At 46.0% G+C, this 66,505-nt stretch overlaps 2 protein-coding genes across 4 annotated transcripts; both read right to left on the bottom strand.

Moving 5' to 3' along the window:
• Positions 1-23,781: 23,781 nt before the first annotated feature.
• On the bottom strand, positions 23,782-34,529 carry CLEC5A (C-type lectin domain containing 5A). 3 transcript variants are annotated; one of them, XM_002721838.5, is made up of 7 exons: positions 34,355-34,526; positions 33,820-33,918; positions 32,256-32,330; positions 29,236-29,295; positions 28,800-28,936; positions 26,790-26,896; positions 23,782-25,461 (listed from the first exon to the last, which is right to left on the bottom strand). In XM_002721838.5, the coding sequence occupies exons 2-7, from the start codon at positions 33,896-33,898 to the stop codon at positions 25,347-25,349; spliced, it is 573 nt and encodes a 190-aa protein (XP_002721884.1). In that variant the 5' UTR covers positions 33,899-33,918; positions 34,355-34,526; the 3' UTR covers positions 23,782-25,346. The 3 variants fall into 3 exon arrangements, 2 of the variants coding, with proteins under 2 accessions (XP_002721884.1, XP_008247086.1); XR_011387643.1 differs by having other exon boundaries at positions 25,322-25,461; positions 28,745-28,936; positions 34,355-34,510; XM_008248864.4 differs by lacking the exon at positions 32,256-32,330 and having other exon boundaries at positions 34,355-34,529.
• A 10,844-nt stretch (positions 34,530-45,373) lies between these two features.
• On the bottom strand, positions 45,374-46,426 carry TAS2R38 (taste 2 receptor member 38). The gene is given in 3 exon segments (XM_008248873.3): positions 45,374-45,654; positions 45,656-45,910; positions 45,912-46,426. Coding segments are annotated over 3 exon segments (957 nt in total). The 3' UTR covers positions 45,374-45,467.
• Between the last annotated feature and the right edge of the window lie 20,079 nt (positions 46,427-66,505).

The following is a 66,505-nucleotide window of genomic DNA, read 5'->3' as shown; positions in this document are numbered from 1 at the left end:
CTCTCTCTCTCACCATCATCACCTACCTATGGCTGGGAAGCTTATCAAGTACGCATTTTTAGATCGTATGAATGACTTTCAAACTACCCTGACAGTTTCTTCTAATTCAAACCCTGTTATAATTGGCTCCAAAACCTTTTTTTTTCATAACCCCCATATGGGTTTGGTCTACCCAGAGTTTCTGTCCTGTGCTTTCTCCTGTCATTATCATATCTACCTTCTTCTCACTTGGTTACCAAATACTGCTGCAGATCCCCTTTCTGCTTCTGTATCTTTCTTTTGCTCCTCAGAATCTTTTCATTTAAGAAATACAAACATGCATTTCAGAAGTATTCCTTTTGGAACAGAATGATGCTTCCCACCAGACCTGCCCTCCCACCCACATTACCATCCCCCTTCCTCCTCCTTCTCCTAGTCCCATTCTTATTCTTTACTAATTTCTACTTGCTTTTCTAAGATTTATTTTATTTATTTGAAAGTCAGAGTTACAGAGAGAGGTAGAGCCAGAGAGAGAGAGAGAGAGAGAGAGAGAGAGAGAGAGAGAGAAAGGTCTTATATCCCCTGATTCACTCTCCAAATGACCACCACAATGGCCAGAGCTGAGCTGTTCTGAAGCCATGAGCCACGAGCTTCCTCCAGGTCTCCCATGTGGGTGCAGGGGCCTAAGCACCTGGGCCATCTTCTACTGCTTTCCCAGGCCAAAGCAGAGAGCTGGATCGGAAGCGGAGCAGCAGGACTCGAACCAGAGCCCATATGGGTTGCTGGTGTTGCAAGCCGAGACTTGAGCCTGCTGTGCCGCAGTGCCGGCCCCTACTAAGATCTATTTTCAATTAACTTTATGAGAAATGTGATTAACTGTATGCTAAGTACTGAGTTCAACAAATAGTATGTACAGAAATCTGTTCCTCAACCATGGAGACAAGGGCTGTTCAGAGTCATTGCATCTCAAAATGTCAATTTTACTTCTATAGATTGCCTGTTAGGTGCTCTATTAATTATCACAGATCATATGGTAGAGAACATATGGTATTTGGCCTTTTGGGACTAGCTTATTTCACTAAGTATGCTGTGTTGTTGTTGTTTTTTTTTTTTTTTTTTTGACAGGCAGAGTGGACAGTGAGAGAGAGAGAGAGACAGAGAGAAAGGTCTTCCTTTTTTGCCGTTGGTTCACCCTCCAATGGCCGCCGCGGCTGGTGCGCTGATCCGAAGCCAGGAGCCAGGTGCTTTTCCTGGTCTCCCATGTGGGCATGGGTGCAGGGCCCAAGCACTTGGGCCATCCTCCACTGCACTCCCGGGCCACAGCAGAGAGCTGGCCTGGAAGAGGGGCAACCGGGACAGAATCTGGCGCCCCGACCGGGACTAGAACCCGGTGTGCCGGTGCCGCAGGGTGGAGGATTAGCCTATTGAGCCGCGGCGCCGGCTAAGTATGCTGTTTTCCCACTTCATCCATTTTGTTGCAAACGACCAGATTTCATTTTTAATCACTGTGTAGTGTTCCGTGGTATACAAGTCACATAATTTACCCAGTCTTCAACTGCCGGACATTTGGGTTGATTCCATATCTTATTTATTGTGAACTGAGCTGCAATAAACATGGGGATACAGATCACTCTTTGATTTGCTGATTTCATTTCTCTTGGATAAATTCCTAGCAGTGTGATGGTTGGGTCATATGTTAGGTCTATAGTATTCAGATTCCTGAGGTATCTCCATATTGTCTTCCACAGTGGCTATCCTAGTTTACACTCCCACCAACAGTGGATGAGGGTACCTTTTCCCCCACATCCCTGTCAACATTTGTTGTTTGTTGATTTCTGTATGAAAGCCATTCTGACGAGGGTGAGGTGAAACCCCATTCTGGTATTGATTAGCATTTCCCTGACAGCTATTGATCCTGAGCCTTTTTACATGCGTCTGTTGGCCATTTGGATTTCTTCTTTTGATAAGTGTCTTTTTAAGTCCTTTGCCTATTTCTTAACTGGGTTTTTTGCTTTGTTGTCATTGAATTTCTTTATCTCTTTATATATTCTGGATATTTATCCTTTATCACTTGCATAGGTTGCAAATAATTTCTCCCATTCTGTCGGTTGCCCCTTAACTTTGTTGAGTGTTTCTTTTGCAGTGCAGAAGTCTCTCAGTTTGATATAATCGATCCCATTTATCACTTTTGGCTTTGATTGTCTGTGCCTCTGGGGTATTTTCCTGGAACTCTTTGCCCATGCCAATGTCTTACAGGGTTTCTCCAATGTTCTCTAATAATTTGATGGTGTCAGCTCATAGGTTTAGGTCTTTGATCCATTTTGAGTGGATTTTTGTACAAGGTGTAAGGTAGTGGTCTTGCTTCAAAATTTTCTCTACATTTTTGGCGATAACATCCCCTTCCCTTTATTCCACACACATTGTCCTCCTTTATTTAGATACGTAACTAATGGTTTATGATTCTGGAATATTTCCCGTAAGTTAGGTATGGCATTTTGTTTGGGAACAAATCAGAATTTGTTTCTTCAATATTAAGTTATCATTTCACCTAAACTACAAGTTGACTTCCTGAATTGAGGTCTAAAGCTCTTCAACTCTGTATATTTAAAGAAGTTTATTAGATAAAGAAGAGATTTATTTGTAATTTTAAGTGCTTTAGAAGTAGGTTCTATCTTGTTCTGTTTATCTTTGTTGTATCACATGCTATGAATATTTTAAATGCATATACTAGTGAATAAGTTAAAGAAAAAAAATCAGTGAATGACTAAGGCCTATCCGCCTGACAAGTTTTCCATCCATTCATTTCTCTAAAGCATTTCCCAGTCAACCTGAAGTTTTCCTTCTGAAGTTCCCCTACAAAAAGGCAAGGAATGGAAGAAATGAGAGGAGTGTCTCCAGGGATGGCAGAGCTTTGGCCAGCATTGGGCGTAGCAGATGAATCTGCTGTCTGTTGTGGGGGAAGGATTTGATGTCCTGCTCATCCTCTATGCAACCCTAGTCCAGCTTTCAGGCTGTGGCTATCCCCTTTTCAGAATGTAGCCAAGCCCAGCCCTCCTACAATGATGCTCTCTTACTCCCTACTTTGCAGAGAAGAACCCTTGGGCAACAAGAAACAGGACTGGAAAGTTCAGTGACTGTCTACAGACCCACCCAGGGGATGTCTCACCTAACTGGTGCAGAGCTGTGCCACAGCGGTGCCGCAGCTGCCACAGTCTCCAGTCATTATGGAGAACATGCTCCCCACACAGGAGCTTAGGGGAATGCCCAGAAACCCTAGTGCTATGGGCTGAGCCCACGCTCCCTATGCTGTGTGTTTTCTTTCTTGACTTTATTTCCCTCCAAGGCTAGTTATTCACCAAGGAACAGTTTGTCCATGTTTAGCAATGCATAGGGGATGCTGTCAAGGAAAAGTTGAAGAAAACTTTTCACTCCTTCCTCTTCAGAACACTGAAAAGGTATTTAGTGGCAAACCTGAGATCTCCTATTCATGGGCTTCTTCACACTCAGACTGCCTTCCATCCAGCCTCCAAATTATCACCAAACAATTCAAACTGAACATAGTTAGCCCCCTGGTTTGCATGTGCCTCTATTTGAATCCGTTCAGCTCTATAGAGTCTAAGACTCCCCTAAGCTGATGACCCCTTGAGTAGCTTCAAGACATATATAAAAAACTTGGAAGCCACCAAATGGACTTGTGTCCAAAATTTTCTTGTCATCTCCTTGCTTTATTGAGGCCATCTTCCTGTAGATACCCACTGCCTATTGTTACAGGAATCCCAGTGAGTGAGAAATGCAGAGGATCTACTGTGGACTCCAGCTTGCAGTCTGTTGATACCACAGCCACTCCAGTCTTCAACATGCACATTTCAGCTCTGGCTGGTCAGCTGTGCGTTCTCCTGGTACGTCTTCAAATGCTATATTTCCATGAGCTGCTTGAATTGAGGGATAAAGATTTAAAACCAATATCCAGGAGTGAAAAAAAAACCTGCATCAAAATGAGGACATGTGTAGGCACTTGGCCCGGCCGTTAGGACACTGGTTGGGATGTCCGTGTTCCATATCAGAGTGCCTGGTTCAAGAGTGGCTCTGCTCCTAATTCCAGATTCCTACTAATGCACAGCCTGGAGGCAGCAGGTGATGGCTCACGTAGTTGGGTATCTGCCGCCCACATGTGAGACCAGGGTTGCGTTCCTGGATCCTGGCTTTAACCTAGCCGTACACCAGCTGTTTCAGGCATTTCTGAAGCAAACCATTGGATGCTAACATTTTGCAAACTGAGTCCCCAGATTCCTAGGTTATTTGGAGGTGGGGCCTTTGGGGGCTGATTAGGATTAGATGAGGTCATGAGGGTGGAGCCCCTGTGATGGTGGTAGTGGCTTCCTAAGAAGGGACACCCTAGGCAGCACCCTTGCTCTGCTTGCCACTGATGCTCCCTGCTAGACTATGATGTATCCAGGAGGCTCTCACCAAATGCTAGAACCATGCTCTTGGAATCCAGCCTCCAAATTCCTATTGTTTATGAATTGCCTAGCCTTGGGCAACTTTGTTGCAACAGAAAATGGACTAAGATGTGCTATTTTAGAAATAATTGGCTATGCAAAAAAAAAATTGAGTTGAGTGTTGGTGTGCTTTTGGGTTACCAAGTCTCAGCCTGCAGTGAAGTCAAGTCTCAGGATCAGTGCACAGACGCCACCTCTCACTCATTTCTATAGTAGTCTGTTTTCATTCCTTGCAGCAATGTTTTCTAATTTTCAGTGTACAAATCTCTCTCCTCCTGGATTAAATTTATCCCTAAGCATTTTATTCTTTTTGATGTTATTGTAAATGGAATAATTTTCTTAATTTCCTTTATGGATTTTTCATGGCTGGTGTGGACAAACACAACTGATTTTTTTAAGAAAACTTTTATTTAATAAATATAAATTTCAAAAGTACAACTTTTGGAGTATAGCGGTTTTCCTCCATAACCACCCTCCCACCCGCAAACCATCCCATCTCCCACTCCCTCTCTCAACCCATGCTTTATTAAGATTCATTTTCAATTATCTTTATATACAGAAGATCAACTCTATACTAAGTAAAGATTTCAACTGTTTGCACCCACACAGACACACAAAGTATAAAGTACTGTTTGAGGACTATTTTTACTGTTAATTCTCATAGTACAACACATTAAGGACAGAGATCCTACATGGGGAATAAGTGCACAGTGACTCCTGTTGTTGATTTAACAATTGACACTCTTATTTATGATGTCAATAATCACCCGAGGCTCTTGTCATGAGCTGCCAAGGCTATGGAAGCCTCTTGAGTTGACAGACTCTGACTTTATTTAGACAAGGCCATAATCAAAGTGGAAATTCTCTCCTCCCTTCAGAGAAAGGTACCTCCTTCTTTGATGGCTCATTCTTTCCACTGGGATCTCACAGAGATCTTTCATTTAGGTCATTTTTTGCCACAGTGTCTTGGCTTTCCATGGCTGAGAAACTCTCATGGGATTTTTAGCCAGATCCCAATACTTTAAGGGATGATTCTGAGGCCAGAGTGCAAACACAACTGATTTTTTAAAAATGTATTTATTTGAAAGCATACATAGATTTTCCATCCTCTGATTCACTCCCTAAATGCCCACAATAGCCAGGGCTGGGTCAGGCTGAAACTGGGAGCTAGAAACTCAATCCAGGTCTCCCATGTGGGTAGAAAGGACTGAAGCACTTGATTTGATCATCACCAGCTGCCTCCTAGGATGAACATTAAAAGGAAGCGGACTGAGAGTGGAGGCTAGGCTTGAGCCGTGACACTCTAAGATGAAATGCAGGTTTCCCAAACAATATGTTAGTCATCAGTCAAATTTTGAATAGAAATAGCTTTGTTTCTTACTTTCCAATGTCATATGCATTTTTATTTTCTTTCTTCCTGCCTGCCTGCCTGTGTTGGTTGCTTCTTTTATCCCTCCCTCCTTCCTTTTTACCCTGTTTATTTTTCTTCCTTCCTTCCTTCTACATTTTTCTTTTTCTTCTTTGCTGATTTCCCCTGGGTAGAACTTCCAGTACAATGATGAAGTGTACCTTAGTTGTGAAAGTGGAAATGTTTGTCTTATCTCTATATTAATGGAAAAGCTTTCAGTTTTTCACCAGAGTATGGTTTTAGCTGTGAGGTTGTAGGTGTGTATGACTTTTATCAGGTTGAGGATATTTCCTTCTATTTCTAGTTTTCTTAGTTCTTTTAATATAATCAGGCATTGGATTTTGTTTATCTTTTCTGTATCAATGGAGATGATCATGTGGGTTTTTCCCTCCTTGGTTGTATAGATCTGGTATATTACACTGAATGAGTTTCTTGGGTTGAACTATCTTTGCATTCCTGGTGAAAATCCCATTGATCATGCTAGAGACTCCTCTTTATATGCAGCTGCATCCCCAGGCTGAGTATTTTGTTGAGGAATTGACATCACAAGGGGTACTGGTCTGTGATTTCCCTTTCCTACGATATCAGGATAATACTGGTCTTATGGAATAAGTGAGGAAGTTTCTCCTTTTCACTTATTTTTGGAAGAGTTTGATAAGGATTGGTGTTACATCTTTCTTAAACATTTAGAAATTATAGTAATGAAGTCATTTAATTCTGGACTTTTGTGTGGGAAGTTTTTGGTGATGAATTTAATCTTTATTTGTTGCAGGTCTCTTTAGATTTTGTTTCATCCTGATCAGTCTTGATACACTGAGGGTTTCTAGAAATGTGTTCATTTCATTTGTTACCTAATTTGTTAGCATTGTTATAATTCCTTTTGCTTCTGTGAAAATCACTTGTAAAGTCCCTTCCTTCATTTGTTATAATTTGTCGGGTCTTCTCTCTTTTTGACTCTGCCGCTGTGTCTGCAGGTTTGTCAGTTGTGTTGATTCTCTGTTGGTTTTCTGTTCTCCATTTCATTGATCTCCAACCTAATCTTTATTATTTTCTTCCTTCCCCTTTGGGCTTAGTTTGTTCTTCTTTTTCTAGTTCCTTAAATAGTATGCATGTGACCTTCTAAATTCCCCAGCATACCACATGTGCTTTTTTTTTTTTTTAAGGGAAAGGTTTATTGATGGGGACAATCCAACCAGCGGGAGGGAAGGGGTGAAGAGAAAAGACGGGGTGGGGGGTCAAGAGAAAGAACAATAGAGAGAGGGTGAGGAAGAAAGAGAGAGAGAGAGATCTAAGAGAGAGAGAGAGAGAGAGAGAGAGAGCGAGAGCACGTGTGCAGGAAGCAGGTCCTATTATACCTACACTGGGGTGCAAGGAAGTAGGAGCAGTGAATCCCATTAGGGTGAGGGTTGATCTGACACCTGTGGGCCATTTGGTCACCTGGCTTCTAGCAGTGCGGTGGGGGCTAGAGCCTAGGATGGTGTCCAGAACATAAATCGTGCTGCAGACAGGACTGGACCATTTTACTAACATCCCCTCCTTTTTTTTTTTTATAAAGCAAGTGATATATGGGATTACATCAGCCCCAAAAGTCCAGGAGGTGTGGAGGGACAGTGATCTACTACTTCCTGCTGACATGGGGCAATGAGTTACTCCCTGCTGGCATGGGGTGATGTCTCAAGTCCAGATCTCCTGGGTTGGCAGCTGAGTACATCCCTGTAGCAGTATTTGGTTGACTGGATGATTGTGTGAAGGCTTTGGTTCATTCTATTATCACCTCCTATAAACACTTAGACAAGATAGTTTAAAAATTAGGGTGAGAAAAGCAGCCAATACTCCTAGTAGTACCATTAAACAAGCAATGAGAGGATTTTATAGAGGAGAGGAAATGAGGGGGTCTCTGGACCCTCATGAAGATGCTAGATGGATGTGGTTTTGTGTGGCTGATTGGTTAACATCATAATAGCACTGTTAAGGTCAGTCTGTTCTGTAGTACCATACCTGTTAGGTGATCTGGCTTTGGAGACTTCAGGTGGCATCATCTGAGGTCTTCATGGGCCTAGTGACCTCCTCTTGTAACTGTTGGGGGTTGCATTGGAGTCGAAATAGTGTTGTGGCCCAAAGCTGTTCCTGAGATCGCTTATGAGAACATCTAGGTTAGGAGGGAGGTTTAGGAAGACAGAGGCAGTTTTGGCTAAAGAATGAAATATCTAGGACATGCTCGCTAATGGTGCCAAGAAATTGGATCTGTAGGAACTGAGGAGACCTGGCAAGGTCAGCTTTACATTCAGTTACAAGGTGGGGGACAAAACCCATCAAAGGACCTGATTATCCCATCTGGCTTCCTCCTGATAAAACAAGAGAGCCACCCAAAGGGTGGATACCTAATTTGTTTTGCAGTGAACTGGGAGCTTAGAAGGATGGAATCACCACTCCCTTGCTATTGGGACAGGAGAGGTTGGGGAGGGGCAAAGACCAGTGTCTCCATGCCAGAGGGTGAAGGCGTGGAGACAGGGCCCGTTCCCAAACTTGCCTCTGCCTCTCTGGGAGGAGGGTGTTAGGACTATAGATAAGGCAGGGGGAGTAGACATGGACAAGGGCTGGTTCTGAGATAAGGGAGCGCAGGAGCTTAGAATTCCCAGGCAGGTGCCGGCGCCACGGCTCAATAGGCTAATCCTCCGCCTGCGGTGCCGGCACACCGGGTTCTAGTCCTGGTCGGGGCACCGGATTCTGTCCCGGTTGCCCCTCTTCCAGGCCAGCTCTCTGCTGTGGCCCGGGAGTGCAGTGGAGGATGGCCCAAGTGCTTGGGCCCTGCACCCCATGGGAGACCAGGAGAAGCACCTGGCTCCTGCCTTTGGATCAGCGCGGTGCGCCCGCCGCAGCGCGCCAGCCGAGGCGGCCATTGGAGGGTGAGCCAACGGCAAAGGAAGACCTTCCTCTCTGTCTCTCTCTCTCACTGTCCACTCTGCCTGTCAAAAAAATAAAATAAAAATAAAAAAAATAAAAAAATAAAAAATAGAATTCCCAGGCAGGAGGAGGAGGTGCAGTGAGTGGGACAGTGAGAACCAGAGCAGAAGGAAGGGGTTTTGGCTTTTTAGTAAGAGCTTTGGAGAGAACTTTAGCTGAAGGAGGTTCAGAGCTGAGTTAGGAGAAAGCCTGAACATAGGAGATTTCCTCCCACTTGCCCAAATGTTCACAGAAGTGATAAAGATCTTGACTAGTGTCAGGGTCAAACGTGGACTGGTTGTCGATGCAGGAGGGTCAAACGGAATGTGGAATGAAGAGCCCATGTTGACCATAGAGTCCGATTGGTGGATATTGGGTGTCCCTGAGATCACGGCCACCCAATGGGAGGATGTAGGAGAAGAGGGTGGGTCGTCACCCGCGCACCCACTGGAGCCCAAGACATAGCCCTTAGAAGGGAAACAGGGGTTGGGTCATCACCCACACCCACTGTTGCTGGGACAGAGTTTGTAGGGGCCTGAGGCCATAGGCGTTGTGGTCCTGGTACCAGGACTTGGGGGTGAAGTCACGTAGTGCCACAACCTGTAGTAATTTGCACTAAGGATCCTCCACTCCCCTGTCTTACCTCAGGAATTTGAAAGGCCGGTGTGTAGATGGAGATCACTGAATTTTCAGTGTTGTGGAGGGAGGTCCAGGGGTGTGCTTTGTGGTTGGCGGGGTTCCAGAATCCCAAAGCAGCTCAAGCTCATGAGGGGAGAGCGAAGTCAATGGGAGAGCCTGGATCCACGTCACAGCACCAATGTAACACTGCCACAAAACACACCAAACACCAGAATTAAGGGAAGGGCTTTATTGACGGGGAAAATCTAACTGGCCAGAGGGCAGGGGCAAAGAGAAAGGGGGGAGAGTGGTTGAAAGAGAAAGAGCAACAGAGAGAGGGTGAAGAAGAAAGAGGGAGAGAACTGGAGAGAGTCCTTGTGCTTTTAAAGCACATCACCTCCCCAGTCAACCCTCCCTGCCTTTTGCTCTGGGGCTCTGGGTGGCCGGTGTTGTGTCCCAGGAGTAATCTTTTGGCCAGTGACTGAAGAGCGTCTGGCAGCCTCCCGACATGGTTAGCAACGCTGCTGCTTTTCATGAGGGCTCTGGGCCAGGTGACACAGGATGAGTGCCCGTGTCTCTCCCTCAGGTGACCCCACGCAGGTTCCAAGAGACACACAGTGCTTGCTTAGTGATGTCTGCTCTGTTCCCTCTGGAACTGGGGACTGGGGTCCAACACTGGGCACACAGATTTCTGCTTTCATGCCTGCTGCCGACCGGGGGCAGAAAGGGCAAAAGAAGTGAAAACACCACTGAGCTTTCCTGCCAGTTCTCGCTTACTTTTATTTTATTTTATTTTTTAAAAAATTTTTTTGACAGGCAGAGTGGACAGTGAGAGAGAGAGACAGAGAGAAAGGTCTTCCTTTGCCGTTGGTTCACCCCGCAATGGCCGCCGTGGCCAGCGCACCGCACTGATCCAAAGGCAGGAGCCAGGTGCTTCTCCTGGTCTCCCATGGGGTGCAGGGCCCAAGCACTTGGGCCATCCTCCACTGCACTCCTGGGCCACAGCAGAGAGCTGGCCTGGAAGAGGGGCAACCGGGACAGAATCCGGCGCCCTGACCGGGACTAGAACCTGGTGTGCCGGCGCCGCTAGGCAGAGGATTAGCCTAGTGAGCCGCAGCGCCGGCCCTAACTTGCTTTGATGTGCATCTTGGAACCTTTTGTGGAGCCTTCCGCCTGGGGTAGGGCAGGCTAAATGGAGTTAGGGGATGCACAGAGGAGAGCCGGGGGCTGGCTGGAACAACTTGGTGAGAGCTAGGACATGGAGCCTGGGAGGAAGGCGGCTGCCTGCTGAGAGACTGTTAATGGAGATTTCAGTTTTCTCATTACATGAACATTTTCAGAGTTTGAAAATTGATTAGCCCAGGAAAAGACAGAGTTTCCCTAGCGTTTCCTGGGCTGCGTCTCTAGGATTGCTCTGCACTAACTCTCATCAGTGAGTAGCTTTCCTTAGGGACACGTTGCAGAGGCAAAGAAGGAAGGAGAGAGAAATGTTTCTGGGACCCCATGGTGCCGTGGTTTCTAGATTTTTTCCCTAATTGCTGGTTTTCTTCTTCACTGAGAGAGAAGACAGCAGCAGCTTGTTCTGACCCACAGAGAACGCTCAGAACTCAGGCAGGTGGCAAGGTGGGCTGAGTGCGTCCGATTTCTCAGTCCAGTCCCTTTCTCTGTAGGTGTCTCCTGGGCTGCTCTCTGTGACTGAGTGGGAGGGTATCACAATGGGAGGTTCTGAGGCCTGCTAGAACAAGGACATCTTACGCTGAAGAGAGAGCTCGGGAAAGGCTTATCCCCAAATCCCTCCACTTCCTCTGACACAGGGCCAGAAGCAGCAGCGTGCCCTGAAACTGTAGGAGGCTCCTATCTCCTTTCGTTTCATCTGGTCCTGCTAAGCAGATATTACATAAAGCAGGCTGTGGCGCTCCCCCGGGTACACAACTTCCATGTCTGTTTCCCAGAGGACAGCACATCAGTAGGGCAGTGTCTCAGGGAACACAGGAGGGAGAGCAAGCAGTTTGCTTCAGAGTTGGCTGTAGCCAGGACTGGATAAGCTGTTTGTAGATCCATCCCTGAATTAATCAGTTCATGCATTCATTAAAAAATACTCATTGAGGGCCCGCATTGTGGAGCAGTGGGGCCACTGCCTGCCATGCTGGCATCCTTCATGGTCAGCAGTTCAAGTCCTGGGAAAGCACTGGAAGATGGCCTAAGCGCTCTGGCCCCTGTATCCACGTGGGAGACCAGAAGTGTCGCTCCCCCTCTTCGTGGAGGAACGACACAGGACCCTGCGCTGTTCCCTCGTCTGCTCGGCCCTCCCCGGGTTTGCTGCTGGTTCCTCCCGGGTTGGCTACTGTCCCTTCCACCTCCGTGGAAGGGCAGTTCCCCCTGGCCACTTTCCCCACTTCCGCAGGGGAGCGGCACACCGCCGGCCGGCTCTTCTCGGGGGCTGCACAGGTGTTCCCCCAGCTAGATGTTCCCCTTAGATGTTCCTGGTGCATGCCGTCTCTCTCCTCCTTTATAGTCCTCCTCCGCCAATCCCAACTCGGCTGCCCACATGCCGAGTACGCTGCTCTCCTCCAATCAGGAGCAGGTCCTGCTGTTTATTGGCTGAACTGGAGGCAGCTGTGTAGAAGCCTCTTCTCTCCCAGCGCCATATTGTGGGAGAGCAGATGCATAGAATAAGTCTTAATTCCAGTAACAGTATAGTCCGAATTGCTCCCCACAAGAAGAAGTTCCTAGCTCCTGGCTTTAGCTTGGCCCAACTCTGGTCATTGCATTTATTTGGGGAGTAAGCTGGTGGACGGAATCTCAATCTCTCCCTCCACCCCTCCCCGCCCCGTACCTCTGCCTTTCAGGTAAATAAATCTTTTCAGGGAAATACAATGCAAATGGAACGTGTGTTCTGAGAAGACAAGTTACCGTGTGACCAGCTGCAGGCAGGGTTGCGTGGGGATTCTTTTCTACAGAGTGTGATGCCAGGGCGGGAACTTGGAGCACAGAACACACAGCAGAGAGCGTGTTTAGGACACTCCAGAATAGATTTCCACAGTCTGTGCCTCAGAAGCTGGGTTAGGAGAACAGAGAGTGTTGATATAAGCATGTAAGAGTGCATTTGGGTGAAAGAAAAGGAGCAGCTGTGTCAACCAATGCAATGCATATCTTTGTTTTGTTTTTTTCACTTATAATATATGCGACACCTGACACCTGAATGGGGTGACATCAGAGGCTTAGGATGCATAACCTGAGGGCTAGTGGTGGTTGTGAAATGGTGACTTTTCTCCTTTGGTGGTTCACTGTATTTCTTTTAAAGAAAGTAGTGTGTAGGTGTGTATCTTGTCTTTGTACCTTATGAAAAGCTTATTTTAGCAACACAATTGGCACTTTGTCTTCTTTTTTTTTTTTTAAAGATTTATTATTTATATGAAAGTCAGAGTTACACAGAGAGAGGAGAGGAAGAGAGAGAGAGAGAGAGAGAGAGAGAGAGAGAGGTCTTCCATCTGCTGGTTCACTCCCCAGATGGCTGCAATGGCCAGAGCTGCGCCGATCTGAAGCCAGGAGCCAGGAGCCTCTTCTGGGTCTCCCACATGGGTGCAGGGACCCAAGCACTTGGGCCATCTTCTACTGCTTTCCCAGGCCATAGCAGAGAGCTGGATTGGAAGAGAAGCAACAGGGACTAGAACCAGCACCCATATGGGATGACAGCGCTGCAGGCAGAGGATTAACCCAGTGTACCACGGCGCCAGCCCCCTCATGCATGTTTTAAGGTTCTTTCTTTATGTTTTACTGTGGAGAGGTTTACTACAATGTGTCGTGGTGAAGATCTTTTCTGGTCCTGTCTGTTGGGAGTTCTGTGTACTTCCTGTACTTGGATGTCTCTTTCTTTCTCCAGATTGGGGAAGTTTTCTGTCATTATTTCATTAAGAAGGCCTTCTAATCCTTTTTCTCTTTCTACACCTTCAGGAACTCCTAGGATCCATATGTTGTGTTAGTATCTTGTAGATCTCCAACCGTGTTTTTTAGTTTTCTAATTTCTTCTATGCTTTTGGTCTGACTGTAATATTACCAGAAATTTGTCTTCTAGTTCTGATATTCTTTCTTCTGTCTCACCTATTCTGTTGTGGAGGCTTTCCACTGAATTGTTTAATTTGATCTATTGAATTCTTCATTTCTAGTATTTCATTTGACTTCTCTTTAATATCTTAATTTCTTGGGAGAGCTTTTCATTTAGAATGTGAATTTGTTTCTGATTGCCTCACTGAGCTGTCTCTACTGCTGCTATTGGCAGCTCTGTGGACCGCACTTTCCCATCTAACCTGGTCTGTTGGTGGCTGGCGCCAGCCTCCCCTGTCCATGCCTCAGCCTCCCCCCACGCTCTTTCAGCATGGACCTGCCCAGTCTCTGTTGGTCACCTGGGCTTCTCGTTGTGAATTTCCCCTGGCTCTATCTCCGGCATGTATCTTCTCTCCTTTCTGGATATTTATTGGACTGTCCTGTTGCTATACTGCCATCTTAGGACCACTACTGCTATTTTTCCAAACATTTTCTTAATTGTACAGTCTGAAGAATCCTGCTTACAGAGTACCTTGTCAAGTATTTTATCAATATTTGCCATTAATTTTCTGAAGACCTTCTCCTCCATCACTGTTCTTCCAGATCCTATGTCTGGAGGTTAAGTTCTCAGAGTCAGAGCCTTAGGGAACTTTTCTTAAAACTTTATTTTAAAGGTGTGTGTGTTTTTTTTTTTGACAGGCAGAGTGGACAGTGAGAGAGAGAGACAGAGAGAAAGGTCTTCCTTTGCTGTTGGTTCACCCTCCATGGCCGCTGCGGCTGGCACGCTGCGGCCGGCGCACCACGCTGATCCGACGGCAGGAGCCAGGTACTTATCCTGGTCTCCCATGGGGTGCAGGGCCCAAGCACTTGGGCCATCCTCCACTGCACTCCTGGCCACAGCAGAGAGCTGGCCTGGAAGAGGGGCAACCGGGACAGAATCCGGCGCCCCGACCGGGACTAGAACCCGGTGTGCCGGTGCTGCAGGCAGAGGATTAGCCTAGTGAGTCGCGGCACCGGCCTATTTTAAAGGTTTATTTGAAATGCATAGTGACAAGGAGCGGTGCCATGGCTCACTTGGCTAATCCTCCATCTGCGGTGGCGCTGGCATCCCATATGGGTGCCAGGTTCTAGTCCCAGCTGCTCCTCTTCCAGTCCAGCTCTCTGCTGTGGTCCGGGAGGGCAGTGGAGGATGGCCCAAGTGCTTGGGCCCTGCACCCGCATGGGAGACCAGAAAGAAACACCTGGCTCCTGCCTTTGGATCAATGCAGCGCGCCGGCAGTAGCGGCCATTTAGAGGGTGAACCAATGGAAGGAAGACCTTTCTCTCTGTCTCTCTCTCTCACTGTCTAACTCTACCTGTCAAATAAGTAAAAGAAAGAAAGAAAGAAAGAAAGAAAGAAAGAAAGAAAGAAAGAAAGAAAGAAAGAAAGTGCATAGTGACAAAAATAGAGATGTGCAGTGAGAGAAAGAGATCGTCCATCTGCTGGTTCACTCCCAGAATAACCGCAATGGCCAGGGCTGGGCCACCTATAACTAGGGGCCCGGAACTCCATCTGGGTCTCCCAGGTGGGTGGTCGAGGCCCAAGGCCTGACTCTAGGCCCCCACTGCTTTTGAGGTATATTAGCAGTATTGGGTCAGAAGCGGAGCACACTGGACTGGAACCTGTGCTCCAATATGGGAAGCCAGCATCGAAGGCAGCGGCTTGACCACTGCACCACAGTGGTGGCACCATCTACCTTTAATTGTATCTGTGTTTCTGTCGTATCCACTCCTCAATGCCGTTTACTATATTCTCACTCACATGCAGGCCTTCTTGGGTATTTCGTAGTTTAGTGTTTGCTTCCGAGATGATTTGACTACTTTTTCATTTTGTTCTCAAATTTACTTAATATCTTTTATGCTTTATGGATTCTTTGTGCACTTCCATCTGAGAGGTTTTTTTTTTAATCTAATTTCTATTCCATGGTGGGTTCAGACTTGTAAGTGCTTTTTAATTGTGGTTAATTCATGTTGGAGATTTAGTTTAGACTTTTCTCAGTTTTGTGAAGTTATTTGGAGAGTATTTTCTTCAGCTGAAAATTGCTATTTTGTCCTTTCATTTTGTTGTTTTAGAAGCTGTGTACGGATGGCTGGTATTTTCAGTTGCTTACGTTTGGAGCTCCCTGATCCATCAAGAGGATGAGTTTGTGCTTGGGGAACTTCACTGTGTAGATGGTTTACTGTGTTTCCTACTTCAGTTCATGATTGTTTTTTGTCACTAGACATTTGTGCATGTTCTTTAATGGATGATGCCATTGTGGGGGTGGTACGTCGGCATTTCTTTTGATGTTTTGCTGTTATATGATTTTAATTTTCATTACTTGCTTCCCTGGCTCCAAAACTGTGTCCCACTGCCAACTTCCTTCCTCTTCTCTATGGTGTGTTTTTCCTGCCCAGCATTGCAACCTTGTGGTCCCAGGGACTTTCAGGTCTCTTCCTTTATTTTTTGAAAATATTGCATTTATTTATTTGAGAGGCAGAGTTATGGACAGAGAGAGGGAGTGACAGAGAGAGAGAGATAGAGAGAGAGGTCTTCCATCTGCTGGTTCACTCCCTAAATGGCCGCAATGGCAGGGGCTAAGCAGATCTGAAACCAGGATTCCAGAGCTGCTTCTGGGTTTCCCAGGAGGGTGCAGGGGCCCAAGCACTTGTGCAGTCCTCCACTGCCTTCCCAGGTCATAAGCAGAAGTGGAGCAGCTGGGACATGAACCAGTGCCCGTATGGGATGTGGCACTGCAGGTGGAAGCTTAGGCTACCTTCCTCAAGTTATGATACACTTCACATATTTGGAAGGGGAGACAGAGAGACAGACAGACAGACAGAGAAAAATCTTTCATATAGTAGTTCATTCCTCAAATGACCGCAGCCAGCTGGGACTGGGATTCAGTAATTCAATCCGGGTTTCCCAATGTCTAGCCACTAGGCCAATGTGGTATTTAGTTTTCTGAACAGGAACAACAAGCAGAAGTATTCTCTGACAAGAGTAAGAGATCTTGTGCCGTGTGGCCTCTGGCGTGTAAGGATTCCTTTTCCTTCTCTGGCTCAAGCGTGGTCTGTTGGTTTCCACTGGACCTGTTTGGTCCAGTTCCCTTAGCGCTTGTCTGTATATTTTCAAGGCTGGCAGAGGTTGGAGAGTACTTTGATCTCACAATTCTAGGCACCTTTGCCATCCTGGTGGCTGTTTCTTCGCTTAGACAAATGGCGTTTCTCATGTTGTAGGAGGAAGAGCTAGCAAGAGCCCTTCTCTTACCTGATAGCCACCAGATAGCACTGCCCTCCGCCAGGAGGATGGGGCTGCGGGACTGTTCTGGGAGCTGAAGAGAGGGGGATGCTGGCTTGCGGTGGTCCTGAGCCTGGGGCAGGTATGTGCAGAGAGGGCAGAGGAAACCTCTGGTCTCTCCCTGAGCGCCTCTCACGCCCTTAATCCACTGGAGTTCCGTGACACCTGTTCTGCTTCACGTCCCTCTCCTGCCCACTTTATTTGCTCATTCGGCTTCATGTTCCTCTTCGGTGGCTCCAGTTCTGCAATTCATTCCTGGCTTCCTCTTTACCTCTCCCCTCACAGACCTCGAGTCGATCACGTTATAATCGGCTTTCCTCTGCATTGCCCTGAAGTCACATTTCCAGCATTGCCCAACCTAACTCTGCCCCCAGTCAGCCACATCCCTTTCCAATCAGTGTTTCCACTTCTCATCCCATGGGTACAGCTTTATCCACTACAGCATTTTGTAACAACGAAGTATTGATACAGAGTGAAATATCAATAGGGGACTGATAAAATAAATAAATTATAGAAATGGGCATACATTTATATTTACTTGTGTTTGCACGTGGAAGATACCATAAAGTACTATAACTGCTGTGGGACAGTGACAGTGGGATTGGGCAGGTGATGTATGGAAGGTAGTTAGACTATTTACTCTATTCCTTTTAATATTCTATTTATTTTGAAGCTATGTGTACATGTTGCTTATGCAAATATAAAATTACTCCATTTATTTTATGTATCTTAATGGATGTATTAATTTAACCCCTCATCTTTTTTAATGATCTGAGGATACCTGCTTATTGACCTGTGTATTTCTCCAACTTGGGGGACATTTGGTAAGTGGAGCTTCCTGATAAGTCACAGTGTTTTGGGAAATCTTCCTGTAGCTTAAACAGAAGCTAGAGGTTACAGAAGGATATTAAGAGATAGAGGCATGTGTAGATGTGACTACAGATGGTGCCAGACTTACGATTTGCCTTAAACATTTTCAAGCTTATGATGGTATGAAAATGGTCAACATTCAGCAGAAATTGGATTTCAAGTTTTGAATTTTGATCTTTTCTTCTTGGGATGGCTGGCAGTGTCCAATATGACACTCTGTCGTGACATTGGGCAAGTGGTAGCGCCTGTAGCTCCCAGTAAGGCACAAGAGCATGGGCCAAAGCCAGAGGTAGTCCTCAGTGAACCATGTTCTCAGTGATTTTTATATGCAGGTGCTCAATAAATTACAAGAGATATTCAGTATTTATTCTAAAACAGGCTGTATGTTAAATGGCTTTGCCCAACTATAGGCTAATATAAGTGCTCTGAGCATGTTTAAGGTAGGCTAGGCTGAGGTATGTTTGTCACATTATGTGTGCTAAGTGTATTTATTTTTATTTTTATTTATTTATTTTTTTTACAGGCAGAGTGGACAGTGAGAGAGAGAGACAGAGAGAAAGGTCTTCCTTTGCCGTTGGTTCACCCTCCAATGGCTGCCGCGGCCGGCGCACTGCGGCCGGCGCACCACGCTGATCCAATGGCAGGAGCCAGATACTTCTCCTGGTCTCCCATGGGGTGCAGGGCTCAAGTACTTGGGCCATCCTCCACTGCACTCCCTGGCCACAGCAGAGAGCTGGCCTGGAAGAGGGGCAACCGGGACAGAATCTGGCGCCCCGACCGGGACTAGAACCTGGTGTGCCGGTGCCGCAAGGTGGAGGATTAGCCTAGTGAGCCACGACGCCGGCCACTAAGTGTATTTTTGACATAAGATATTTTCAACTTACAATGGGTTTGTAGGAACATAACCCATGGCAAGTTGAGGATCTCCTGTATATGCTATCTTTATCCTAATAGCTTTTAAGATTTATTTATTTGTTTGAAAGGGAGAGAAACAGATTTCGTCTTCTGGTTAACTACCCAAATGGCTGCAACACCTGAGGTGGGTCCAGGGCAGGCTGAGGCCAAGAGCCTGGAACTCATCTGGGTCCCCCATGGGTTGCAGGGGCCCAAGTACCTGGGCCGTTTTCTGCTGCCTTCCCAGGTACGCTCTAAGTGAGAGGAGTCAGAAGCAAAGCAGTCAGGATTTAATCCGATGCTCTGCTGTAGGATGTTGGTGATGCAGGCACCACAATGCTGGCCCTGTGTAAGGTATCTTTGATTTGAAATTTAGGTTGCAGAGTCTGATAGGGAAAATGTATTGCTTATCAGAAGAGAACAGGCTGTCCCATTCTAAGAAAGCTTGCCCGACCCATGGTACTGATTGTTGACTGAAATAATCACAGTCTGATTGGAAAAATCAAAGTTTATTCAGATGGTCAAGCCAAGAGTTCAAACCAGAAACAACCAGCCTGTCACATGAGTTGGCTGTTCCATATGCCCAAGTTTGGTTACAGGTTTTACACTTTTCTCAGAGATTATATACTTGCATAGAGTCAGATTTGAATAACACAGACTTATGTGTGTTTATCAGTCACATTGGAAATGGAAGAATACCTCACTGAAAATCAAGGAACACCTGGCAATAGTTAATAGTCTTGGTTATTGATTAAAGGGAGTAGATCATATTCCTACGTTCACTCCCAGATTCATTATATCATAGGAAAGGAGAGAAAATGGAGTCATCAGTCCCTCTTACAATAGCCCTAAGATGGAAAGCTCACTCCTTCAGGGGATATCATAAATGTTTCCTTGGTCATGGTTAGCATTTGTTGAAAGATAATGTATGGCCGGCGCCGCGGCTCACTAGGCTAATCCTCCGCCTTGCGGCACCGGCACACCAGGTTCTAGTCCCGGTCGGGGCGCTGGATTCTGTCCCGGTTGCCCCTCTTCCAGGCCAGCACTCTGCTGTGGCCCGGGAGTGCAGTGGAGGATGGCCCAGGTGCTTGGGCCATGCACCCCATGGGAGACCAGGAAAAGCACCTGGCTCCTGGCTCCTGCCATCGGATCAGCGCGGTGCGCCGGCAGCAGCGCGCCGGCCGCGGCGGCCATTGGAGGGTGAACCAACGACAAAAGGAAGACCTTTCTCTCTGTCTCTCTCTCTCACTGTCCACTCTGCCTGTCAAAAAAAAAAAAAAAAAAAAAAAAAAGAAAGAAAGATAATGTAGATTGGGAACCAGCTGCAGGGCACCTTCACAGCACAGAACAGCAGCCCAGCCTAGCTTGGCGTCTGCAGTCACAATTCACTTAAGTCCATATCACCTCATCTGTTTACTAGTACCAAGAATCAGAGAACTGTCCATCCAGGACTCTACTCCAAAGCAATGTACCACACATTAGCTCAAAACTTGAGAGGTTCAGTATCTAAACTCTCTTACCTTCAACTCTTGGAGCTTATAGCTTCTACTATGCTGAACATTTCTCCCTGCTTCTCCATATGGAACTGTCGCTCCCCCTCTTCGTGGAGGAGCGACACTGAACCCTGCGCTGTTCTTTCGTCTGCTCGGCCCTCCCCGGGTTTGCTGCTGGTTCTTCCCGGGTTGGCTACTATCCCTTCCACCTCCGTGGAAGGGCAGTTCCCCCTGGCCACATTCCCCACTTCCGCAGGGGAGCGGCACACCGCCGGCCGGCTCTCTTGGGGGCTGCACAGGTGTTCCTTCAGATGTTCCTCTTAGATGTTCCCCATAGATGTTCCTGGTGCATGCCGTCTCTCTCCTCCTTTATAGTCCTCCTCCGCCAATCCCAACTCGGCTGCCCACACGCCGAGTACGCTGCTCTCCTCCAATTAGTAGCAAGTCCTACAGTTTATTGGTTGAACTGGAGGCAGCTGTGCGGAAGCTGTTTACTTCTCTCCCAGCGCCATATTGTGGGAGAGCAGATGCATAGAATAAGTCCTAATTCCAGTAACTCAGTCCAGTCCGGGCTGCTCCCCACATGGAACTACTTGGTTATTGTGTATAATATAAGTAATAACAATAGTATTAGCAAGCAGTTTACATTATGCCTGTCAGGAGCCTCTCTCATATCTGGCTGTAGGATTTCTCTATTGATTTCATCAGAGTGACACTTGGCATTCAAGTTCACATATGGGCAGTCCAGGGGTTCTGCAGAGGTACTGCTTTCTGGACAAACTTTCACCAATGAAAATGGAATTAAGTAGAATAAATTATCTATTCTATCATCCTTGGTATAGACCCCAGGGAATTGAAAACACACAAAACCTTGTTGATGAATGTTTATAGCCCATCAGTTGCTGAGTAAATAAGGAGTGGCATAGTATTCAGCCCTGAAAAAGGAGAAAAGGAGTACTGATACATGCCACAGTATTGGATGAGCTTTGAAGTCATTATGTTTAGTGAAATAAGCCAGTCAAAAAAGGTCATGTACTTGTATTGTGCAATTTTATTCATATAACAGTGTGGAGTAGGGAAATGACTACAGAAGGAAACAGACTAGTGGTTGCTTAGGGCTTAGGAGAGGGTGGTGATAGCTCAAGGGAACAGATTTTTTTTTGAAGTGATGGTCGAAAATATAAGTGAATATGAGGGCGGTCTTCAAAAGTTCATGAAAAATGCAAATTAACTTAAGTTCAAATTTCCATGAACTTTTAAATACACCCTTGATGACAGAAACTAGGGAATTATATGTTTTTAATGAGTAAATTTTAAGATATGTGAGTTATTTCTTGATAAAGCTCTTAAAATAGTATGTTAGGTGGTGGAAGATTTCTGAAATAAAACTTGAAATAGGAATAAAAGGGAATATCTGTTATGGAGTGTTGAGATTTTAAATAAGGTTGTCAGTGGAAGATTGAGAAAAGTAAAGTAGTGAGGCATTTAGATATCTGTTAAAGAACTCGGCTCACTTGGTTAATCCTCCGCCTGCAGCACTGGCATCCCATGTGGGTGCCGGGTTCTTGTCCCAGTTGCTCCACTTCCAGTCCAGCTCTCTGCTGTGTCCCAGGAGGGCAGTGGAGGATGGCCCAAGTGCTTGGGCCCCTGAACCTGCATGGAGACCAGGAAGGGGCACCAGGGTCCTGGCTTTGGATTGGCACAGCATCTGCCGTGGCGGCCATTTAGGGGGTGAACCAATGGAAGGAAGACCTTTCTCTCTACTCTCTTTCTCACAGTCTATATCTCTACCTGTCAAATGAAAAAAAAAAAAAACCAAAAAAACTCCAGGCATAGTGAACAATAACTGGTGGAAAAATTCTAGGGAAAGCTTAGGCAAAGATATTGGAACAGAGTGAGCAATTGAGAATGCAAGAGAATGAAATCATGAAATCAGAGGTAACTGGACTGTGGATCATGTACAGCATTGTAAGCCTTTTAAAGACTTCTTGCTTTTTCCAGGGGTGAGTTGGCAAACCACTGCAAGGTGTTAAGAATGAAAGAATCCGTTTAATGATTTAACAAGATTGTTCTGACTTCTGACTAATCTACTAAAGGAGATTAAAGGGAGAAGAAAGGAGACAGGTTAGGATGCTGCACTAGCCATATTCTGCTAAATAAGAACCAGTCAACAGGGCATACAACCATAAGCTTATTTTCCTGGATTCGGGTTTCATTTGATGCAGGCTAGGCTCAGGTGGCAGCCATGCTGCTCATGGCATGGGATCATGCTGATCCCAGGTGGGTTTGTTCATGAGTCTAAGGTGTTGGTGGAGCCAGGTGGAGCCATCAACTTTTCATCTGTATAAAATATGGCTTTGATCTTCATGCCATTTGGCCATAAAATTTTTAAGGCACCCTTCTCTTAGGCAGATTTTATTCCTACATTATAAATAGGCAAGTAGGTTTTGAGAAATTAGGAGACTTGCCTACAGTCAGCTTCTAGCAAGTTGCAAATTCACTTCTTTGATGAAAATCACAAGTTCACGTCCTCCACGATGTGGTTTTCTAAGGTTTACCATCACTGATATGCATAGAGGGGATCTTCTTTGACATCCACATGGTTTCACGTGATAAATATTACTGCCTCACTTTATAGGCAATGAAACTAAGGTGTAGAAAGTATAAGAAAAACTGTATAGATTCTCACAATAAAAGAAAATTCGTTATTTAGACCCAGTGGTATATTATACTTCATTTAAAAATATACCCATTCCTGGGCCGGCGCCGCGGCTCACTAGGCTAATCCTCCTTCTAGCGGCGCCGGCACACCGGGTTCTAGTCCCGGTCGGGGCGCCGGATTCTGTCCCGGTTGCCCCTCTTCCAGGCCAGCTCTCTGCTGTGGCCCGGGAGTGCAGTGGAGGATGGCCCAAGTGCTTGGGCCCTGCACCCCATGGGAGACCAGGAAAAGCACCTGGCTCCTGGCTCCTGCCATCAGATCAGCGCGGTGCGCAGGTCGCAGTGCGCCGGCCGCGGTGGCCATTGGAGGGTGAGCCAACGGCAAAGGAAGACCTTTCTCTCTGTCTCTCTCTCTCACTGTCCACTCTGCCTGTCAAAAAAAAAAAAAATACCCATTCCTCTGCTGTCCAAGAGAAGCCATATTTGTCTAACTTTCTAAGGATCCTGCACCTTTCCCTCACCTACTCCAGTAAGGGCCTTGAATTAAAATCCGCACATTGGACACAGATTTCCCGTCTCCACCCCAGCCCTCTGGACTCTCTTTAGATCCTGCACGGCAGTGCCTCCTCACCTTGGGGTAATTTTGGATTGTGTACCAGGGAAATCATTAGATGTCTGCATTTCTGCCGTAAAGTAGGCTGTGTGGCAACTGCATTCCCTCTGCTCAGAACAGCAGGATTATTGTTTCCTTTTCTGTTTTCATAGTTGTGGGTATCATCTTTGGTTAGAATTCCACTGATTCTTTGCTGACCAGACTCAGCCTCTCTGCCTCGTCTTGTAGGATGTGTTCTATGCTAATGCCGTCAGAGGGCATGTGTCTCCACAGGGTATTTTATACTTCCAAAATCCATCCTATCTTGAACATGGATTATTTTTGGTAACCTTATTCAAATGAGTTCTAACACATAACATCTTATCTCATTTTTAAAATTGTAAGTGGTCATGATAATGGACCAAAATTTATGAACCCCAAGAATATAGGACCAGACCTTAGTGTTTAATACAAAAACAAAATCTGTGACAATTTATTTTGTCATACACATAACAACATATCCACTCATTATTGTTTTCCAATGAAAATGGTAAGCAGTTTACTTAGGTGACTATAATGCTCTTTTGTTTTATAGAATCTTTCTTTATGGTTTGAGTCTTATTGCTTGAAACGCAAGCCATTACTTCTCCCTTTTTCCTGTAATGATGAGACTAGATAGGTGATATCTCCTTGTGAGTGTGGAGAACAGCCAGCACGCTCAGGGACTTTCTTCTCTTTCTTCCAGTGTGGCCACATGAGCTCCCCGCTTCGTTTCTCGTGTGGTTTCCACATGTCCCTAGTATTCTCTTCCTACCATATGCCTACCCTGCCTCACTCAATGTTTTCTCCACTCCGTGCTTCCTTTTTTTTCTCTACTCTGGGGTCAGCTGGAGCAGTCCTGGATCAGTGTGATGCCAACCATCGGTAGGCTGCACCTGGATAGCAGAGCCACTGGAGAATCAAATGGAGAATGTGGTGTGGCCAACAGGACCCAAGAGACTGTGACAACTTAAAATATTCACAAAAATGATCGTCAGGTAATCAAATCCTGCAGAGCAAAATCTACTTATCCAAATTTTGTGTATAAACGAGTTATACAGGTTATAATGTAACTTCATACCACAGCAAGAAAATTTTAGCAGAAGTCGGTTGAAGAAAGGAGATCTGATTTACTTGGTCCCCTCAGCCATTTTGATTTCTTCAAAGGGGTTTCTGAGCAGATTCTTATTCTGCCCAGCTACCTCCCCATTCCCATAAATAATGTTCGCTCTGCTATGAGGTCAAATCTTTGGGCCCTCCCCGAGGTCTAATCTCAGTTCAGACTGAGGACAGCTCTGCTTTCCCAACTTGGGCATGGGGGTGGAGGAGATAGGAACAGAGCTGAGTTTGCAGAAACTGGATTGATCCGCTTTCTGCCCAGGCTGCTGTCTAAATAGTGTTCCTACCTGCTTAGTGTGCAGTTCTCCCTGATAGTCTGGTCATGTGCTCTGAGGATGAAATGAACTGTCAGCAGCCTACACCTTGCTGATCAGTCAGGAACGCTCAGTTTTATAGAGAGTGACTTCATTTCCATATCGATTAAGCTGTATCCATTCTATTGACCCTGTCACCTGGGTCAATAGTTAACATCAATAGTTAACTGGGTCACCAGTTAACATCCAGTCGCCCAAAGCAGACTATAGGAGCTAATTTTCCTAAGCAGGCAAGGACCTCCCCTGGTAGGTGGATAGATAAAAGAATCATTGAGTAGACCACCAGTGTGGATACAAGCAGGGCCACTCTCTCAGGCAGTGTGGTCCTGGGGAATTGCTGGCTCAGAATGGGGAGTGTGGCTTGGCTGTGCATATGTAAGTATACTCATGGAAGAGTGGTTGCGTGTTAGCCCTGAAGATTCCTAAGGTAGCCATGCTAGTATTCTATGGTCGACTGGCACAGTAAGTGGGTGGTTGTATTTCCTGCAACAGTCCCAGCTGTAAACATTCTCTTTTGCTGTCTCCCTATGTGTATTTGTTCGTGCAGAGAGCTTTGATCATACGGGGTTCTTCTCGCAGATCCAGCGGTAAGTGACGTCACAGGATGCAGCGTCAAATGTCTTTGATAGGCCTATGGTCACACAGTTGAAATTCTGATGCTGATTGGTAACGCTAGGTGAGAACAGAAGGCAAGGTTAACACTCAACATCTCAGCTCTGCCTCTACTGACTCCAGAGCAGGAATCCCCATGAGCTGTGCACAGGGAGGCAGCAGGAGGGCCAGATCCACATCCCTCCTCGAGCTAGGCCATCTGTCCCAGTGTGAACTCCCACTCCTAAATCCACCTCCTCCAGGTCCAGTGCTAACATCACTTCTTTTCTGGCAAGAACTTGCGAGCTTTTGTAGATTCACAGGACCTTAAACTGGCTTACCCTGTGTTTGGTCAGAAACATCTGAATGACCATCCCTTTTTCCCTAAGAAATAATGTTTTTTTTGACTGTGAGAAGTGGGTCCATGGCCCCAACCCCGCTTCCCACCCCACAATTTTTAAATGTTTATAAGAAATAATGTTTTGGAACCATGTGTATGTTCATGGCAGGAGAATCAAAGAAGCGAGGATGGGAATTTCTCACTTCTTCCTAGACTCCAGCTAGATCTAAGAAAAACCTGGAGGAGGTACATGGGCCTTTAAACTCTGTGGTTCTTTCTGTCATTCAGTTCCTTTCAGTCTGACTGGAGATTCTGATTTTGTGGAAAAATTACAAGTTTTGGGCTCAAATGAATGCAGAATCCAGCTGTGTGATGTTCAACATTTTTCTAAGCCTTTTTTTTGTTCTCAATTTGTTAAGAGGGAATATTTAATAAAAGCTTTCTGTATATCATTATGGTGATTACTGAAGGTAATAATATGTATAAAGTGCTTAGTGTGGTTAGAGCCTGGAATTTAGTTGGCATTGAGTGGATATTAATTTCCTCCCCTCTGTGGGGAAGCGCAGTCAAAGTCTAGGGAATCAACTTGGTCTCTGAATTGACGTTTTCATATAAATATCATGTTCCCCACTGAAGCTATCTCCATAAAATGATTCATAGGTGAGAACTCTTGGAAGTTAGAAGTTCATAGTTTTAAGGCATAGACAAGTTGCTTATAATAACCTTTCTTTAGATAGAGAACCCACATCTGGGGAAACGTGTAGGCACTTAGTATTAAGTGGTCTGTGGGTTAAAAGAGACTTACAAGATACAATGAAGAAATGCTGCGTATGTGGATTTGTTTGGATCTTGATTTGAACAAATAATTTGTTATATGAATACTATTGTTGCTACTTAAGATTGTTTAGTGTTTTCCGTAATTAAAAAAAACTTATAATGGTGTGTCTATGGGAATAGATAGGTTGGAAGATGGAAGGAAAGTAGAACAAGTCCCAGCAGGTGAGCTACTTGAGGATGAATCCTAGGATTGGTCCCTTGGGGCCAGAAAAAAAGTGAGATATCCACGTACTTGCCATTGAACACAGAGTTGTCGATCCAGCGCCACCTTTTCTGTGCAGGCTGGTACATTAAGCCAATTAAATACTTCTCAGCTCCAGCTAGGTCCTGGAGATACTCCTAGAAGTAAGAAGACAAAATAGCTTCACGTCGGATCCTTGCCTGCTTCCTCTCTTGAGGTGCCAGGACCCGTGATCATATCCAGTCCTGGAATAAGAAAGGCTAGAGGGGAACTCTCTCTGGAACTGGCTGTTGCTGGCACTCATCATTAACCCTATAGAAGTTCTCAGACCTCACAGCGCATCAAGATCCCCTGGAAGTCTTGTTAAAATGAAGACTGATGGGCTTCTGGTTCAATAGATCTGGTGTAGGGGGTCAAGAACTTATAGCCCTAACCAGTGCCCAGGTGATAATGATGCTGCACTCCAGGAACCACACTGTGAAAATGGGAGTGGGGTACTGGACAATCAGAAACAGGTTCATTTCAAATGCGTCTTTTTTTTCTCTTTTGACAGGCAGAGTGGAGAGTGAGAGAGAGAGACAGAGAGAAAGGTCATCCTTTTGCCGTTGGTTCACCCTCCAATGGCTGCCGCGGCCGGCACATCGCGCTGATCCGAAGCCAGGAGCCAGGTGCTTCTCCTGGTCTCCCATGGGGTGCAGGGCCCAAGCACTTGGGCCATCCTCCACTGCACTCCGGGGCATAGCAGAGAGCTGGCCTGGAAGAGGGGCAACCGGGACAGAATCCGGCGACCCGACCGGGACTAGAACCTGGTGTGCCGGCGCCGCAAGGCGGAGGATTAGCCTAGTGAGCCACGGCGCCGGCCGCAAATGCGTCTTTTAAAAGTTGACATGCTGCTCTGCAAAAGATTTTTTTTTTTGCCAGAACTTTGATATTCCAAATGAGGTTGAATCAAGTGAAAACAAAATGTGTTGACTTGCAAGTTATCAGCAAACTGTTGGTTTGATGAGCTGTTTTGGGGGTTAGCAAGGAGTGCAAACTATAGAGAAAGACAAAGGATGGAATTTGAGATGTGCAACACCAAATGGGTGAGAAGAAATAAAGAAGCCATCAGCTTCTCTCCCCACTCTCCTCTTCCTTTCTTTCCTCTTTTCACCCCTTGACTTGCTCTTGGTTTTCTGCCTCAAGGCATCCTTTCTCCTCACCTGGTTACTCATACTAAAGAATATGTGATATACCAACCTTTGCCCTTCGTTAGCCATCTATAACCAACAGTCAGTTACAGGAGGAATTTTTAGAGATAGAGTGAAGGGAAACATAGGAGAGAAACAAGAACAATGCGCATAGAACAGCACCTGGTACTCAGCAAATGCCTAGGATTTGAAGGAGAGACAACTCTAAAGTAGAGTCTACAACTGATTAGAGTATGGCTTTTGCAGTTAGAGTGATGGCTTTTTTGCAGTTAGGGAGAGAGAGAGATAGATTTTCTATTGCTGTTTCACTCCCAAAATGGCCACAATGGCTGGGGCTGCACAAAGCCAAAACCAGGGGCAGGAACTTCACCTGGGTCTCCCACATGGGTGTAGGGACCCAAGTACTTGGGCCATCTTCCATGGCTCTGCCCAAGCCATTAGCAGAGAGCTGGATCAGAAAGAGAGCAGCTGGGAAACGAACCAGCACCCACATGGGATGCCGGCATTGTAGGCGGCAGCTTTAACTACTACAGCTTTAGCCACAAGGCCAGCCCCAGTGTTCTCTAACTTTTAAATAATTTACACATCAGCCCCCTTGGTTAGTTAAATGTCTAGGCCCTTCAAGATACCATCCCCCAGTTGTGCCATGTGGCAAAGATCATAGGGTACGGATTTCCAGCTCTGAGGAAACTGAAGACCATACCCCACTGCTGGTGAGAGATCTCCCAAATCCAGTCTCGAGTTTCTCAGCCAGCTGCCTCTGCATTCCTCGCCCCACCCCACTGCCACTCCACCACATCGCCCCACCCTTCCTACCCTCTGGTGCCAGCGTAGGGTGGGCTGCTTTGTGATACCACTCCAATGCTCTCACCAGTTTTTCTGGTGTGTTGACGATTGCCAAAGTGGATCCTCTTGTTTGACAATCATCTCTGCTTTTGTTCCAAGACAACTCAGAGGTGGACAAGAAAAAACATCTTCCTTGATGAAGATCCCAGTCTTTGGGGCAGACTGAAAAGATTCAAGAAGAGACGGTATGCGATTAGTGGTTTGGATTGTGAACCCAAGAACTGAGTCATAAATAGTGAGCCATGGGTTTCTTTACAGCAATTATACAAAAAATCCTCGATCTAAGGAGAAATTTTGCCCCCTCTAGCCTATCTTCCTGTCAAGAGCATGAAGGGAATGGATTACAGGTCTTTATGGCCACTTTGAGCAAATTCCATAAGAAAGGAGGCGATGAGAAAGTCTCTAAGAATTCAGCACGTAAAGACCTAGAGAGAGGAGAGGTTATAAACTATGAACTTTACCTCTTCCATAGCTCCTTGTGGGACTGATGCTGTCATTCCTGCTCCCAAATATTTCTGGAACTGAAATAAAAGGGAAACCTAAAGATTACTAAAGTTACTAAAAAGTGAATGAAACACACAAACATCAGGGGATGGGAAATTGGGTCCCTGTGACTACTGGTGTCCGACCACTGGAGATACTTTCAGATATTTTCTTGCTTTGAATCTTCCATCTAACTATTTGTCATGCTTGACACCTCAAGCCTTATTTCATGTCTTCTATTATTTCATGTGCTGTGGCAGTAGGTATGCAAAGCTGGGGAAAAAAAGCAGAAAAGAAGGAAAAGAGTAGCGGCAGAGTTTAATATCAGAGGGAGACTCTTGCTCCTTTCTTATGTATGCCTTTGACAGTGTTACCCCAAGAGCTGTGCGGAGCAGGTTCACTGGGCTCCACAGCACATTCTTGCTGCTCTCCCTGTTTCCTTCTTCTTCTTTAAAAAGATTTATCTATTTATTTATGTTTATTTGAAAGGCAGAGTTACAGAGAGGGGGGTTTGAGAGAGAGAGAGAGGGAGGGAGGGAGGGGGAGAGAGAGAGAGAGAGAATTTTCTGTCCTCTGGTTCACTCCCCAAATGGCTGCAGCAGCCAGAGCTAGGCCAGTCTAAAGCCAGAGCAAGCAGGAGCTTCTTCCTGGTCTCCCAGGTGGGTGCAGGTGCCCAAGCTCATGGGCCGTCTTCCACTGCTTCCCAGGTGCATTAGCAGGAAACTGGATCAGAAGTGGAGCAGCTGGGACTCAAGCCAGCACCCACTTGGGATGCCAGCATTGCAGACTGTGGCTTAGCCAGCTACACCACAATGCCAGTCCTTGCTCTCTGTTTCTAGTGTCCCAAAACAAAATTGAAAGTGTGTCATTGTAAAAATGAAAAGATTAAGAAAAGAAGGGGGAGGGCAGAGTGAGTGAGCGTGTGTGGGAGGGCATGGTAGAAGGTATCATTGTGCCCTAACAATTGTGTATGTGGAATACAAAAATATGTTACTGCAAAAACTAAAGGGAAAAGCAGGAAAGGAGGCGGGGAGGTTGAGGGAGGGAGGGTGGGAGGCAAGTATGAATTCCATCTATGAAATTCATGAAATCTGTTATCTTTTTAACATAAACAAAGAAAACGCATAACTCTTGGCAGCTTTTGGACACTTCTCTCATTACTATTTTCTCAGCTTCAAGAATTGTGGCTAATTGGGTCAGATTTCTGGACTAAGGGGAAATTAGCAGACAAGGAAGCAAGTGAACATTTCAAGAGGTTTCCTATTAGCAGAGAAGGGTCCATTTTGCCCCTCTATTAAACATAGGGGAATTAACTTCCCCAAGAACTCGGCCTTCTGAGCAGGCTGCTCAGAATGTGTGAAGTCCGAAGCTTAGGAGGCCTTCACGGATCAGGCCCTGCTGTTTGTCTGCTGTGGCTGAAGACCACTTTAGTTTACCCAGAGGCTGCATTCTGTAAAGTTACAGCTAGGCCTCTGTAGCCAGGGGTTCCTCATCCACTGAGCTAACAAGCTTTGCATTGAAACATATTTTTAATCCATATGAGTACATTATAAGCACCAATTATCATGCTAGACCAATCAGAGAAGAATAAAAACAGGAGATATTAGTCAACCACCATCTGCAAAGCAGAAGACACAGTGTCAGAAGCTATGAGGGGTACAAAGGTGAATGAGGCCGTTTTCATCTAAAATTGTGTCTACACTGAACACGTATAGATGTACAGACTTTTTGGTCCTGTTCCCTAAACATTACAGGCTAACAGTCATCGACGTAGCACTGACATTGTATTAGGCATTATACATAATCTAGAGATTATTTAAAGCTTAAAGAAAGATTGCATAGGGTATATGCAAATGCTTTGCATTTTACACACAAACTTGAGCATCCAAACCTATCGGTAGCCACAGAGACTCCTGGAATGGATCTCCCTGTGGATACTGAGGGTGACTCTGCATTAGTAAGACAGGTGTTAGCATCTATTTCTTATTTTGATCCCAGTGCATGGAATCTTTGTAATATTGAGTAGCCTGGTTTTCACTGGAAACTACTTGGGGATCATAACTGAACGGGCTCCTACATGGTTCAGGGGTATTTTCTTCCTGGAACTCACTGCACAGAGTTGCTCAATTGAGGAAAAGATGAGTGAGAAATGATCTTTTTCCCGAAGACACTGGCAGTAAACTGTCTTCAGAGCAAGTATGGGCAGTTCTTGCCAAGGGCTTCAAGGGAGGAGGTTTAGTAGGGGAGCCATGCCTCACTCATCTGTCCCCAGAGCTTCTGAAATAGTGCCTTTTGCCTTATAGAAGGTAGTCGGTTAATGTATCTTTTTAAAATTCTACGATGGTTGGTCTAGCATAATACTTGGCACACAACAATGTGCTTAATGTCGTCTTTTTTGTTCTGCACAGGCTTCTTTAAAGCCGTTTCTTATCAGTGGACGCTTCTTCAGTCAGTGAAGTCCTTTGGTGCTTTGTCACAAGGATCACAAACAGTCCTCATGCCAAAAGGAAAACGTAGGATCGGAAGATCTTTGGCTTTCCCCCAAATATAAGAGAAAGGGGATTGGGGTGAGCGTTGTGCAGAGAGTTAAGCCACCACTTGGGATGCCTGCGTTGCATAGCAGATTGCTCATCTGAATCCTGGCTGCTCCACTTCTCAGTCAGCTCCCTGCTAATGCGCCTGGAAAGCAACAGTTAATGGCTCGGTAGTTGGGACTCTGCACCCATATGAAAAATCCAGGTGGAGCTCCTGGCTTTGGTCTGGCCCAGCCCCAGCTGTTGTGGCCATTTGGGGAGTAAATCAGCAGGTAGAAGAGCTCTCTCTCTCTCTCTCCCTCTCTCTCTGTGTCACTTTGCCTTTCTAATAAACACATAAACAGATCTTAGAAGGGGGATTAATTAGGAGACCCTTTGTGCTAAAGAATGTCTTGGGAAAGGAGGTCTTGAGGAGGGTCTCTGAGTTCAGCACAGCAGAAACTGGATGGCGAAGGGGAGATCACCATCAGGCACAGTGTCCACTCCAGAGCCACTTGCGGGGATGAAGGCATCACTGCTTTGGCCAAAAATCTGTGGGACTGAAAAGAAAACCAGATGTTGACTCAGCTCCAGACGTGGGTGCTGTGTGAACATAGTGAGCACGCACCCCACGAGGGCTGCTGGGGCAACGTGATATTTAATGGGTAATAACAAATCCTCTGACTCAGGTCCGTGATGTGTGTGTGTTTTTTGTGAATGTGTTCACTATCCAAATTTCTGTTCCTTTCTTGCTCTTTTAAGTGGCAAGTGTTACGCTTTCCACTTGCGTCATGGGGGAAACACTGATTACCCAACTGCAATGTACGACTCACATTTCCTTCCTCATTTATTTTCCATTTTGGCTTCAGGGGTTGGAGAAGATTCTCCTGGCTGAATTGAAGTAAAATCCTGTGATGTGAGCCTTTTTTTTTTTTTTACTGATTAACTGATTTGAATTAATTAATTAGTTTATATGTATATGTAGAGAAATTTCTCCCTAAGTCCTATTACTTTAGAAGTGAGCTCTTAGCACAGCTTTATTATTGAGTTAAGTTGGAGCAGTATTTTCTTTCTGTTTCAAAGAAAGATTTGTTTATTTTAAAGATAGAGTTTTTGGGGGGAGGAGGAAGAGAAAGAGATATCTTCCATCTGCTGGTTCACTCCCCAAATGGCACATGGCCAGGTCTGGGCCAGGCCAAAGCCAGGAGCCAGGAACTGCATCAGTTCTCTCACGTGGATGCAGGGGCCTAAGCACTTGTGCTGTCTTCTGCTGCTTTCCCAGGTGCATATCAGGGAGCTGGAATGGAAGTGGAGCAGCCAGAACGCCAGTCCCACCATGTGGAACACCAGCATTGCAGGCAATGGCTTAACCTCCTGCCCCATGAGGCTTGCCCCAGGAGCTGTACTTTCAAAAAACTTTTCAAAAAATTATCTATGTATTTACTTGAGAGGTAAAGAAATAGAGACAGAGAGAAGAGAGACAGGCACAGGAAGAACACCCATCTGCTGTTTCACTCTCTAGATGCCTGCAATGGTGGGGGGTCCAAAACTGGGAGCCGGGAACCCAATCAAGTCTGCCATATGGTTGGCAGGAACCCAGCTACTTAAACCCTCACGCTGCCTACAGAATCTGCATTAGCAGGAAGCTGGCATCAAGAGACGGAGGTTGGGATTGAGCCCAGGTGCTCAGATATAGGTCATCTTAATGCTAGGCCAAATGCCTGCCCTGATTTCCAAGTTCTGAAAACAACAGCAAGCACTGCCAAGGACTTCAAGTCAGATTACCCAACTAATGTTTCAGTGGCAAGAGCTTTGCATGGGGCTCTAACCAGCAGTCAATGGTCAGTTCTGTGTTTCCAAAATAGACCAAGAAGCCTGGCTCCTTGTGTGTGGTCGGGGAGTGACAAGCCATTGTCAGTTGCCCTCAGGTTGGGTCGGGGACCCTCAAGTGGATACATTTGGCACTTAACCTCTACACCTTGCATATTGAAAGAAGAGTCAAAGCAAGACAACCCAAAGGCTGGGGTAAGGAGTTCTTGAAATACTCACAGTACAGCAGAAATAGGGTCATTCCAACAACTTTAATCAACACTACCACAAGCGCAGAGATGATCATGTGCCAGTTCATGATGAAGGAGGTTTGTGGGCCTGTGGGGGTTAGAGCACACCGCCAGTCAGAATCCGAGGACAAGGCTGTTTCTCACCGGACACACTTCGGTCTCTTTTTAGAGCACCCTTGTGGGGCTGGCAAGATACGCAGGACAGCAGTAGGTACGGTGAGGAGACCTGGCCCCGTCCGGGAGACAGACAGGCACTTTCCCTGGTTGAGGGACTTTGAACTTGCCACGCTACCTCTCCCGCACCGGCCCCTCAGCTCTGGGCCTCAGCCTTGTTCCTCAATGCTTACTGGTTGCTGTCTTGTATTTCAAGAACTCTTAGCCTTGACTTTATCCCCACTTCCCAGGACCCCCGCGTGCAGTCTTGGCCACGCTGATTTCAGCTGTAAAAGTCTCAGTCCCCAGTACATCAGAGGGGACAGAGCAGATGTCCCTGGACCAACAGGCAGTGCAGAGGACAGACTCACCTGCTCTCTCCCTGGAAGGCTGGGCTGGCTTGCAGCTGGGGGTGGTCCCGGCCGCCTAATGCTTGGTGTGGGAGGCAGGGGCTTGGTCTCCTGAGGATATACTGCCTCTTAGGCAACATCCTGCTCTACTTCTCTCTGGCACCATCCTCCTCCTCCGGCAAACGCTGCTTCCTCTGCCGTGGTCTTGGCACAGGGAGCAGGCGGGGCCAAGAGGGGATGGGAGTCTGGTCGTGGCAAGAGAAGGTTCCTGCCAGAGAAGTTCTAATTTAGGGGATTCTTTCTAGGAGAATTTAGAAAACAAAAGGTCTTGAGACATATTCACCCTTGCTCTGTGACTGAATCCCCTCGGAACATGGTGGAAGAGTATGTAGTTACCAACTAAGGAATCCAGGCAAAGGGTATTTGGGAATTCTTTGTACTTGTCTTGCAACACTTCCTTTTATTATAGTTTTCATAACCACAGGAGAAGCTACATGAACCTGTTACCAAAAATGGGCAGACAATACTGACAAAGAAAACTGACCCATAAAAATCCATAAGGCCAAACATTTAGGTATAGTTGTTGTTACAGCTTCTGACTGTATTCTTTCAAGATGAGTAGGTAGACAAAAAGATGGGAAACAATGGAGATATAGATGCTGGTTCATTTTGAAAAGGACTGTATTGTCCATGTTATGTAATCCATATGCTGTAGAATAAGCTAACCCAGTGCTATAGTTTCCATATCAAAATACAGATGTTGATAGTGTGTTGTTTAACATACACATGGTATTCAGGTATAAAACCATATGATTAATTGGACAACTGTCAAACTTCTAGTAACAATCACTGGGTAAGAATAAAAGTTTTAAAGTTAGTCTGGGGGCTGGCACTGTGGCTTAGTGGGTACAGCTGCCACCTGCAGTGTCAGCATCTCATATGGGCGCTGGTTTGAGTCCCAGCTGCTCCACTTTCAATCCAGCTCTCTGCTGTGGCCTGGGAAACAATGGAAGATGACCCAAGTCCTTGGGCCCCTGCTCCTGCATAGGAGAACCAGAGGAGGCTCCTGGCTCCTGGCTTTGGATCAGCGCAGCTCTGGGCGTTGCAGCTATCTGGGGAGTGAACCAGCAGATGGAAGACCTCTCTCTCTCTCTGCCTCTGTCTCTCTGTAACTCTGCCTTTCAAATATATAAATAAATCTTAAAAAAATAAAGTTAGTCTAGGGGGTAGATTCCTGGATCTGGAATTTACTAACTGAATGTTCTTGACCAAATAACATAATAATATTTAAGTTCTCATGTGTTTATCTTTTAATAGGGGGAATTCCAATAAATGCCACATAAGATTGTTGTAATAGCAAGACAATCTTTATAATTTTGAAAACATGATACCTGGCATTTTGAATATAAATTCTGAATATAAATGGACAAATAAATGCTTTTAGATTTAATTACTGATTTTATGAAAATAATAGAGGAGTGAAAGTCTCTAAATATCTGATTAGAATAGAAAAAGAATTAGAAAATTGGAATATATTACTGAAATATTAATTTGGACTTTGGAGAAAAAGAAAAAATGGGACAAAATACAATTAGATGGGAAACAGCAGGACCTATGGGTATTAGATCCAACAGACGCTGTCATGGACTGTGGTCTACAAAAGAGAAAGCAGGAACATACAGCAGTACAAAGGAACATGAAGATATAAAAAGAAAAATGATCAAAGCAGTCATGCAAGAAATGCAGACGAAAAAGCCGAACAACAGGCAAAAATCAATGAGAAAACTACCTAACCTAGATAAATTCTGATGATTTCTTAAAAACAAAATGAATAATAATTTAAAAAAATTCCAGGGATGGGCAGTTAGCCAAGCAGTTAGAACATCAGTTAAGAGACCTGCATTCTGTATCCAAGTGCCTGGATCTGAGCATTGGCTGCCACTCCCTGCTGCAGCTTTCTGCTAACACAGACATGGGAAGCCACAGATGATGGGTCAAGTAATTTGGTCCCCGACACCAGTGTAGGAGACTTGAGCTCCTGGCTCTTGGCTTCATCCTGGCCCAGACCCAGCTATTGTGGGCATCTGGGGAGTAAACCAGCAGATGGGAGCTCTATTTGTATCTCTATGTTTCATAAATAAATAAAATATTCTAAATGTGTCTAGGTAGACAAGTCTACAAAGGAAATAAAAGATTAGTTTTAGATTTTTGTTAAAAATTCACAATCCTAGGAGATCATAGCTCAACATCTGGTTTTGATGAACAAACTGTGAGGTGGGGAGTAATAATAAAGTACAATATACAGAATGATTTAAAGTTGCCACAGAAGGCTGCTGTTAGACCACAGAATTTATAGAGCAGCCCCAGCCTTTCCGTGTTCATATCCAGAGTGCTCTGGGCCTGCCTGCAGTCTGAGTCCAGGTCTGACTTAGAGGAGCTGGGAAACAGAAGGGCTGTCCTCTCTCATCTGGAAACTCAACTCCTTTCTGGAGAATTCTGCAGGACTGTGTTCTTAGCCTGTCATTGCCTTGATTGAAACCTGGCACCAGAATACAATAGTCCATCCTTATAGTCTGGGCTTTTCAACCTGAATGGCACCTTCTCAGCTCCTCATCTCTTGTGAGCAAGTGCTCAAACAGAAAAACATACTTTCTCACACCCCATGAGAAGCAGATTGCAAATGGGCAGTACAAGTTGCAAACTCATGGCCCACATTTGCATTCAGTATGCAGCTATATTTAGTTCCATCTGCTCAGTGTTTTTAAAGTTTGGATGCAAATTTGGAAAACTGGGAGACTTTAACAGATATCTGGGTATCCAGAAGATCTGACAGTCTTGAGGACACAGGAGCAGGCAGGCGCTGGGGCTTACCAAGTCTCCTGGTGCCTGTCCTGTCTCACTACTCTACGGAAACTATTGTCATACTTGCAAAGCTGTTTTGTTTTGGAACAGAATAAGCGTTGATTAAAGTCGTGTCTTTACTGAAAGAGGGCAAACAAAAGATGGGATGAGGACAATGGGAGAGAAAGTATTTCTTTGTGAAAAGCAGCTGATATTTTATGCATTGAAATTGCAGTGTGGGTCTTTGTCAAGAAACGCAACTAAGATACCAGCATGAAAGAAATTAAAGAACAACTGCTGTGCAGAAGAGATACGTGACGAGAGCTTGATTCATTGAAAAGGAGGACTAGAATTTCCACAGGATTAATTTTTGAATACAAATCAAACAAATGATGCTATTGTGAAAAAGGGGCAGTAAAGTTTTTCACATACGCTAAGTTTATCAAAGACTGTCTATGAAGGGAAGGGGAAATTATGACTTCTACAAAATCAAATAGTTGCAAGGACACTCTAGCCAGAAAGACTATTGCTGGAAAATTGAGTGTGCATGAGAAATTAGTGGAGAAAAATTAAATATAAAGATACAAATGCATAATCCTAAGCAACTAGATATATTTACTTTGTGGTATTGATGAAAAAATGTTATACAACCAATGAATTCATTAAATAGCACCCATGATATATGAAACATCATTAAATGATTTATTTTTGTATGCTAAAAGAAGCCTTGATACTTTAATACAGAAGGGTCAAATTAGTAATCATAAATACAGAGAAAGTCAGACTCACTAGTGAACAGCACTGTGGCAACATTTCACAACAAACTGCTCTGCTAATTGCTTCACTCACCAGGAAACACGCTGTGCTAATAATATATTCATGATGTGGTAACTGAAACTCTGTGGCAGACATCCTTGTATGTCTGAAACCACAAAAATCTGGGCCTTTGCATGATGAAGGACTCAAAACACAATAGTCAGATGTACTACACCCATGTGCTAAATGCCATTCAAAATTTTTATTTAATTTATTTGAAAGGCAGAGAGACAGAGACAGACATCTGCCGGTTCACTCCCCAAGCACCCACAACAGCTGGGGCTAGACCAGGCTGAAGTCAAGAGTGTGGGTTTCAGTCCCGGTCTGCTACATGGGTGGTAGCAACCCAAGGACTTGAGCCATCATCTGCTGCCTCCCGTGGTGTACCTCGGCAGGAAGATGGATCGGAAGTGGAGGCAGGACTCAGACTCGGGCACTCTGCTAGGGGATGAGGACATGAGCAAGCATCTCAACCCCCATGCCAAGCACTTGTATCATGCTAAACAATGTTGAAGTGAACAAGGGGAACACAGATATGTGGAGATTTAAAGTAGTCTGTCACGCCACGCTCTGCCTCCGGTCACGTCACCACAGGTTGCTGCAGTTGGTCTCACCTCTGTCTCCAAGCTCCTGCCCGCTCTGGCTCTCGGCCTCTGCAGTTGCGCATTGTGTTTGTGTTCGTGTTTGTGCTGCGGTTCTAACACCCACTACATGGGTCCATGGGGTTCTCCCTCCTCTTATAGGATTTCCAGTGTGGCCTTCTCTCCAGTTCTCCCCTGCAAGTGCACTTCCTACCCCCTTTCTCTCACTGTTCATCCCTAATCTAGCACATCATGTCACTCCCTAATCCACCATCTTGGAATCTCCCCTGAGATTATTTTTTGTTTTTCAGTGTAAGCATTTACAGCTATAAATTTACCCCTTTTCTTTTAAACATCTTTTGAAGATTTATTTATTTATTTGAAAGGTAGAGTTTCAGAGAGGCAGAGAGAGAGAGGTCTTCCATCTGCTAGTTCACTCCCTAGATGGCCACAATGGCCAGAGCTATGCTGATCCAAAGCCAGGAGCCAGGAGCTTCTTCCAAGTCTCCCACATGGGTGCAGGAGCCTAAGGATTTAGGCCATCTTCTACTGCTTTCCCAGGCCATACAAGAGAGCTGGATTGAAAGTGGAGCAGCTGGGACTCAAACCGGTGCTGGTATGGGATGCTGGCACTGCAGGCAGTGGCCTTACCTGCTATGCCACAGCGCTGGCCCCATATAAATTTACCCCTTACAAGTGATTTTGCTGCATCTCATATATTTTGTCATGTTGCGGTTTCATTTTTTTTCTTTTTTTTAACTTTTATTTAATGAATATAAATTTCCAAAGTACAGAATATGGATTACAATGGCTTCCCCCCCATAACGTCCCTCCCACCCGCAACCCTCTCCTTATCCACTCCCTCTCCCCTTCCATTCACATCAAGATTCATTTTTGATTCTCTTTATATACAGAAAATCAGTTTAGCATACACTAAGTAAAGATTTCAATAGTTTGCTCCCATACAGAAACATAAAGTGAAAAATACTGTTTGAGTACTAGTTATAGCATTAAATCTCAATGTACAGCACACCAAGGACAAAGATCCTACATGAGGAGTAAGTGCACAGTGACTCCTGTTGTTGACTTAACAAATTGACACTCTTGTTTATGGCATCAGTAATCAACCTAGGCTCTTGTCATGAGCTGCCAAGGCTATGGAAGCCCCCTGAGTTCACTGACTCTGATAATTGTTAGACAAGGCCATGGTCAAAGTGGAAGTTCTCTCCTCCCTTCAGAGAAAGGTACCTCCTTCTTTGATGACCTGTTCTTTCCACTGGGATCTCACTCCCGGAGATCTTTCATTTAGTTTTTTTTTTTTTTTTCCCCCAGAATGTCTTGGCTTTCCATGCCTGAAATAGTCTCATGGGCTTTTCAGCTGGATCCGCATGCCTTAAGGGCTGATTCTGAGGCCAGAGTGCTGTTTAGGACATCTGCTATTCTATGGGTCTGCTGTGTATCTCACTTCCCATGTTGGATCATTCTCTCCCTTTTCCCATGTTGGATCATTCTCTCCCTTTTTTATTCTATCAGCTAGTATTTGCAGACACTATTCTTGTTTATGTGATACCTTTGGTTCTTAGTCCTATCATTATGATCAATTGTGAACAGAAATTGATCACTGGGACTAGTGAGATGGCATTGATACATGCCACCTCGGTGGGATTGAATTCGAATCCCCTGGTTCATTTTTTTTTGTCTCTGAGTATTTTTAAATTTTTCTTTTGATTTCTTCTTTAAACAATTGGTTGTCTAAGAATATGTCATTAAATTTCCACAATTTTGTGACCTTCTCCATTTTCCTTTTGTTGTTGATTTATAATTTCATCCCATTGAGGTCAGGGATGTTTTGAATATTATCTATCTTTTTAAATCTGCTTAGATAATCTGTGGCCTCACATATGGTCATGTCCTAGAAAGTGACCCATTGCATTTGAGAACAATGTATATTCTGTTGTTGATAGAGTGTTCTATGTATGTCAGTTAGATCTAGTTGGCTTATTGTACTCTGCAACTCCTCTTAGTTATTTTTTGTATGGTTTATCTAATATTTTAATAAATTTCATATACCTATTCTTTATTTAAAAAATGGTTAAACTGAAAGGGAGATAGAGTTAGAAGTTAAGATAGATAGATGATAGGTAGGTAGGTAGATAGATAGATCTCAAATTCTTTGGCTCATGCCCACTACAGCTGGGGCTGGGCCAGGCAAAGTGCTGGGACCTCAATCCAGGTCTCCCACCTGGGTGTCAGAAACCCAAGTACTTGAGTCATCACCACTGTCTTCCAGGGTGTGCACTGGCAGGATTCTGGATTGGGAGTGGAGCCAGAACTTGATTGCAGGCAATTCCATATAGGGTGCATGTGTCCCAAGCAGCATCTTAAGGACTGTGCCCAATACCTGCTCCTGTTCTATTCATTTTTGAGATGGGATTATTGAAGCTTTCAACTATTATTGCAGAATTGTCTACTTGTCCTTTGAATTCTGTTAATGTGCTTCATTAGGTCACTAAATGTTTACTCTATCTTCTTGCTGTATTGATCCTTTTATTAATATATAATTTGTTCTTTTTTATAACGTTTTGATTTAAAATATATTTCACCTTATATTAATGTAGCTACTCCAGCTCTCTTTTTGTTACTCTTTGCATGGAATATCTTTCCATACCTTTTCTTTCAATCTACTGGTGTCTTTGGATCTGAAATGAATCTTGCAGAAACCATTTGGTTGGATCATCTTTTTGAGAATGCTTGCCCTTTGACTGGAGAGTTTAATCCATTTATATTTAAAGTAGTAATTATGAAGGGGGAGATGTACTTCTGTTACTTTGCTATTTGTTTTCCATAGGCATTAAGGCATTTTGGCCAATATTTCCTAAATTACTGTCTTTTTGTTCTAGTTATTTTTTGTAATAAAATTAAATTGCTTAATCATTTCCTTTTGTGTATATCCTAAATTATTTTCTTTGTGATTTCCATGGGAATTAACATTTAACCTCCCACTTATATGAGATGCTATTGTCGCAGGTAGTGTCTTAACCTGCTGTGTCACAATACCAGCCCCACTCTTGAAGTTTCTTATAAAGTTAAATGTACATCAACTTTATGACAGTAATTTCATACCTTTGTATTTACCAAAGAGAAAGGAAAACTGTAGAAATAGGGATTCAATAATTTTTACAGAATCTCTATTTTAATAGCTCAAAGTGGTAAACAATGCAAATGTTCATCAACAATGAGTAGATAAACAAATTTTGACTTGTATAGTGTGGCTGAATGACAAAAATATAGTGTTAAATACAAAACCATGCAAAGAAGCATATGAAAAGTGTTCCACACCATATGACATCAGAGAAATGCAAATTAAAACAAGGTACCATTACATACCTATTAGAATGCCCAGAAAAACAGAACAATGACAACACGAAATGTCAGAAAAGATGTGTAGTAACAGGAACTCCCATTCACTGCTGGTGGGAATGCCCAGGAGTAAGCCTCTTTAGATGATAGTTTGGTGTTTTTTTTTTTTTTTTTTTTTTTACAAAAAATTAAACATACCTTTACTATATACTCCAGCATTCATATTCTCTGGTACTTGCCCAAAAGGAGTTGAAAACTCATTTCCACATAAAATACAGGGAGGTTCACAGCTGCTTTTTTCATATTGCTAAACCTTGATTGCAACCGAGATGCCCTTCAGTCGGTGAATCGATAAATAAACTGGTCTGTCCAGACAATGGGATATTATTCAGTGACAAGAAGAGGTGAGCTCTCAAGTCATGAAGATGTACAGAGACACCGGAAGTGCATCTTTCTAAGTGAAAGAAGACAGTCTGGAAAGGCTACAAATGATGAGTTCTACTATATTATGTAACAGAAAAGGCATAACTATGGAGACAGTAAAGGTCAATGGCTGCCATTGGTTGGAGAAATGAGGACTGAGTAGTCGGAGCACAGAGGATTTTCAGGACCAAGTACTAAATTAACATTATGTTACGCCATAGTGGTGGTTGTGTGTCATTGTACATTTACCTAAAGCAACAGAATGTACAACACCAAGAGTGAACCCTAATTTAAACTGTAGACTTTGAGTGATCATGATTTACCAAAGCAAGTGCATCAACTGTAACAAGTAGACACCGCTGATGGAGGATGTTGATAATGGGGGAGGTTATCCTCAGGTAGGGACAGGGGGTGTATAGGAAATCCATGTGCCTTCCTCTTCATCTTTAGCTGAACCTAAAACTGCTCTAAAGAAGTGAAGTTTTAAGAAAATAAAGCCTTGGAGAACAGAAAGATGCAGGGGACACCTGTTCAGAGATGGCTTATACACGAAGAAGGGATGACCTCTACTCAGGAATGTGGAACTGGAAGCCACGGTGTGGTGGGTGGGGGGTCATCCCATCTAGCTCAATGAACAGGCGTCTAGAACGGTGGTTCCCAGCATTGGCGGCACCCTGGCAACACCCAGTGAGCTTAAAAAATACAGCACCTGCTTTCCGTCACCGAAGGTCTCATTTTTATTGGCCTAGAGTACAGACTGTGCATTGAGATATTTTAAAGTTCTTCATACCATTTAAATGTGCAGCCAAGAGTGAGGACCACTACCTTTAAAGGAAGCCCAGCACAATGCTGGTGTACACCATAGAAAGGAAGCCGGATGAAGTTTCAAATTTTGCAGCCACTGGGCAGGAAGAGAAGGCTAATTTGTTAGGAAAGTCTGAAAGAACTGAGTCTGTGAGGGCCAAGTGCCTGAGAGGAGGAAGCAGGTCTCTGGCAGCACTATGGCTTGCAGAAGTAAGACCTAGGGGTGCAGCTGCTGTTTGAATCCTGTCAAAATTCAAAACTACGCTCCACCTTTTTCTCTCCTGGGTCTTGTAGGGTCTGTGTTGAGGAAAGACTTCCTGGCTAGGTTCCTGGAAAGGAAGACAGAGAATGCTGAATCTCTACAAACATACCTCTAAACCAGGTTAGCGTGACAGCTTCCCTGACTAGATGGTCTAGTGATTGGAACCAGGCACAGAACTGCCTTCAAGGCAAGTGACAAGCAGGTCAACATGAAACTCTGGGATCCACAGCACCTACTGAGCAAATGTAACCCCACTTCTTCTCTCACTGTAAAGTAGGTCAAGTACATTCGGAATCAATTTATGTGCAGATAGAATGACCCCTAGCCTCTGTCTCATAGGAGGTGTTTTTTTTTTTTTTTTTTTTTTTGGACAGGCAGAGTTAGTGAGAGAGAGACAGAGAGAAAGGTCTTCCTTTTGCCGTTGGTTCACCCTCCCAAGAGGCTGCTATGGCCGGTGTGTTGCGGCAGGTGCGCTGCACTTATCAGAAGCCAGGAGCCAGGTGCTTTCTCCTGGTCTCCCATGTGGGTGCAGGGCCCAAGCACTTGGGTCATCTTCTACTGCCTTCCTGGGCCACAGCAGAGAGCTGGACTGGAAGAGGAGCAACCGGGACAGAATCCGGCGCCCCATCAGGGACTAGAACCTGGGGTGCCGGCGCTGCAGGTGGAGGATTAGCCCAGTGAGCCGTGGCGCCAGCCCCCATAGGGGTTTTGATGTAGTACTTCTTGAAGCTGAAGTTTTGGCATAATTGTTTTTCCAAGTTTTTCTTTTCATTTCTTATGCTTCCATGAAAACTGTGGAGTTTGGAGAAGATTATATAATTGCCACAGTAGTGAATATTTTTCCAATATATGTTAGCACCAGTATAGAGGAAGACCAGCAGTCACATTACAAGGGCTGGCACCATGGCTCACTTGGTTAATCCTCTGCCTGCGGTGCCGGCATCCCATATGGGCGCCAGGTTCTAGTCCTGGTTGCTCATCTTCCAGTCCAGCTCTCTGCTGTGGCCTGGGAGGGCAGTGGAGGATGACCCAAGTGCCTGGGCCCCTGCACCCGCATGGGAGACCAGGAGGAAGCACCTGGCTCCTGGCTTTGGATCGGTGCAACGCCGGCCATAGCGGCCATTAGGGGAGTGAACTAATGGAAGGAAGACCTTTTCTCTCTCTCTCTCTCTCTCTCTCTCACTGTCTATAGCTCTACCTATCAAATAAAAAACTCAATTACATTATATTGAGATTTAAATACTATTTCAGAAAAGGATGATTTTTCATGGTTTGGCTCGTACCAAACAACAGTATCTAAAGGACACTGAACATTCCACCTTTCCATTTTGTTCACTTGGTCAAGACAAACCTAGGGAACCGATGGGTGGCGGGGCAAGATGGCGGAATAGGAAGGGAGCACACTGATAGTCCGGGGAGAGACAGTTTAATAAAAGTGGAGATACTGCAGGTTCAAGGAAGAGTAGGGGAGGAAACAGCAGAAGAAACTCTTCTGGAACGCGTCATTCACAGTGGACCTGCGTGGAGAGCGTGGGAGCCCACAGTTCGGGACACCAGCGGCAGACTCAACACACCAGCGCTGGAACGCGAGGTGAGCTGAACCTCATTAGCCCGAGACACCAGCAGGCAAGCGGAAAGAGGAGACTAGAGGGAATGACCCCGGGGGGAAAAGTTCACCAGGCTAACTAGAAGAGAGAGAGAGAAAGTGACTGATACGGACACGGGTTTCTCTCTCTCCGCTCACCTCTCAAAGGCGAGCAAGACAAAGAGCAGGCGCCATCTTGGACATAGGTCATAAGCAGAGCGACCTCAGGTCTGCACCGGCCCTGAGCCTAGCAGAAAGACAAACCTAGGGAACCAGCACCATTGTACTTGCCTAGTTCTTGTACAGAGCTTTAATTGTGTTATTCCTCTGTAGGTGAGTCCATTGACATGAAGTGGAGAGACGTTCGGTTGTATTTCACAGATGAAATTGCAAGGCTTAGTGACGAATCAGAGGTATATCTGTGAAGAATCAGGCAAAGGCCCATACATGTCATGTCCATTCTCAGCACAGTGTCCCAGGGCCTCTTCCCTTCACTGGGCCCTGAGCCCAGAGTAGAGTGGTGTCCACGGTCCTCCTCAGCTTGGCATTGCTTGAGATCAGGACGGCTGCGTGTCCCGAGGGACACGCCGCCAACAGCACATCACAAACCATCGCCCCTGTCTTGTTGTGCCACTCTGTCAGTACAGCAGATGACGGCCGTGCAGAACAACACCACGTAGAAGCAGATGAGGGCAACGAGAGCTTTTAGGGCTTGGATGTGGGCCTCCGGGCTGGGGTCTCGGACATTGCTGGCTTGGGCCATCATTGTCCTCAGGTGCTTCCTCAAGGACACAATCAGTACCCCAGAAGAAACCAGGAAAGACAGGAACAGGGGAATGGACCCCACACTGCAGAACATGAAAACGTAAAATAAGCTGACGCTTCCAATGTGCACATTGAGCTCTGTTGTTCACGAGTAGCACGGAAGCGACTCTGAAGTCCCCCACACAGAGGACCGTGCGGATGCAGCAGAAAAGGAGGCCCCCCAGGAGCAGCTGGGGGGTCCTCCTGGAGATCCAGCTTGCCACGCAGAGCAGGAAGGTGTGGGAGAACCGAGCGACCTTGGAGCAGTGGAGGGGGCTGAGGCAGGTGGGGAGCCAGAGGCTGACTTGGTTCCTGATCGTCCAGAGCATGATGACGATTTGGTAGCTGTGGCTCAGCGGGTCCTTCGTTTGCTGGAAAAAAGAGAGATGCACGGCATCTAGAAACAGCAGGCCATGCGGAAGAAGACGGGTGGTGCTGAGACACAGCAACACAAGGTCACAGCTGTTCACCGGCTGCTGCTCCACCACATCCCAAAAACTCACCCAGAAAATGAAGGCATTGGCCAGGACCCCCACTGCGAACTCCAGGACTGAAAGGACCATAAATGTGATCTTGCCTTCATAGGACACAGTTAATTCAGGGGTCAGAGTCAACATGACGCCTCTCTTCTAGTTGGCTGACCTACGTAGGACTCGGTGCAGAAGGGTACGTGTGCACTCTGAGCCAGGGTCTTGCCTTCACACTGTCTGCAGTTCTTGCCTGATGCGGGTAAACAGGAGCCTCCGAGAGGAGACCTGGAGGGATGAGGCTGCTTTTGGACACACACCAAGCTCATCCCGAGGGTGGCTTACCATACGTAGAAACAAGTCCACTGCAGCTGTGTGCAGTTCATGCGCTGGTGACTCCTCGCTGGGGTCCTTTGTTCCTTCTAGAACTCCAAACCCAGACGCTGAGGGCGCCTCCTCGCTCCACCAGGGGGCAGCATTGCAGTACAGGGGTTTGCTTCCTCACCGTCCTGCTGGAAACTGCTTGGTCCACTGCACAGAGATCTAGCACGTCAAAGTCACACTACACACTACACACTACACACACACACACACACATATTCATCTATATGATTTATAGCTAGAATCAAACACCCAGTCTGTGTTTCTTGGGACCACAAACCTCCCCACAATCTTTTCGTAATCAAGGGATCTGTCGGAGACTGGTATCAACCACCAGTGACACCCTGTCGCTCACCCCCCTTTGACTCACACACACACTGTTAAGGGTTACAAAACTGGTTCACTCAGGAAACTAAGAAGCTAAAGGTCGCAATGCTAATAAGAACAGTGACAGGAATGAAAAGCTTATTTTATCGGTGGTAATTAAAATCTGTGCTCACTTGGATTTTACAAATAAATATTAAAAGTCTATAATCTAAAAATTTCGTGTTTAGACTTTTGCTGGCATCGGAGTAGAAGTCTTCGGATTGCCTTGTTTTGGTAAAGCTTTTATTTTTTTGAACGAGAGAGAGAGAGAGAGAGAGAGAAATCTTCCATCTGCTGCTTTACTCCTCAAATGCCTGCAGCAGCCATGGCTGAACCAGACTGAAGCCAGGAGCCAGGAGTTCCATCCAGGTCTCCCATGTGGGAGGCAGGAACCCAAGTACTTGAGCTGTCATCCGTGGCCCCCAGGGTGCACATTAGCAGGAAGCTAGATCTCAGTTCCAGGTACTGCAATATGGGACACAGGCATCCCAGAAAGTTAATTCACTACACCGTGGTGGTGCAGCAGGTTAAGCCGCTGCTGACACTTCTGGCATCCCATATCAAGTACTTACTTGTGCCCCAGCTGCTTTACTTCTGGCCCAGTTTCTTGCTAATGTTCCTGTTAAGGCAGTGGGTGATGACGGCCCAAGAACTTGCCTGGATGGAGTTCCTGGCTTCTGCATGGCCTAGCCTTGGCTGTTGAAGCAATTTGTGGAGTAGACCAGTAGATGGAAGCTCTTGCCCCCGTCTGTGAAACACTCCCTTTTTAATAATTAATTTAAAAAGAGAGCCCTGCTTATTATTTAACAATTCCACCAGATGGAGCCAGACCACCAGGGAGGTCTGGAATTTCTGGCTTGTTCACGGTGCAGGCTGACTCCAGCCATTTTATTTAATTTAGCAACATCCCATATTTTATATAACTGACACTTTAGATGACACTTAATGGGTTACAACAGATGGACTATCCTTTATTCACAGTTTTCCTGTAAATAATATAATGACAATTCCATTTTTTTTAACTGATGAGGAGGAAGGTCAAATAGTTAAGCATCTTGGCCCAGGTAGTCAAACTTCATGAGGATACTGGCTTCTAACACCAGGTATTCTGATTCACCTTCGGTGCTCTGACCTAAGCCTAACCACCAGTGTGGGTTGTGGCGTGTAGGGAACACCTTGCTTTGGTAAGACGCTTGACAATATCCTTCCCAACTCCAGCCCTGTTTGCACTTGATTTCTTCTGGAGGTGGGCAGTGAGGGTAGCCGCTGAGCCCTTGAGAGCCACCCCAGGGTGGTGGAGGGAGGAGGCGACACTTCAGCCTCTTCTCAGGAAAGCTAGAGTAGTTGTGTCTCAAGAGACCACCACTCTAGTCAGGGAAAGGAGTGGGGACTGCCCCATTAGGCTCAGGGAAAGAACATGTGTGTCTACCGAGCAGGTGCATGGAGTGATCCATAGTTAGAGCCTAGTGTACATGCAGGGTCCTGAGGATTTCTCCAGGCAGGTGTGGGCTGAGGCCTTCCTTGACTCTTCGCTTCCCTCAAACTTTCTTCCTAGCACTGGTAGCTCTTCCTGAATCTGCTACAATGTGTGTGTGTGTGAGTGTGTGTGTGTGTGTGTGTGCGCACACACGCACGCATCTTCAGTTACCCTGAGTTCTTCAAGAACAGAGATTATGTATTCTTTCCTGGCTCCTCATTCTGCTCGTGTATGACACATAAACAGATTTTCGTTCCTTTATTTGGCCATTCCCTTTAAATCCAAGGCAGTGATTTGACTTTCTTTGCTTTCTTACGAGTGTGGTGTGAAGGCCCTGCTCGAAGGCAGGTAAATTCACTCCTGGGATTCAGACGTATTTTGTGCACTGAAGAGCAAAGGCTGTCATACTTCCGTAATGTATTGTGTAGCACTTTTCCTCAGAGAAGAAAGAGTTAGGCTGTGCAACTTTGACTCTGAAACAAAACTGTAGCCACCTAACCGCAGGCAAGGTTCTGGGGGGATGGTGTTTGCCACTAGACTTTGTTCTAGGCGTATGGGCGATGTCTGAACCAGAGAGGGCACATCATCAAGTGGGCTCTCTGGGCTGCAAGGGGTACTGAGGTCCTTCAGGAGTGTGAACTTCTTATGGACTATACCCATAGTTCTCAAAGCCTAAGGTGCCCCCCTTCAGGGAGATCAGCCTCTCCAGCAGACTTGTTATGAATGCAAACCCTTGGGCCCCACCTAGACCTTCTGCATCAAAGTCTCTGATGGTACAGCCCAGCGATCTGTGTTTAACAAGTCATCCTAGTGAACGTGACGCACCCTCACTTTTGAAAGCCACTGAGATTTAAGGGAGGAAGATTTCCTAGGATCCTCGCCATGGGCACACCTCACAGAGACTGGAATGTTGCCTGACGCAGGGTCCATGCTGTCCTCTCAGCACAGGAGTTAACCACCGTTGGCTTGCAGGATCTATTACACGTGAGACATTGAAGAGGAGGGACTTGATCATTTCAAGTGCTAGGTGGGCAAGAGTCTCAAGAGTTTGCGAATCCAGCTCTGCGGATTATTCCTGTTACATGAGAAGAATGACAGTGACGTGGGGGTTATTCTGGATATTACTCCATTAAAAGTAAGGCCGGTACCCAGAGACTCCAAGGGCAGAGAGGCCTGCTGCAAGGTGGACTGTAGCAAGCAGTAGATCCAGGCAGAGTCCTCACAGCCAGCTAGCCGTACTGTGCATGTCCAACGTTGCCTGTGTGATGTAACTTGTCTCCTCTCCACTGCCTCCAGAGCCCCAGTGCTCTCCAGGTGTGCCAGCATTCGCAACTACACGTGAACCACTTCTACATCTTTCTTTCAGAGAGTAGAACCCAGTGGGACCAACTGTAATGAGTACAGTTTCTTAGACAGCCTTCGTTTCCTTTCCTGCTCTCTGTGTTTGAAATGTGTTCGATTTGGATTCCAAACATGAGGGCAAAACCGAGAGAATCTCAAAGCCTGCACAGCTGAAACCACAGAGTAACTGCTCTCCACATTTCCCGTTACATGATAAGGGCAAAACCTTAAGCCACAATGCGTGGGCCATCGATACTGGTTGACCATAGTTACTGATCCACTCTGAAAGCTAAACCCTGGTGCTAGCACTCTCAAGAGTGGAAATAGGGGGAAGCAGGAAAAACAGAGATGTGCAGAAATTGCTTATGAGGACTCACATATTTGGTGAAGGAGAGAAGGAAGAGAAATTTGCCTGCAAGAAGGGTCCCTTGGCCGGCGCCGCGGCTCACTAGGCTAATCCTCCACCTAGGGCGCTGGCACACCAGGTTCTAGTCCTGGTCAGGGCGCCGGATTCTGTCCCGGTTGCCCCTCTTCCAGGCCAGCTCTCTGCTGTGGCCAGGGAGTGCAGTGGAGGATGGCCCAAGTGCTTGGGCCATGCACCCCATGGGAGACCAGGAGAAGCACCTGGCTCCTGGCTCCTGCCATCGGATCAGCGTGGTGCGCCGGCCGCAGCGCACCGGCCACGGCGGCCATTGGAGGGTGAACCAACGGCAAAGGAAGACCTTTCTCTCTGTCTCTCTCTCTCACTGTCCACTCTGCCTGTCAAAAAAAAAAAAAAAAAAAAAAAAAAAAAAAGGGTCCCTTTTCTAATTGCCCATCAGCATGGGAAGCCAGAAAGTGGAAAGGAGAGGTCAGCCTGCTTCCTGTCTAGGTTTGCAAGTCATGAAGAGGCAGAAAATAGGAAGTGCTAAAGAGGAAACAGAAGAAAGGCTGTGTCTACTTCCTGCATTTTAAGGCAGATTTTTTCTGCCCACACATAATTGCTGTAATTGTCAAGGGGATGTGGGTAGAGTTTACGGTATGGAGAAACGGGGTTAAAGAATCTCTAGCACAGAGCTTATTTCCAGTTCCTGCTGCTGGTTCTCCGTGTCCTGTGTTCAGGAAGAGAGTCTAAGAGCTGCGAGACTTCGGATAATAACCAGCTCTGTTCTGTTTCTCTTGATCAGGGTGCAACACACAAAGGGAAGAGAACATTATGTAGCACAGGCCCTTTGAGGGTTCTGGTTCAAACCGCACCAAGAGGTGAAGTGTGTGGACCTGCACGGCCAGAAAGCAAAACAGGACAGGGAGGGAGTTGAGCCAGAAAGAGTGATAAAAAATGATAGTCTGAGCACGACTCTAAGTCATCATCAGTGAATTCATGACAATTCCTATGACATGCTTTTTCCATGTTTTCCCTGAGATTTGGGACTGGAGGGAATCAGGAGTTCATTAGGTGGGAAAATGTCTATGGAATTCAGCATTACGTTGGAAAAAACATGTAAATTTGCATACTGCTATAGGCTATTCAGTGTACTGCCACGTTTTAAATAATTCAAAATATTGATTGAATTCTTTCTTCCTGCAGTTATCTTTAACTAAATTGAATGTGCAAGAAAATGCATTATGCACTTATTGATGTGCCACTCACTGCATATATCCTAGGACACATGTGCCTTGATCTAAAATATACAACATTATAGGGGTGCAAAGTTATTCAAAGGCCCTACAACTAGGTTGTAAAATCTGAAAGACACAGATAACAGAACGATGACTTGTTGCTCATAGGACAGATTTAAGCAGAAGTTGCTGATGGAAATACCTGCCTGTGTGGGGCAAAGGGAGACAATGAGAGTCCATCACAGCAGGGCCAGCTGGGACCGCTGGATCACATGGCACAGAAACTGAGAAGTTGGATGAAAGTGAAGTTGGTGGTGGGAGTGGGAGTAGCAGTGGAGTTTGTGTTTATTGAAGAAATAGGGCAATCACATGGAATTATGTTGCAATAATTGACTCACAGAAATTGGAAAAATATCATCAGTCTGGTTTTCATTTTTGGGTTTGAATGGACTTTTTAAAAATTTCTCCTACTCTCTACACGTCTTCCTCATTCTCTTTTGGGGAGACAGGGTATTTTTAGTAAAATGCATCAATTTCTTTTACTCAGTAGCATGCCGCAGTCCCACAGATCTACTGGCCCAATGCAACACGATTCAGAGTTTGTGTCTGAAATTCTAATTTCTGGGAAGGAGAATCCAGCTGGATGAGGTTGGGCCATCTGTCCAGTGCTGGCCCATCCTGTGATCAGAGGATTGAGTGATGGCAGGAGGCTGTGCAGGTATGCAGTATGGAGGAGGAGCCTCAAGGATATCATGGGCATTTGTACTATAAAATTTGGACTCACCAAGGGCTCACACAAGCAAGACTAGTGTCTGCTAATACTAACTGATAGAATAAACAAGGGAGAGAATGATCCAACATGGGAAGCAGGATACACAGCAGACTCATAGAATGGCAGATGTCCTAAACAGCACTCTGGCCTCAGAATCAGCCCTTAAGGCATTCGGATCTGGCTGAAGAGCCCATGAGAGTATTTTAGGCATGAAAAGCCAAGACACTCTCGGAAAAAAAAAGAAGGCCTAAATGAAAGATCTCTGTGAGTGAGATCCCAGTGGAAAGAACAGGGCCATCAAAGAAGGAGGTACCTTTCTCTGAAGGGAGGAGAGAACTTCCACTTTGACTATGACCCTGTCGGAATAAGATCGAAGTTGGCGAACCCAAAAGGTTTCCATAGCCTTGGCAACTCATGACAAGAGCCTAGGGAGATTACTGACGCCATAAACAAGAGTGTCAAATTGTTAAGTCAACAACAGGGGTCACTGTGTACTTACTTCTCATGTGGGATCTGTCCTTAATGTGTTGTCCAATGTGAAGTAATGCTATAACTAGTACTGAAACAGCATTTTTTTTTTTTGACAGGCAGAGTGGATAGTGAGAGAGAGAGACAGAGAGAAAGGTCTTCCTTTGCCGTTGGTTCACCCTCCAATGGCTGCCGCAGCTGGCACACTATGCTGATCCGATGGCAGGAGCCAGGTGCTTCTCCTGGTCTCCCATGGGGTGCAGGGCCCAAGCACTTGGGCCATTCTGCACTGCCTTCCCTGGCCACAGCAGAGAGCTGGCCTGGAAGAGGGGCAACTGGGAAAGAATCCGGCACCCTGACTGGGACTAGAACCCGGTATGCCGGTGCTGCTAGGTGGAGGATTAGCCTATTGAGCCATGGTGCCGGCCCTGAAACAGTATTTTTACACTTTGTGTTTCTGCGTGGGTGCAAACTGTTGAAATCTTTACTTAATATATACTGAATTGATCTTCTGTATATAAATATAATTGAAAATGAAAAAATCTCTCAGGTGGGTGGTAGAAGGTTTTTTTTTTAATATTTAATTATTTATTTGGAAGTCAAGAGTTACAGAGAAGCAGAGAGAAAGATCTTCCATCTGCTGGTTCACTCCCCAAACGGCCACAGCGGTAGGCTGATCCAAAGCCAGGAGCCAGGAGCTTCTTCCAGGTGTCCCATGTGGGTGCAGGGGCCGAAGTGCTTGAGCCATCCTCCACTGCTTTCCAAGGTGCGTTAGCAGGGAGCTGGATGGGAAGTGGAGCAGCTGGGACTCAAACTGGCACCCATATGGGATGCCAGTGCTGCAGGCAGTGGCTTTACCTGCTTTGCCACAGCGCTGGCCCCAGGATGGGAGAATTAGATAACTGGCAGGATTTGAGGTTTCCCCCTTTGGGAGACTTTGTGTGAATGAACTTTGAATTTTGTGAATGAACGAACAACCGAAACCATTTTTTCTGAATCTACTGCCCTCACCTCCATGAACACTGACTCACTAGATTGAAATGAGATTAATACGGGTTCAATGCCACCATTGACCTTTAGCAAGTCGTTTCTCCTAGTTTCTATCTCCTCATTTATACACAGGCTTTGAAAACGTCTGTCCTGTCTCATGTGGTTGTGGTGATCAAAGATAACATGGAGTAAAGTGCTCTGAAAACTATGGTGTCAGACAGGTGCAAAGTTTTATTCCTGGGCCGGCGCCGCGGCTCACTAGGCTAATCCTCCACCTTGCAGCGCCGGCACACCGGGTTCTAGTCCCGGTCGGGGCACCGGATTCTGTCCCAGTTGCCCCTCTTCCAGGCCAGCTCTCTGCTGTGGCCCGGGAGTGCAGTGGAGGATGGCCCAAGTGCTAGGACCCTGCACCCCATGGGAGATCAGGAGAAGCACCTGGATCCTGGCTCCTGCCATCGGATCAGCGCGGTGCGCCGGCCGCAGCGCGCCGGCCGCGGCGGCCATTGGAGGTTGAACCAACGGCAAAGGAAGACCTTTCTCTCTGTCTCTCTCTCTCACTGTCCACTCTGCCTGTCCAAAAAAAAAAAAAAAAAAAAAAAAAAAAAAAGGTTTTATTGCTAACACGTGAATGCTGGGTAACTTGTTATTCCTTGTGAGTCGCACACCTGCTGTGTGTGAGCGTGGAGGGGGAAGCATGGGAGGCAGTGCAGAAGTGCTGACTAACGGCCATTTCACAGGAGGAGGAATTGCTGTAATGCTCTGTGTGGGTGGAATCCACTCTCACTTTCCTCTGAGCACTCTGCGCAGATAAGTCACTCCTCCTGCACCCTCTCCTTCACTCCCTCTCCAGGTGGCACGTGATGTGGAGGGCTTGTATGTGGGAAAGGAGAAGAGGAAGAGCTTGGCTTCAGTAAAAAGAAAGAGGTACAATCTGAAGTGTGCAGGCTATGGGCGTTCAGAGAGAGCATTTTGATTAGTAGGGGGTATTTGCATATGATTACCTGAAGGTGTGCATATAGTATGTTGCTGTACGGGGGGAGGGAGATAAAGGAGAGAGAGAGAGTTGTGAGGGAAGCAGGTCTGGTTTTCCTCTCAGAGTCCGCAGAGCCTGTGTAGTGTGGGATGCCGGATGGTTTTCCAAGTGTCTGCTCCTCCAGGGTCCATGCTGTAACAGAACACCTCCTTCCAGCCCATCCTGTGACGTCACTCCAGGGGCTGATGGACTGGAGGAACACCAGCACTGAAGCTGATGCTACTTGCTTGCTGGATAGTAATTCACTTTTAGAAAAGACAAGTTGGGGAACGGCTGGAAATCCAACATGGAGTGTCAGGTTCTTGTTATTTCAGTTTGGGCTCAAACAGCATCATAAAGCACGTATTTAGCACCTCTTATCTACAGATGAGCCAGCTGAGCTTCAGGAGTTCTGACTGACTGCCCAAGGTCTGCAGCAGTAGAGAACCAGTTCTCAAACTCATGCTGCCTGGATTTCAGACTCCCTGCTTTTAGCATGACACCACACTGGGGTGGAGGAGCCCGACCACCATGTGAGGATTTAACATGAAGCCCTCTGAGAAGTGATTTACCTTTTAAAATATTATATTCAATAGTTTCATACTAAAGGGATGCTTTCAGAGACGGCCAACCACTCACAGTATATTGCTGGTAAAACCCACGCAGATGAGGATATTATTTTCTGTAAGGACTTTATTTTAGGGGAATCCGTGGCCCCATTTTCAAGGTAAGGAGGGTGTGGCGTACACGGTGGCCTCATCTTTCCTTTATGAGCTCCATGGTTGGAATAGGCTCCTCCGTGGTTCTGACTTTGATGAAACTCGTGAGAGGATTCAGCCTGCAGGGACTCGAGGAGTGGCTAGCGCTCCTCTGAGCACTTTGGAGAATACGCATTTGCAAAATAGGACAATATATTAAATGGGCAGTTAGTTCAGTGCTTCAGGAAAGGGGAAACATCAGTCACAGTCACGACTACATGGGGCCAGTGTTGTGGCACCAGCAGCCCATGAGTGCCACTTTGAGTCCTGGCTGCTCCACTTCTGATCCAGCTCCCTGCTAATGTGCCTGAGAAGGCAGTGGTTAATGGGCTAATTGCTTGGGCCCCTGCCGCACATGTGGGAGACCTGGATAGAGTAGAGTTCCTGGCTCTTGGCTTCAGCGTGGCCTTTGGGGAATGAGCCAATGGATGGAAAATTTCTCTCTCTCTCTCTCTCCCTCTCTCTCTCTCTCTCTTCCCCTGTCACTCTGACTTTCTTGAAGAGTTGAAGAGAGAGAGAGATGCAGAGATCTTCCATCTGCTGGTTTACTCCCCAGATAGCCACAAGGACTGGGACTGGGCCAGGCCAAACGGAGCTGGTTTGAAAGAGGAGCAGCTGGGACTTGAACCGGCACTCAGGTGTGATGCAGCAGCTTACCCAGCTGTACCACGAATCTTAAAAACTAGTGTCAGAGTTGTATGGACCACTTACGATGGGTTTTATGCTAAATGCGTCCTGTACTTTATTTCATTTCTTCCTCACTGTACATGACCCGGGGTCAAGCAGTGGGTGTGAAGCAGTTCATGCTGTTTCTTGTGAGGGTGGCCGTGCGGCCACTGTGATGGAGTGAGTGTGAACCGGCAGAAGACCCTTTGACCTCGACTCTTTGACTTGGGCGAGTATTTATTGGAGTCAACAATTGACAGTGTGCGGTCTTACCAGCCTGGAGTGTCCCTGGCAACCAGGCAACTGTAAGAGCCGGAGACATCAGATCCTTAGGTCATGAAATTCCATTGAGACATCTTTAGGGTCATTCTTATCTGGGTCTCAGTTTGCCAGTTATGAAGTTAGCTCTGTGTCCCAACAGCCTAATAAGTCCTAGCAATGGTGAAGTAAGAAAGGACAAAACAAGGAAACGCACTTTCCGGAAAGATGAATTGGTTCTGTTTTGACTGTCTAGATCCATGATGAAATGACCATGATAAGAGCTATGTCCTTTGCTTAGCTTCTGCAGGTGATACACTAAGTTGCCTGCTGGCCCAGGACAGTCCAAGCACACTGTAAGACTGGGCCCTTTGGCCCGAATTTCTCCTGAATTTTGACTGTGCCATAAAGGCAGGTACCCAGAAATGCCAGCGGTGGAACGGGACTTTAAAATGGGCCAGTGTTGTGGAGCAGCGTGTTAAGCAGCCACCTTCAATGCCTGTATCCCTTATGGAGCACCAGTTCAACTCTTGGTTGCTCTGTTTTCAATCCAGCTTCTTTCTCGTGTGCCTGGGTCACAGCAGAGGATAGCCAAGTACTTGAGTCCCTGACACCCATGTGGGAGACCGGGATGGAGTTACTGGGTCTGGTCTGGCCCAACATGGTTGCTGAGGCCACTTGGGAAGTAAACCAAGAGAGGGAAGATATTTCTCTCTCTCTCTCTCTCTCTCTCTCTCTGCCACTTTGCCCTTCAAATAAGTAGTTTTCAAACATAATAAAATGAGATGTGATAAAAGAACAGCTTTTTAAAAAATATTTTCAATGTTATAGACTGAGACTTTTGTAAAATTAAAAATAAATGACCAGAAAATGTAATTTAGAAAGGATGCACAAATGTAAACTCCATTTTTAAATTATTAGGGTCAATGGACATCAAATTATTCTGATGAATATTAGTAAAACATCACAACACTTAACCTCAATTTCTGTACCTGTTTCTTTGAGGACTGACAACCACAGGTTCATGGCCCATGGGGAGTGGCTTGTAAGGAGGGCTCTCCCCTACCTCAGGGGGACACACTTCGTAATAGAGCGAGGTTCTTAACCTGGGGCTTGTGGTTAGAGTTCAGAGAGCCTGTGAACTTGGAAAGAGGAAATGGAGACATATTTTTTCTTTGCTAACTTCTGATTGAATACTATACATTAACATTTCTTTTTTTTTAAAGATTCATTTTATTTATTTGAAAGGCAGAGTTAGAGAGAGAGAGAGAGAGAGAAGGAGGGATAGAGAGAGAGGGAGAGGGAGAAGGATAGAGAGAGATCTTTCATCTGCTGGTTCACTCCCCCTGGCAGCAGCCAGGAGCCAGGAGTTTCTTTTGAGTTTCCCAATGGGTGCAGGGCCATCTCCCACTGCTTTTCCGAGGTACCTTAACAGGGAGCAGCTTGGACTTGAACCGGCACCCATATAGCATGCCAGAATTACAGGCATCAGTTTAATCTGGCACCAGTTAGCATTTCTTTTAAGCATAAAGTTAGGCTGCAAATAACAGGTGTTAACTGTGGGGAGCAAACCGGACTAGACTGAGTTACTGGAATTAAGACTTATTCTATGCATCTGCTCTCCCACAATATGGCGCTGGGAGTGAAGTAAACAGCTTCCGCACAGCTGCCTCCAGTTCAACTAATAAACTGTAGGACTTGCTCCTGATTGGAGGAGAGCAGCGTACTCGGCGTGTGGGCAGCCGAGTTGGGATTGGCGGAGGAGGACTATAAAGGAGGAGAGAGACGGCATGCACCAGGAACATCTAAGGGGAACATCTATCTGAAGGAACACCTGTGCAGCCCCCGAGAGAGCCGGCCGGCGGTGTGCCGCTCCCCTGCGGAAGTGGGGAATGTGGCCAGGGGGAACTGCCCTTCCACGGAGGTGGAAGGGATAGTAGCCAACCCGGGAAGAACCAGCAGCAAACCCGGGGAGGGCCGAGCAGACGAAAGAACAGCGCAGGGTCCTGTGTCGTTCCTCCACGAAGAGGGGGAGCGACATAATGGTGCCGTGACTCGGATATGAAGCCTAGGCAGGGTTTAGTGTCGTTCCCCCATGAAGACGGGGAGCGACATAATGGTGCCGTGACTCGGATAGGAAACCTAGCTCGGATAGGAAACCTAGCTTGGATAGGAAACCTAGGACGGATAAAAAACTTAGGAGGGAAGAAACGGGAAGAACTAGGGAAAATATCGGAGAGAGAAACTAGCAAACAGCCTAGGGAAAATATCGGAGAGAGAGACTAGCAAACAGCCTAGGGAAAAGCCGGACGAAAAGGGTGCCGGAAGAAGCTATTGAAAGCCTAGGCATAGACTCAGATACGGACTACGGGGGGAGGCTGGGAGAAATCTCTAAGGTCGAAAGCGAAAGTGAAAGCTAGAACAAACAGACTCGGATGCGGACTGTGGGGAGAGGCCAGGAGAAATGAGGGAGGAGTATTGTTGGAGGAAAGCTTGGGGAAACATACCGGGTAGAGAAAAGTGTTAGGGAAATTGAAGCCGCGGGGGGCAGGCCGAGGCGGATACGAAAGCCACTTTGGGATTCTCAAGTTAGCCCGGGAATAGGGGGCGAAAAGTTGAAACCAGAAGCTGAAACGTAAGCCAGATTGGGATCCGTCTGATTAGCCCGGGGAGCAAAGGACGGGTAGCCAGATCGTGGGGCGGAGACGTGAGCTGGGTTGAATTCGCCAGGCTAGCCCAGGGAACTTGGATTGAATGCTAATGGCGGAGACGCAAGCTACGCTGTGTTACTCGCGGAAGCCGCCGCGTGCAGAGAGAGCGTGCGGGGCACAAGTAGATAGGGAACGGGGCTGGCGCGAGGCCGTGGTGCAGACGCGAAGGGCGTGGAGACCGCGGAGCGCGCGAAGCCAAGCCGCGCAAAGCCGAGCCGAGCAGATGAGAGAGGCTGAAGCGGCTCAGAGCCGGCGAGGCGCCGAGAAGCAGCCTCGGGGCGGGGCGAGGCGCCGGGAAGCTGCGCGGAGCCGTGAAGCTGCCGGCAGCGCCAGGCGCCGGGAAGCTGCAGGGATAAGAGAAATAGAAGTTTAGAAATAAAATGAGAGAAATAAGAATGCTGGGAGATAGAAGTAAAATGGGAGAAATAGGAATGCCCGGAGATAGAGAAATAGAGAAATAGAAAGGCCTCCCCTCAACATGGCAACGAGAAAGTTTGGATTCGGTCTGCCTGATTAAGTGAGGCGATGAGCACCTGGGCGGCTAGCAGCTTATGCGCCGCAGGTCACCGAAGACAGGCACGAATTAACATCAGTAAGGCTTCCCCACAATGCAACAATTAGGAGGTTTGGATTCGGTCTGCCTGATTTAAGGCGGTAAGCACCAGCAAGCAGCTCGACCAAAGCATGAGCTGCAGGTCACCGAAGATAGGCACAAACCAACACTAATAAGTCTCCCCCACAATACGGCAATGAGAAGGCTTGGATTCGGTTTGCCTGATAGGTTTTGTAAGCACCTGCAGGCAGTTCTAGCAGAGCAGAGCATGCGCTGCAGGGCACCGAACACAGGCACGTATCAGCGCCTAAAAACCTCCTCACAACATGGCGAAGAGAGGACCCGGATTCGGTTTGCCTGATTGATAGGACTTGTAAGAGCCTGTGGCAACTCTAGCAAGTAGAGCAGAGTGTGTGCCACGGGACACCGAAGACAGGCGCGTATCAACGCCAAAAATAAAAAGAAAGGGGGATCTGTGGGGAGCAAACCGGACTAGACTGAGTTACTGGAATTAAGACTTATTCTATGCATCTGCTCTCCCACAATATGGCGCTGGGAGAGAAGTAAACAGCTTCCGCACAGCTGCCTCCAGTTCAACTAATAAACTGTAGGACTTGCTCCTGATTGGAGGAGAGCAGCGTACTCGGCGTGTGGGCAGCCGAGTTGGGATTGGCGGAGGAGGACTATAAAGGAGGAGAGAGACGGCATGCACCAGGAACATCTAAGGGGAACATCTATCTGAAGGAACACCTGTGCAGCCCCCGAGAGAGCCGGCCGGCGGTGTGCCGCTCCCCTGCGGAAGTGGGGAATGTGGCCAGGGGGAACTGCCCTTCCACGGAGGTGGAAGGGATAGTAGCCAACCCGGGAAGAACCAGCAGCAAACCCGGGGAGGGCCGAGCAGACGAAAGAACAGCGCAGGGTCCTGTGTCGTTCCCCCACGAAGACGGGGAGCGACAGTTAACAACATGAATGACTTTGGTTTCAAGAGAGATCATATATGAACATAACGTATGAAACTATTATATGTTAAGATTTTTAGGTTTTAGGATTTAGGATTCAAAGAAGATGAGGAAGCAGCCAGTTAAAACAGAAAACACTATTTCCGGGTGGGAGAGAGAGAATGGGGTAAGAGAGGAGGGGGTTCCACCTGCCCAGAGAGAGGTCGGGGGTTTGAATCCAGGCTTTGTCCCGCTGAGCAGAGGCGGAGTTCCTTCTCCGGCTGCTTGTTGGGGAGGTGCAGAGCGCCACACGGAGCCTGACGAGGTGGTGGGTGTCCACACGGAGCCTGACGAGGTGGTGGGTGTCAGAGAGGCTCCAGGTCAGGTTTGCAATGCGTTGTCTTGGGCACTTTGGAACATCCCAGGTGAGGGGCTTCCCAAGCAATAAACAGCCCACTAGCCTTTGCATTCTCAGTCCTAGTTTCAGTGGGTGTGGGGTTTAGGCCTCAGAGGCCTAGCAGGTTCCAACAAATCCAGCAAACGTAAGAGAAAAAAAATCCTTTTGGTCTTACAGAGAATTGGGCCCTGAGGGGAGAGAACCAGGCGTGGAAGTGCCAACAGGCGCCATGGATACTTCCTACTGAGAGGGGTGTAGCTAGGGGGGTTCCTCACTCTCCCCAATCAGGGATTGAGGTCACCATAGCGGTGGCTGGAACTGGGCACCTTTAACAGAAAGGTGTTGTGGACATGGGTTTGAGAGATATTCAGCCACCGAGAGGCGTGGCCCTAGAGATACAAGAAGCAGAAGTGTTATGAGTGGGGGTGGGGAGCGGTGCGAGCCAAGGTAGCAAAGAGGACATTGGAACCGGTTGCTTCAAGAGCCAGGCGGCCATTGTCAAATTCTGGATGCTCTGCCAGCTTGCAGGCAGCATCACAAAATATCCAGAATGGTTTATGTGGGGAGCAACTGGGAGCAACTCGGACTAGACTAAGTTACTGGAATTAAGACTTATTCTATGCATCTGCTCTCCCACAATATGGCGCTGGGAGAGGAGGAAACAGCTTCTACACAGCTGCCTCCAGTTCAACCAATAAACAGCAGGACCTGCTCCTGATTGGAGGAGAGCAGCGTACTCGGCATGTGGGTAGCAGAGTTGGGATTGGTGGAAGAGGACTATAAAGGAGGAGAGAGACAACATGCACCAGGAACACCTGAGGAACACCTGTGCAGCCCCCGAGAGAGCCAGCCAGCGGTGTGCCGCTCCCCCGCGGAAGTGGGGAAAGCGGCAGGGGGAACCGCCCTTCCACAGAGGTGGAAGGGATGGTAGCCAACCCAGGAAGGACCAGCAGCCAACCCGGGAAGAACCAGCAGCAAACCCGGGGAGGGCTGAGTAGATGAAAGAACAGTGCAGGGTCCCGTGTCGTTCCTCCACGAAGACGGGGAGCGACAGGTTTACACGGAAACAAACTTTCCTGCTAAAGACGTACAGAGACCCTCTTTCTGTGCTGTCAGCAGGTCTAGGGTCTCTTGATTTTGTAAGGTTGTTGCTGTCAAGGAATCAACTTAGTCCTGAACCTTAAAATGGCCTTGAGATCTTTTGTTCATGCTGCCTTGTACATCTTTAGAAAGGGCCTGGTCGTGGGACAGGGCCATAGCAACTCCTGCTACCCCTGCGTCCACTCCAGCAACAATGCTTTTTATGGGTTATAATTCTTTAAAATTTTGTCTACGGAATACAACTTCATGCAATTAATATATACAGATTTGGGACATGACGATTCTTCTCCCTCTACCTCAGCCCCACCCATGTCCTGCCTTGCTTCCTCCTCCCTCTTCCTTTCCCTTTGTTATGTTTTACAGAGATCAATTTTCAGTTAATTTTTATACTCATGAGATTAATCCTACACTAAGTACAGAGTTCATTGATTAGTATGAAGCAAAAAAGAAGGGAAGAACAAAACCAAACAAACAAGAAAAACACTGTTCCTGGACAGCCACGGCACGGGCTGTGCATATGTCTGTTCCTGGAGTTCACATTTTAAGTGCTGTGTTACCACGGATCAGAGAGACCATCTGGTATCTGCCTCTGTGGCTGGCTTGTTTCACTAAGTATAATGGCTTCCAATTGCATCCATTTTGTTGAAAGTGGCAGGATTTCAATTTTTAACTGCTGTTTAGTGTTCCATAGTGTATATATATCATAATTTCTTTATCTAGTATTCAGTTGATGGACATCTAGGCTGATTCTATATTGGAGCCTTTGTAAATAAAGCTGAAATGAATTTAGGGGTACAGATCACACTTTCATATACTGATTTCATTTCCTTTGGGTAGATTCCCAGGAGTGGGATGGCTGGGTTATATGATAGGTCTATACTCGGCTTTCTGAGGTATCTTCATACTGTCTTCCACAGTGGCTGTACCAGTATATATTCCCACCAACAGTGTATTATGGTACCCTTCTCCCCACATTCTCGCCAGCATTTGTTGCTTGCTCATTTCTGTATGAAAGCAATTCTAAATTCGGTGAGGAGAAACCTCATTGTGGTTTTGATTTGCATTTCTTTGATGGCTAGTGATCCTAAGCATGTTTTCATGTATCTATTGGCCATTTGAATTTCCTGTCTTGAAAAATGTCTGTTCAAATCCTTTGCCCGTTTCTTGACTACATTGTTTGTTCCGTGGTTGTTGAGTTTCTCGAGCTCTTTTTTTTTTTTAAATATTTTATTTATTTATTTGACAAGGAGAGTTACAGATAGTGTGTGTGTGTGTGTGAGAGAGAGAGAGACAGAGAGAAAAGGTCTTCTTTCTGTTGATTCACTCCCCAAATATCAGCAACAGCCAGAGTTGCGCCAATCCGAAACCAGGAGCCAGGAGCTTCTTCTGGGTCTCCCATGCGGGTGCAGGGGCCCAAGCACTTGGGCCATCCTCCACTGCTTTCCCAGGCCACAGCAGAGAGCTGGACTGGAAGAGGAGCCACCAGGAATAGAACTTGGCACCCATATGGGATGCCAGTGCTGCAGGCGGAGGATTAACCAAGTGTGCCACCGGGTAGGCCCCTTGAGCTCTTTATAGATTCTGGAAGTTAATCCTTTGTCAGTTGCATAGTTTGCAAATATTTTCTCCCATTCTGTTGGTTGCCTCTTCACTTTGCTGAGTGTGTCTTCTGTAGTGCAGAAGCTTCTCAGTTTAATGTAATCCCACTTGTTAATTTTGGCTTTGATTGCCCATGCTTCTGGGGTCTTTTCCAAGAAATCTTTCCCTATGCCAATGTCTTGCACAGTTTCCCCACTGTTCTCTAGTAATTTGATGGTGTCAGGTCACAGATTTAGGAACTTGATCCATTTTGACTGGATTTTTGTGTAAGGTGTAAGGTAGGGATCTTGTTTCATACTTCTGCATTTGGAGATCTAGTTTTCCCAGCACCTTTTATTGAAGAGACCGTCTTGGCTCCAGGGGCTAATTTTAGCTCCTTTGTCAAAAATAAGTTGGTTGTAGATGTGTGGATTCATTTCTGGAGTTTCTATTCTGCTCCATATGTCTACACATCCCCATTCAGTAGGAGAGAACTTCCACTTTGACTGTGACCTTGCCTAAATAAGATCAGAGTTGGTGAACTCAAAAGGTTTCCATAGCCTTGGCAACTCATGACAAGAGCCTAGGGTGATTACTGATGCCATAAACAAGAGTGTCAAATTGTTAAGTCAACAACAGGAGTCAGTCACTGTGTATTTACTCCTCATGTGGGATCTGTCCTTAATGTGTTGTCCAATGTGAAGTAATGCTATAAGTAGTGACTCAAACAGTATTTTACACTTTGTGTTTCTGTGTGGGTGCAAACTGATGAAATCTTTACTTAATATATACTAAATTGATCTTCTGTATATAAAGAGAATTGAAAATGAATCTTGATGTGAATGGAAGGGGAGAGGGAGTGGGAGATTGGAGGGTTGTGGGTGGGAGGGAAGTTTTGCGGGGGAAAAGCCATTGTAATCCATAAGCTGTACTTTGGAATTTTTTATTTATTAAATAAAAGCTAAAAAAAAGAAAGAGAAGTATAGACCAATATCCCTGATGAACAGAGATGCAAAATCCTCAACAAAATATAGCTAATCAAACCAAACAACACATCACAAAGATCATTCTCCTAGACCAGGTGGGATTTATCCCCAGTATTCAGGGATGGTTCAACATCCAAAAAATCAATAAATGTGATAAACCACATTAACAAACTAATCTGCAAACTGCATCTTTTGTTTATCTCAAAAGATGCAGAGAAACCATTCGACAAAATTCAACATCCTTGTATGATTAAAACCTTAAGCAAATTGGGTATAGAAGGAACATTCCTCAACACAATCAAGGCAATTTATAACAGATTTTTTTTCATGTGTCTGTTGGCCATTTTGATTTCCTCTTCTGAAAAATATCTATTGAGGTCCTTGGCCCATCTCTCAAGTGGGTTGCTTGTTTTGTTGTTGTGGAGTTTTTTGATCTCTTTGTATATTCTGGTTATTAATTCTTTATCGGTCGCATAGTTTGCAAATATTTTTTCCCATTCTGTCGGTTGCCTCTTTACTTTCCTGACTGTTTCTTTTGTCGTACAGAAACTTCTCAATTTGATGGAATCCCAGTTGTTAATTTTGGCTTTGACTGCCTGTGCCTCTGGAGTCTTTCCCAAGAAGTCTTTGCCGGTGCCTTTATCTTGCAGGGTTTCTCCAATGTTCTCTAATAATTTGGTGGTGTAGTGTCATAGATTTAGATCTTTAATCCAGGTTGAGTGGATTTTTGTGTAGGGTGTAAGGTAGGGGTCTTGCCTCATGCTTCTGCATGTGGAAATCCAGTTTTCCCAGCACCATTTATTGAATAGACTGTCCTTACTCCAGGGATTGGTTTTGTATCCTTGATCAAATATAAGTTGGCTGTAGATGTTTGGATTGATTTCTGGTGTTTCTATTCTGCTCCATTGGTCTATCCATCTGTTTCTGTACCAGTACCATGCTGTTTTGATTACAACTGCCCTGTAGTATGTCCTGAAATCTGGTATTGTGATGCCTCCAGCTTTGTTTTTGTTGTACAAGATTGCTTTAGCTATTCGAGGTCTCCTGTGAATCCATATGAATTTCAGCATCATTTTTTCCAGATCTGAGAAGAATGTCTTTGGTATTTTGATTGGTATCTCACTGAATCTATAAATTGCTTTTGGGAGAATGGACATTTTGATGATGTTGATTCTTCCAATCCATAAGCATGGAAGATTTTTCCATTTTTTGGTATCCTCTTCTATTCCTTTAAGATTTTATAATTCTCATCGTAGAGATCTTTAACGTCCTTGGTTAAGTTTATTCCAAGGTATTTGATTGTTTTTGTGGATATTGTGAATGGGATTGATCTTAGCAGTTCTTCCTCAGCCATGGCATTGTCTGTGTATACAAAGGCTGTTGATTTTTGTGCATTGATTTTATATCCTGCTACGATATAGTTCTCTTTCTATGTTGTATCTTTTTCTGGTTTAGAAATTAAGGTGATTTAGGCTTCATAAAAGGATTTTCAGGGGATTCCTTCCCTTTCAATTGTTTTGAATTGCTTGAGAAGAATTGAAACTAGTTCTTCTTTAAACGTCTGGTAGTATTCAGCAGTGAAGCCATTGGGATCTGCCTCTTTTTTTTTTTTTTTTTTTTTTTTTTTTTGTTGGAAGGAGCTTTATTACTGATTCGATTTTTCTTGGTTATTGGTCTGTTTAGGTGCTCTGTGTCTTTTTTTTTTTTTTGACAGGCAGAGTGGACAGTGAGAGAGAGAGACAGAGAGAAAGGTCTTCCTTTGCCATTGGTTCACCCTCCAATGGCCGCCACGGCCGGCGCGCTGCGGCCAGTGCACCGCGCTGATCCGATGGCAGGAGCCAGGAGCCAGGTGCTTTTCCTGGTCTCCCATGGGGTGC

The sequence above is a fragment of the Oryctolagus cuniculus genome, chromosome 3 (genome assembly GCF_964237555.1).
Source record: "Oryctolagus cuniculus chromosome 3, mOryCun1.1, whole genome shotgun sequence".
Taxonomy (NCBI): domain Eukaryota; kingdom Metazoa; phylum Chordata; class Mammalia; order Lagomorpha; family Leporidae; genus Oryctolagus; species Oryctolagus cuniculus.
This window is presented reverse-complemented; position numbering and strand designations above follow the sequence as displayed.

Excerpts from the sequence above, each read along its gene's own strand:
- CLEC5A (XM_002721838.5), bottom strand. The coding sequence starts at position 33,898 with ATGAACTGGCACATGATCATCTCTGCGCTTGTGGTAGTGTTGATTAAA. Across the intron at positions 28,937-29,235 it reads CACAAGGAGCTATGGAAGAG|TCTGCCCCAAAGACTGGGAT; the intron begins GTAAAGTTCATA and ends GAATCTTTTCAG. Across the intron at positions 26,897-28,799 it reads TCAACACACCAGAAAAACTG|GAGTATCTCCAGGACCTAGC; the intron begins GTGAGAGCATTG and ends TCTTACTTCTAG.